The 72,089-nt window shown below is 45.5% G+C and overlaps 1 pseudogene; it reads right to left on the minus strand.

The window, feature by feature from the left end:
* Positions 1-35,970: 35,970 nt before the first annotated feature.
* LOC134946337 (5S ribosomal RNA) lies at positions 35,971-36,091 on the minus strand (annotated as a pseudogene).
* Positions 36,092-72,089: the final 35,998 nt, after the last annotated feature.

The raw sequence follows: 72,089 nt of genomic DNA on the forward strand, positions 1-72,089 counted from the left end.
CCCCACTCTCCTGGGTGTAGGTCGTGTCCGCTGAGGAAGTCTGCTTCCCAGTTGTCCACTCCCGGAATGAACACTGCTGACAGTGCTAAGACGTGATTTTCCGCCCATCGGAGAATCCTTGTGGCTTCTGCCATCGCCATCCTGCTACTTGTGCCGCCCTGTCGGTTTACATGGGCGACTGCCATGATGTTGTCTGATTGGATCAGTACCGGCTGGTTTTGAAGCAGAGGCCTTGCCAGACTTAGGGCATTGTAAATGGCCCTCACTTCCAGAATATTTATGTGTAGGGACGACTCCTGAGTTGACCAAAGTCCTTGGAAATTTCTTCCCTGTGTGACTGCCCCCCAGCCTCGAAGGCTGTCATCCGTGGTTACCAGGACCCAGTCCTGTATGCCGAATCTGCGGCCCTCTTGAAGATGAGCACTCTGCAGCCACCACAGTAGAGATACCCTGGTCCTTGGAGACAGGGTTATCAGCCTATGCATCTGAAGATGCGATCCCGACCCCTTGTCCAAGAGGTCCCACTGAAAGGTTCTTGCATGGAACCTGCCGAATGGAATTTAGCTTCGTAAGAAGCTACCATTTTTCCCAGGACTCGTGTGCAGTGATGCACCCATACCTGTTTTGGTTTCAGGAGGTCTCTGACTAGAGATGACAGCTCCTTGGCTTTCTCCTGCGGGAGAAACACTTTTTTCTGTTCAGTGTCCAGAACCATCTCCAGGAACAGTAGGCGTGTGGTAGGAACCAGCTGTGACTTTGGAATGTATAGAATCCATCCGTGCTGTTGTAGCACTTCCCGAGATAGTGCTACTCCGACCAACAACTGCTCCTTGGACCTCGCCTTTATAAGGAGATCGTCCAAGTACGGGATAATTAAAACTTCCTTTCTCGCAGGAGTATAATCATTTTTGCCATTACCTTGGTAAAGACCCTCGGTGCCGTGGACAGTCCAAACGGCAGTGTTTGGAATTGGCAATGGCAATCCTGTACCACAAATCTGAGGTACTCCTGGTGAGGATGGTAAATGGGGACATGTAGGTAAGCCTCCTTGATGTCCACGGATACCATGTAATCCCCCTCCTCCAGGCTTGCAATAATCGCCCTAAGCGATTCCATCTTGAACTTGAATTTTGTATGTGTTCAAGGATTTCAAATATAAAATGGGTCTCACCGAACCGTCCGGTTTCGGTACCACAAACAGTGTGGAATAGTAACCCCGTCCTTGTTGAAGTAGGGGCACCTTGACTATCACCTGCTGGGAATACAGCTTGTGAATTGCCTCTAGCACAGTCTCCCTGCCTGAGGGAGTTGTCGGCAAGGCAGATTTGAGGAAACGGCGGGGGGGGAGACACCTCGAATTCCAGCTTGTACCCCTGAGATACTACTTGAAGGATCTAGGGATCCACCTGTGAGCGAGCCCACTGATCGCTGAAATTTTTGAGGCGGCCCCCCACCGTACCTGGCTACGCCTGTGGAGCCCCCCCCCCCGTCATGCGGTGGACTCAGAGGAAGCGGGGGAAGAATTTTGATTCTGGGAACTGGCTGACTGGTGCAGCTTTTTCCCTCTTCCCTCGTCTCTGTGCAGAAAGGAAGCGCCTTGCATTTCTGAAGCCGAAAGGACTGTAACTGATAATACAGTGCTTTCTGAGGCTGTGAGGAAACCTGAGGTAAATTTTTTTCCTTCCCAACTGTTGCTGTGGATACGAGGTCCCAGAGACCATCCCCAAACAATTCCTTACCCTTATAAGGCTCTATGTGCCTTTTAAAGTCAGCATCACCTGTCCAGTGTCGGGTCTCTAATAACCTCCTGACAGAATGGACATTGCATTAATTCTGGATGCCAGCCGGCAAAATATCCCTCTGTGCATCCCTCATATATAAGACGACGTCTTATGTTCGCAAAATAGTATCCCTGTTTGACAGGGTTACAGACCACGCTGCAGCAGCACTATCTGCAGGTCTCAGTCTAGTACCTGAGTGTGTAAATACAGACTTCAGGATAGCCTCCTGCTTTTTATCAGCAGGTACCTTCAAGTGGCCGTATCCTAAGACGGCAGTGCCACCTTTTTTGACAAACGTGTGAGCGCCTTATCCACCCTAGGGGATATCTCCCAGCGTAACTTATCCTCTGGCGGGAAAGGGTACGCCATCAGTAACTTTTTAGAAATTACCAGTTTCTTATCGGGGGAACCCACGCTTTTTCACACTTCATTCACTCATTTGATGGGGGAACAAAACACTGCCTGCTTTTTCTCCCCAAACATAAAACCCTTTTTTAGTGGTACTTGGGTTAATGTCAGAAATGTGTAACACATTTTTATTTGCCGGGATCATGTAACGGATGTTCCTAGTGGATTGTGTATATGTCTCAACCTCGTCGACACTTGAGTCAGACTCCGTGTCGACATCTGTGTCTGCCATCTGAGGGAGCGGGCGCTTTTGAGCCCCTGATGGCCTCTGAGACGCCTGGGCAGGCGCGGGCTGAGAAGCCGGCTGTCCCATAGCTGTTACGTCATCCAGCCTTTTATGTAAGGAGTTGACACTGTCGGTTTATACCTTCCACCTATCCATCCACTCTGGTGTCGGCCCCACAGGGGGCGACATCACATTTATCGGCATCTGCTCTGCCATCACATAAGCCTCCTCATCAAACGTGTCGACACAGCCGTACCGACACACCGCACACACACAGGGAATGCTCTGACTGAGGACAGGACCCCACACAGCCCTTTGGGGAGACAGAGAGAGAGTATGCCAGCACACACCAGAGCGCTATATAGTTTAGGGATTAACACTATATTGAGTGTTTTCCCAATAGCTGCTTGTATATACAATATTGCGCCTAAATTTAGTGCCCCCCCTCTCTTTTTAACCCTTTGAGCCTGAAAACTACAGGGGAGAGCCTGGGGAGCTGTCTTCCAGTTGCACTGTGAAGAGAAAATGGCGCCAGTGTGCTGAAGGAGATAGCTCCGCCCCTTTTTCGCAGACTATTCTCCCGCTTTTTTGTGGATTCTGGCAGGGTAATTACCACATATATAGCCTCTAGGGCTATATATTGTGGTATTTTTGCCAGCCAAGGTGTTTTTATTGCTGCTCAGGGCGCCCCCCCCTAGCGCCCTGCACCCTCAGTGACCGGAGTGTGAAGTGTGTATGAGGAGCAATGGCGCACAGCTGCAGTGCTGTGCGCTACCTTGGTGAAGACTGATGTCTTCTGCCGCCGATTTTCCGGACCTCTTCTTGCTTCTGGCTCTGTAAGGGGGACGGCGGCGCGGCTCCGGGACCGAACACCAAGGCCAGTTCCATGCGGTCGATCCCTCTGGAGCTAATGGTGTCCAGTAGCCTAAGAAGCCCAAGCTAGCTGCAAGCAGGTAGGTTCGCTTCTTCTAGGAGAGCCCCTAGTGTGCATCCAACCTCGGCCGGGCACAAAATCTAACTGAGGCTTGGAAGAGGGTCATAGTGGGAGGAGCCAGTGCACACCAGGTGACCTAAAAGCTTTCTTTAGTTGTGCCCAGTCTCCTGCGGAGCCGCTATTCCCCATGGTCCTTTCGGAGTTCCCAGCATCCACTGGGACGTCAGAGAAATTAGTTTTTAATTATTCGTCTGTTGACTTAATTTCCTAATGGGTTATATATATATACAGTTATGTGAAATTGCATATACAAAAAAGTTGGAATACGAAATATAAAACCCCCCATCCTTTTAGCTATCATTGAACATGTTGATGTTATCATTCTTTAAATTTCTCACATTCTTCATCTTCATATTATCCTTCAATAGATAGAAAGGTTCCTTCTAAAATCTATGGGGGTAATTCTGAGTTGATCGCAGCAGGAACTTTTTTAGCAGTTGGGCAAAACCATGTGCACTGCAGGGGAGGCAGATATAACATGTGCAGAAAGAGTTAGATTTGGGTGGGTTATTTTGTTTCTGTGCAGGGTAAATACTGGCTGCTTTAGTTTTACACTGCAATTTAGATTGCAGATTGAACACACCACACCCAAATCTAACTGTCTCTGCACATGTTAAATCTGCCTCCCCTGCAGTGCACATGGTTTTGCCAAACTGCTATCAAAATACCTGCTGCGATCAACTTGGAATTACCCCCTATATCTTTTTCTCTTTTACTTTTTTGTTCCTTTTATTTCCATCCTTATTTCTTTCTAGGATATCCATGGGTTCTTCCGGTAAGTATATTCCTTACTTCTTTTCTCTTTTGGTCTTATATTGATGGGGAATTGGTGCCTATCATCCTCTACACCAAATTACCATTCATTCTTCATTTGCTAGGGATAATTGATTCTTCTGATTTTCAATCCTTCCAAAATCCTATTTTCATTTCTTTGACTTAACCTTAGGTACTTATAGATATATTTAATTTAGATTTAACAACTGTTTTCAAGAATATTCTTTTGACAGAAACATCTGTCCAGGATCATAATTGTTAAAGAAATGATGAGTATTGGTTATATTCGTTCAAGAAGATCCATTTGGTTTCTTTCTTCAGGAGCTCTTGTGTTGCATCTACACCCCTAATTCCAAGATGGATTTGCTCCATCCCAAAGACTTTGAGGTCTTTCACATTTCCTTGATATATTCTTAGGAAATGGCGTGCTACACTTGTTATTTTCTAGAAATTCTGGAGATCTGTAGAGGCATTTTTTATGTTTCTTAGATGTTCCATGATACGTACTCTAAGTTGTCTGCTTGTCATTCCGACATATTTTTTCCCACAGGGATATGATAAACAGTATACTACTCCCACCGACCTACAATTAATGTAGTCACATATCTTTCTTTGTTTGCCGTGTCTATCTTCAATCTCTTTGGTCTGTTGGATAAACTGACAGGTACTACAGGATCCACATGGATAGCATCCAGTAATCGGTTTTGCCTTGTTGCATTTTCCATCCCACAGGAAATTACTGTGTACCAGGGTGTCCTTGATATTTTGAGATATCCTCCAACTGTAGATACAGTACTTTCTCTCCCAAAATCTCTTTCAAAACTTTGTCAGTTGTTATCACATGCCAATGTTTCTGTAGGATATCCTGTATTTCCCTATATTCATTACAGAATGTCCCAATAAATCAAATTTTCTGTTGTTGTTCTTGCTGCCTTCCTTTTTTCGGGTAAATAAGAGATTTTCTATCATTATTTGCAGCTATTTTATAACTGGTCTTGATGTTTTTATTGCTATACTTTCTAGCCTTCAGTCTTTCCTTGAGTTCTTTAGCTCTCTTTCAAATTTCTCATCAATGGAACAATTACGCCGTACCCTCAGAAACTCTTCCTTGGGGACTCCTCGGATTGTTGCCAGGAGATGGGAGCTACTGCTATGTAATATACTGTTTGTGGCAGTAGCTTTTCTATACAGATCTGTAGTGATCACCCATTATCTTCAATGTTGATAATTAAATCCAGGAATGTGATAGATATTTGACTCATTTCTGATGTAAGTTTCAAATTCAATCCATTTTGATTCAGGTATCAATGAATTCTACTAAGATTTCCTTCTCTTCCTCTCATAATATCAAAGATATATCGAAACCACCCAGTTATATGGTCCGTGTAGATGTAATTTTTATCTGAGAATACGAATTCACGTTCCCACCATCCGAGGTACAGATTAGCATATGTGGGTGCACATGTACTCCCCATAGCTGTACCTCGGGTCTGGAGATAGTATCTCTCATTAAAATAAAGTAATTCTTTGTTACAATGAATTTTAAGAGTTTCAACGTGAATTCGTCAAATTTACTGATGTTTCTCATATTCAGAAAATGTTCCACTGCTCCAAGCCCTCTTTGATGATTGATACTAGTATATAATGACTCTACATCACATGTGCAGAGCCATGTGTCTGATGTTACAGTCAGATTTTCTACTTTGCCCAGGATATCTAACATATCCCTTGTATAGGAAGGTAATTCTGTGACAAATTTTCTGAGTTGTTTGTCCACAAATATGCTAGTTTTTTCAGTCAAACCTCCCATACCTGACACTATGGGTCTCCCAGGAGGTTTGTTTAGATATTTATGTATCTTGGGCAATGCATAAAAGGTCGGTACCTTCGGATTTTCAACCCTCAAAAATATTTTTTCTCTTTTTGTAATTATCTCTTCCTCATAATTCTTTTCAATCAGATGTAAATAAATTTTCAGAAAGTTTGCTGTAGGATTAAAAATGAATCTTTGATAACATTAAGTGTCATTTAGTTGTTTCATCACTTCTTCCAGATAGTAATCTTTCCTCCAAATTACGACGTTTCCACCCTTATCGGATGATTTGATTACTACATCGTCCAATTTTTCTATATCTGAAGAGCTTTTTGTTCTTCTTTACTCAAATTAGAGCGCAGGATTTTTCTCTGTCTACTATGAAGTGTATCCAAGTCTTTGGACACCATGTCCATGTAGATTTTTTTCACCTATGGACATATACTGCTGCTTGGGAAGAAAGTAGTTATCTGAAAATTCTTGTTAGTGATTCTTAATTTTTTTGTAGTAGATCCTCTAGTGCTCTAATAGCCTCCGCTTCCATCTCTTCCACATTCACAGTTAAATTTTGATTTTCCCTATTGTTATATATTTTTCAGTAAAATTTTTCTTGCAAATAAATTCAAATCCTTCTCTGCTGTATACCTATCCATATTCTTTATAGTCTATTATCCACCCTGACCAAACGGGGTTCATAAGGGGTTGCCATTATGAGGTAAATATTGGGCAAGTTCTTTTGACAATTTATTCTTCCACTTCTTCTTCCTCTTCATCCAACAATTGCCTTATCTCCCTGGAGGCCATAAAGGCATTTGACCTTGTGGAATGGGATAAATTATTCATGACCCTTAGCAGGTTTGGATTCTACTGTCTTGAGAGTTTTATACACTAATCCCTAGACCCAGGTATCTTGCAACTATTATCTCTCACACCCAATTTACTGTATACAAAGGTACTAGGCTGGGCTGTCCACTCTCCCCTCTATTATTCGCTTTTCTTACTTTTCCTTTACGAAAGCCAACTCCAAACTGTCTTACTTAGGTTTTCAGACCCCAGCATCCATCGCTCATCTATATAAAGACAATTCCCCTCCTCTTCTTGTGAAACTGACCACAATTCTGAATTCATGGAAACTACTACCGTTTTCCATTTTGGGTCAGGTAGCGATTCTCCAGAGTGTTTTCTTTCCCAAACTCTTTTACCTGATGCAGATGTTTTCTATTGCCTTATCTCCCAGGGCTTTGATCTGTATTAACAGACTTATGACCAAATTTTTTGAAAAGGTAAAAAGCTTAAGATAGCTCTTGCCAATTAAAAGCACCTAGATTACTAGGTGTCTTAGGAGTCCCTGACTTTGCCCTGTACTCTAGCTCAGTGATGGTCAGATATGCTGTTGACTTGCTCCTGTCAAGGGACTTATTCACAGACTCGAAATTGGATTAAGCACTGTTTTCCCCATATTTTCCAGGCGGCCTCCTTCACACAAACTCTTCTGATATTCCACGAGATGTGCTGCATAACCCATTGTTTCATGATATGTATTACTCTTGGGTGTCTTTACACAGGAAGGTGGGACCTAATTTTTTTTTAAATCTCCTTGTATACCATTATGGGGAAACTCAGTGTTCCTTCCTTCACTTACTAATGTAAATTTCAAATTGTGGCATCATACAGGGCTCTCCGACTCATCCAAGGTATTTGACCTGTGTGGTGGAATTTATCAATTTGTGACTCTACAAGATAAATTTAACCTCCCCCACGTGCATTTCTATATGTACCCTCAGGTCCTTCACTACATTAGCTCATTCTCAGTACCATTATCTTTCACTACTCCTTCTGTCCCTATTGCGGATCCTTTGAATGTCCTATAGTCCCTTCCGGAAAATGACCCATTCCTTATCAGGTATATATACACTATTCTTTTAAAAACTACCTCTATCTCTAGGTGGGATAAGATCCTACAACAATGGCATCATGATTTACCTTCCTTAGGGAATGCACAATCCTTAGGTTCAAAATGGGCCTACATATCCCCAGGCCAATATGCCCGGTTCCACCCTTACATGTAGGGAGAATGTTACAAGTGTCATTGTTCCTCAGCTTCCTTCTATCATAGTATGTGGGAATGTGGTTATATCAACCATTTCTGGAACAAAGTAATTAACTATATTAATTTGTTCTTGCATATTAGAATCACCCCTAACCTCTTAACATGCTTATTCTCCAATTTTTTGCAATGGGATTTGGGCCGTGCTAAAACTCTGGTGACCCCTATTCTTACTGTATTGGATACTGTAGCTAAAAAAATCATACTGCAACATTGGATATCCACATCCTATCCTTCTCTGGTGGAGGTTAAGAGCAACATGTTACAATTACTGTATTTTGATAGGAAAACAGCCCAACATGACATACTCAGTGGGCGGGATTCAATTCTTTTCACCTCTTTCCACGCCCGTTCTGTTTCTGCCCTCAGGGACGTTGTATCATTATTTCAGCTCGCTACCCCCGGAGTAGCGAGGCACCCAACCCTTTACACAGCTAAACCTGATTACTATGGGCACAATATGTGCGATAACGGAGATCATTTTAGAAAGGAACTTGGGCGTGATATATCATTTCAATCTCACCCACTGTACAAAATGGTGTTAAGTTTTAGAAGAACTGGGGTTTGTAAGTAAGTATATTGTATATTCCTAGACCAAGACAATCAGTCACATATATTTAAAGTTTTCGACAAAACTGATCGACAAAACTGAATGGTATTTGCTGAGACAACTAGCAGTGGCGTCATGACCTACTCTCATTCCACTATGGTGCATTTATGGTATTTACAATCCATCATTGGATATACCCACTCTTTAACATATGATTGCTATTAGCTGTTGCTTGGGATAAGGCGCACTCCAAATGTAAACCATTCCTCTCTCTTTCCCATCCTTCTTCATGTGTCACCTCTCTCCTCTTCTTCCCCCTTATGTTTCTTTGTTAGCTTACACTACAGACTCCAAGTCCTCTTTAATGGTAATCTAATTGCTTCTGTGATTTCTCTTGTATGACTTGTGTCCCATACCAATTGCTCTGACCCACATGTTGTATACTCTTACTGTTATATGTTTACTAAGTTAGCTATTTTGACTAACTCAGCAGTTCTATTTCATGTGTCGTACTCGTTACTTAGATCAGCTGTTGTTTTATTTTATTGTCCTCATTTATGAAAACCAATAAAGAGCGTTTCCCCCCAAAAAAAAATCAGTTTTGGCATGCAAACTATATATTATGATAAAGTGCATTTTATGATAACATATTGTGGTGAGATGGATTGTGTCTCACTTCAATTGCCCACATTCTGGTGGGATCAGCTCCCTTTAAGAGAGAGGAAAACAAGACCTGCACATTCTTCACCTGCAGTGGAGATTTATAACTCCAGGCTTTCTGAATTACACAGCTGCAACTGGAGAAATAAAGGTCCAGGTTTTCGAGCTCACCCAGAGACAGCAGGAAGTCAGATGCAGGAGAGGGGTTAAAAATCCCATTTACCCAGAGTTCTGTGCGCTAATGCCTGTTAGAGTCCAGTGAGCAGGGTACAGTTTGTAGTGCCAGGGACTGTGGACATTGGCCATGCCAGGAGAGCATGGTATATGCAGGAGAATGACAATTGAACACGGGAAGTGCTAGGACCTTTGATGTTCATCTGTTTATCTTGTGTAATATCAGAGACACCTGAAGTTGAACAGAGCAGGGCACACACATTGAGGTTAATTAAGCACTGCACTGCTGAAGGGAAATAATCCAGTTGTTTTTTTCTGTGTTTGGTTTATCCCCCTGCATTGCTGGAAGAGAAAAATACTCAGTGTTTTGTTTTTATTGTGTACAGTACTAAAAACCTATTTGTTTATGCAAACTGGCATCTTATTTAAAGGAGACAAAGGAACTTTTTTTTTTTTTTTTTGCACTGTGGTAAATCTGCTAGCCTCACATCAAAAGACAGAGGAGCAAATGTTACAATTAGTGACCCAATCAATGGGCACAACAAATACTGCAGCGCATCTGAAGAAAATGTCTGCTTCAGATGACCCAGAGGCGTATTTGTTAATATTTGAAAGGGTGGCACAGTGCTTAAAATGGGCAGATGAAACTTGGACTGATAAGATTGCTCCCTGGCAAGGCTCAAAAAGCCTATGCTGAGCTACAGTATCCTCTGCTGATGCAGAGAAATATGACTTAGTTAAAAGTTCTATTCTAGCCCAGTCAGGTCTCATTCCTTCTAGTAAAGCGTAGTGCTTCCACGAATGGGCCCTATTACATACCTCCCAACATGACCCTTTCCAGGAGTTACAAAATGCTCTGTTCCTGGACTTCCCTATTAATTTAGGATTGCACTCACCTGCTTTGAACAGGTTAATAGATAACAAAGGTGTTTCAACACAGGTAAAGGCAATTTTAAATTAAGAGGGATGTACATTGTGTCCCTCCTGGAAAGGGTCATGTTGGGAGGTATGCTATTACCAGGGGTCCCAGTTCGGAAGCAGCTGGCAGAACTCGCCAGACAGGGGCGGAGTTGGCTCCAGCCAGAAGACTGCACTGCCACTCAGACAGTGGTAATTGACCAGTGTATAAGAAAACTAAGGTGGAATATGCAGCGCTGGGTCATACATGCTGATCCTCAGAATGCAGAGGAATTAATCACAGTATTGGAGCATTATGAGACCACAGAAAATGTTCCAAAAATGTCAGAAAAGAAGCCAGGGAATGGGTGACCAGCTGTGATGGTACCTCAGGGGCCTGTAACCACATCTGTCACACCTCCTTAAGAAAACCATGCTGGAGATGCCAGGGTCATTTGCTATGAATGTGGAGAGCCAAGTCATATAAGACAGGACTTTCCCAAAAAAGTAGAGCCTATGGAGTGTCGGGAAGCCAGTATGGGTGCTACATACTCCTCTTTTTGCACAATGGTATGCCTGGATTCCAGACCCCTGTTAATGTGGGAAACTGTGTTGCTAAATGGCCAAGAATTTCCAGCTATTATAGACTCAGGGAGTGAGCTGACCCTGATATCAGAAGCTGTTCTGCAAAAGCCAGTGAAAAAGGTGCCAGGGTTGGTTAAAGTACTGTACTCTGCATTCATGGGTCCACAGAAAACTTCTCCCGGCTGCCTGTGAACCTCATCATAAAGGGGAACGCTTTTGAGGTGGTCACCGCAGTGGGTAATAAGCTCCCCTATCCCAGGATTTGGTGAGCTCTTAAAGGAACCACAGAGACAAAACCACTGTAAAGTCTCCAAGGCCCTACCTCGTAAAAAGGAGAATCTGAGTAAAAAAGCACGGCCAAACCTCTTTGGAGAGAGAACCTCTAAGTACCTTTCTGGTTCGCCTAGGCCTTCGACTATTCCTTTGGCAGAAACATGTTCAGCGGGACAATGGAAAGAAGCTGTTAAGCAGCGGTGCCAAGCTGTCATATGGGAGATAAAAGAAGAAAGTCAGAGCACGGTAGTCTTTGCTGGACCACTTAGTTGTCGTACTGTATCTTTGAGGGACACCTTGTCCTTGGAGTGGAAAAAAAGCATGAAGCCCAGTGTCCGCAAGAAACATAGTCAATTTGTTCCTTTGCCAGAACGCACCACATATGGCAACAAGATGGAAAATATACCTTGGAAGATGGTCAGAAATCATCAGTCCGGTGAATTGCTATTTAATTCAGTTTCTAGATTGGGATGCCTGAAAACATAAAACACAGGAGATGGGGAGACCGAGGTTACATTTTAATAGAACCATTTGGTCTCAAAATGTTGATTTAGACATACTGAACTGACAACTCGCCCATTGGCTAATTTACTTTTCTGCAGCTCACATTTAACATTGATCCCCATCATACTAGCTGGACATACTGTAGCATTATTTTTATCACAGTTTCCCCATGTGAGGCCCTTGTAATAGTTAGAGGGCCACCCAATGTGACCCCATAAGTGTATCAGGTTAGCTGTCACTGCAATAGTAGATGGCCCTGCAGTAAACTAAGCAAATACTTTGTACTGTACTAATGTTTCCTCCTAGACCAGAGGTTCCCAAACTGTGTGCCGTGGCACCCTGGGGTGCCTCGGGACACTTGCAGGGGTGCCCTGGGTTGGTGGTCCAGGACCAATTCAAATTATTCATGGTCAATATAAATAGGCAAAACTAGTGCTGGTGGCTGCCAGTCATAAAATATGTGGCCAAACAGAAGCAAGTCTTGTCCTTCACCACACAACTGACCCTAAGGATGTCATATAAACGCAATCTACTTAATATAATATTTCTTTCTAAATTTCTCAATAAGAAATTTTTGGCTTAGGGGTGCCGTGAAAAAAATTCTGATATTCTAGGGCGCCGTGATTCAAAAAAGTTTGTAAACCACTGTCCTAGACTCAAGGTGTGTACACACGGTGAGATTTTTTCTTGAGATTTTGACTATATAGTCAAAATCTCAAGAAAAGTTAGTGCAAATCGCAAGGTGAAAGTCACCTTGCGATCCCGATGCGCGGCCCCGCCAGGTCGGCATCGCAAGAAAAGATAGACTGTGCAGGCAAGTCAATCCTTGCTAGATCGGTGTACTATCTAGTTCATCTCACATGTCAATGACATCTCACATAAGCCAAAATCTCACATAAGCCAAAATCGTAAGCACACATAGTCCATATCTCAAGAAAAGTTAGTCAAAATCTGTCCTATCTGGGCTCCTGGGAGTTTAAGGGAAATCGCAAGTAAAAATCGAACATAGCAAGGATCTCACCGTGTGTACACACCCTTAAACTGGCACATTCTGTATACTACTGTTCTCTATCCTTTCAACTGGTGCATATACCATTACAGAGATGGACGCAGAGTGTATGCAGAGAGGTGCTGTTACCTTACACAGAGTGTATGCTGAGAGGCGTTTCTGCATTAGAGAAGGACAGTGTCATAAATGTTGTGGGAAACGTGATGGGCAATAACAAGAAATGCACACAAACTTGGTGCATTCATTGGGTGTATTACAGGAGTGTCATTGCAAGTGGATGCACTCATATATGCACAGCTGCAGACACAGTAGGCCAGATAGAAAAACTGCACCTGCCATGGGGCTGGAGCTTGTATCTATTGTGTGACCAAAGGTGGCGTCTAAGGACACACCAATTGGTAGTACTACGTGTGCAGATGCTGACAGTGGGCATCTCAGTTCTTGCACATTTGGCTGCATGGATGTAGAGCAGGGAAAGAGTACGTAGCGGCATCTGCACATCTGTATCCACCTCCCAATAAGACCCTCTGTCTGATTCTCAAAAATATAGCATATTTACATACCTCCCAAGTATATTTACATACCTCCCAAGAAATGCGCACAGCATCTATTCACCGCTGCTATGCTAAGCAGAGCAGCAGTGACAGAAGCCTCCCAACTGCCCCCCCCCCCCACCGCCGGACACTGAGGCCCGCGGGTAGGACAGCGGGACAGTCCCAAAAAAATGGTACTGTCCCACAAAGACAGTTGGTAGGGACAGTTGGGAGGTATGTATTTCTTTTTTTCTTTCTATGGAAAACGCATTAGAAAAATTTTACTTTACACAAACATTCTTTACAACATCTGTGGAAATATACTAAGGTCCCGATTTGATTCGAGTTTGCATTTTCACCCGAAAATGCAACTCAGAAATTTACTAAACACAAATCACGGCAGTGTTGGGGAAATTCGTATTGAGGTACACTGCTGTCCATACAAATATGAATCAATAGACCATTGGTCAAACACGGTTGTTTGTTCACATACACCTCATACAACTTGGGAATTTACTAAGAATTCGTATTCTCAAACACTGCCGACAATAGGCAAACACTGTCGGAAAAGCATGGAATTTGTACAAAAATTTGTAGTTCATTTAAATACTGTACACAATGATGCCATGCACGGATCTCACTGGTTAAGCCTGGCTTCATTGTGTTATGTCCGGCAGTGTTTTACTAATCTGTCCCGTTAAACACTGCCCGAAAATATGAAGGACATCAACTCAGTGAACTCTAATTGAAAAAATATGGTAGTTTAGCAAATGACCGTGTTTTTTCTCAAAAAGTTGCAATCTCAAAGGGCCGATGTCAGCAGAGATTGATCTCAGCTAAAATCGGTTGCAACACGAATAATAATAAATTTACCCCATCATGTCTACATATGGGTAGCTTTCAAAGGCGGTTAATGGGCAGAATGTAATGAAGTCTGAGTTCAGGCTGGCTCAACTCAGACTTTTTTTAAAGGGTGCAATCATGTACAAGACTAAACCATGCCTTGTACAAGATTGCCCCTTTAAAAAAAGTCAGAGTTCAGTCAGCATCCCGTACAGATGCTGAACTTGGACTTCATAACACTCCGCCCATTGGGGGTAATTCAGAGTTGATCGCAGTAGCAAATTTGTTAGCAGTTGGGCAAAATCATGGGGGTAATTCCAAGTTGATCGCAGCAGGAATTCTGTTAGCAATTGGGCAAAACCATGTGCACTGCAGGGGAGGCAGATATAACATGTGCAGAGAGAGTTAGATTTGGGTGGGGTGTGTTCAAAATGAAATCTAATTTGCAGTGTAAAAATAAAGCAGCCAGTATTTACCCTGCACAGAAATAAAATAACCCACCCAAATCTAACTCTCTCTGCAAATGTTATATCTTCCACACCTGCAGTGCACATGGTTTTGCCCAACTGCTGAAAAATTTCCTGCTGTGATCAACTTGGAATTACCCCCCATGTGCACTGCAGGGGGGGGGGGGGGGGGGGGGGGGGGGCAGATATAACATTTGCAAAGACAGTTAGATTTGGGTGGGTTATTTTGTTTCTGTGCAGGGTAAATACTGGCTCCTTTATTTTTACACTGCAAATTAGATTTCATTTTGAACACACCCCACCCAAATCTATCTCTCTCTACACATGATATATCTGCCCCCACCTCCTCCCCCTGCAGTGTACATAGGTGGTCATTCCGAGTTGACCGCAACCAGCAACTTTTAGCTGCTGCTGCGATCAATAGTCCACACCTATGGGGGAGTGTATTTTAGCTTAGCAGGGCTGCGATCGCTTGTGCAGCCCTGCTAAGCTAAAAAAAATTAAAACAAAAGTAGACTAGGGCTGGATATACTTAACCTGTGCGATGGATCCAGCAATGATGGGCCTGGCTTTGACGTCACTCCTCCGCCCTCCGTTTGCCTGGACATGCCTGCGTTATGCTCACCACTCCCCGAAAACAGTCTCCAACAGTCGGGATCCACCCATCCACACCCCCTTCTTGTCAATCTTCTTAGCGGTCGCCGATGCGACCGCTTCCGTCGTAAGCCGCGACGTAACCCGACGACCCCTGTCGCCGGGCAACGTCACACTGGCGCACTGCTCCCGCCACGCATGCACATACCACACCCGTTCGCTCCTCAGCGAAAAATCGCTGCATGCGAACGGGATCGGACTGACCCCCATAGTTTTGCCCAACTGCCAACAAATTTGCTGCTGCAATCAACTCTGAATTAGGCCCATTGTTTCTGACAGGTGAAGACTGTGGGTTAGGGACAAACTTGTTATTGGGTTCAGTGGTCAAATGAACAAATAACTATATTTCTATACACTAGTGCAGGCTTGGCCAAACTGTGGCTCTCCAGCAGTTGAGAAACTATAAATCCCAGCATTACTTTTAGGTCATGCTAAATCTACAGCAGGACATGCTGGGATGTGTAGTTTCACAACATCTGGAGAGCAATAGGTTGGCCAGGCTTGCACTAGTGATTGATTATTAATATTTTTCAACTCGTAGCACACCGAAGATTTTCAATTTGCAAAGGCACAGTTTCCCTATGCAGAGCCTCATGGGATTTACCCAGTAGTGCAGGCCTGGCCAACCTGTGGCTCTCCTGCTGATGTAAAACTACAATTCCCATCATGCTTTGCCACAGTTTTGCTGTTAGTGAATGATAAAACTGTGGTAGGGCATGCTGGTATGTGAGGTTTCGCAACATCTGGAGAGCCACAGGTTGGCCAGGCCTGCAGTAGTGCATTGCCCTGGTCCGCTGAGTGTAGCTGTTTGAGCCCCATTTAGCCTACCAGCTGCTGGGTCAGTCAAAACATCCTTGATAACAGCCCAGCTAAGCAGCTGCACTGCACACTGCTTTAGCTAATGGTGCCATCGCCAAAGGCCTCGCCCACCCATGATAGAGGGCATGACTATGAATCATGGGGCCCACCAACTTCTCGGCTGCCCAGTCCGAGCCTGTCTGGATTTATTTTTAGTTTATTAAAAATGTTTAGTATTGAGATGACATAAGTAACAAATCTCTCAGGAGGATTTACCACAAGGCAACCAAGGCGGCTGCTAAGGGCCCTGTGGGTCTCAGGGGGCCCTGTGAGTCCCAGAGGGGCCTGTCGATAAGGCTGTATAGAGGGTATTTCCGGCAACCTCCGTCAAAAATGTTGGAGAGCTGGGATGACTGAATACTCCCAGGAGGCTGTTAGCGATTAGACAGCTGTTGGATGCCGGCTCCAGCACATGCCTGTGTCTCCAGTCCTGCAGTGTTGTAAGCCTCAATCACTCATATACAATGCAGTCAGTGGGTGAGGGTGTAATGATGGGGTATGGGTACCTGCTACATTCAGTGAGGGGAGCACTCATCTAAAATGCACTAACTGAGTGGTGTAATAATGGAAGTTAGAGGTGAGAGGACATGTGGCCTAATTCAGAGTTGATTGCAGCACCAAATTTGTTAGCAGTTGGCAAAACCATGGCCCTCATTCCAAGTTGATCGCTCGCTAGCTGCTTTTAGCAGTAGTGCAAACGCTAAGCCGCCGCCCTCTGGGAGTGTATCTTAGCTTAGCAGAAGTGCGACCGAAAGGTTAGCAGAATAGTGCTGAAATTTTTGCAAGCAGTTTCTGAGTAGCTGCAGACCTACTCCTTCCTTGAGATCACTTCAGTCTGTTTAGTTCCTGTTTTGACATCACAAACACGCCCTGCGTTCGGCCAACCACTCCCCCGTTTCCACAGGCATGCCTGCGTTTTTACCTGACACGCCTGCGTTTTTTAGCACACTCCCGGAAAACGCTCAGTTACCTCCCAGAAATGCCCCTTTCCTGTCAATCACTCACCGATCAGCAGTGCGACTGGAAAGCGTTGCTCGACCTTGTGTGAAACTGCATAGTTTTGTGTGAAAGTACGTTGTACGTGCGCACTGCGGTCCATATGCATGCGCAGAAATGCCGACTTTTAGCCTGATTGCTGCGCTGCGAACAACGGCAGCTAGCGATCAACTCGGAATGACCCCCCGTATGCACTGCAGGGAGGGCAGATATAAGATGTGCAGAGAGAGTTAGATTTGGGTGGGGTGTGTTCAAACTGAAATCTAAATTGCAGTGTAAAAATAAAGCAGCCAGTATTTACTCTGATCAGAAAACAGGATTTTAATACCTACCGGTAAGTCCTTTTCTCCTAGTCCGTAGAGGATGCTGGGGTCCACTTCAGTACCATGGGTTTAGACGGTTCCGCAGGAGCCATGGGCACTTTAAGACTTTTCTAGAGTATGAACTGGCTCCTCCCTCTATGCCCCTCCTCCAGACCTCAGTATAGGAACTGTGCCCAGGGAGACGGACATTTCGAGAAAAGGATTTACTTTTAATTAATGTTGAGATTCATACCAGCTCACACTTCAACAATGCCGCACAACATGGCACTCAACAAAACACATGCCAACAAGCATGAACATTACAGCAAATGTGCTGAAAACAGTTTTAACAAACTAATAACTGCAGGTAAAATACGCACTGGGCTGGGTGCCCAGCATCCTCTACGGACTAGGAGAAAAGGATTTACCGGTAGGTATTAGAATCCTGTTTTCTCATACGTCCTAGAGGATGCTGGTGTCCACTTCAGTACCCTGGGGTTATACCAAAGCTCCAGTACGGGCAGGAGAGTGCGGATGACCCTGCAGCACCAATTGACCAAACTTTAGGTCCTCATCGGCCAAGGTGTCAAACTTGTAAAACTTAGCAAACGTGTTTGTCCCTGACCAAGTAGCTGCTCGGCAAAGTTGTAATGCAGAGACCCCCAGGGCAGCCGCCCTAGTAGAATGGGCATTCACTGAATTCGGTATCTGCAATCCTGCCGTGGAATGAGCGTGCTGAATCGTACCCCTGATCCAGCGCGCAATGGTCTGCTTAGAAGCAGGACACCCAATCTTGTTGGGAGCATACAGGACAAACAGAGCATCAGTTTTCCGTATCCTAGCTGTTCTTGCAACATATATTCTCAAAGCTCTGATCACATCCAGAGACTTTGAAGTAGCGAAGGTGTCAGTAGCCACTGGCACCACAATAGGTTGGTTTATATGAAAAGAAGAAACCACCTTTGGAAGAAATTGCTGACGAGTTCTTAAATCAGCCCTATCTTCATGAAAGATCAAGACAAGGCCCCTAACTCAGACACCCGCCTTGCGGATGCCAAGGCCATCAATCAGCATGACCACTTTCCAAGTGAGAAACTTTAACTCAATCTCCTGGAAAGGTTCAAACCAATCCGATTGAAGGAACTGCAACACCACGTTAAGATCCCATGGTGCCACAGGAAGCACAAATGGAGGTTGGATGTGCAGAACCCCTTTCATGAACGTCTGAACTTCTGGAAGGGAGGCCAAGTGTTTCTGAAAGAAAACCGACAAGGCCGAAATCTGGACCTTGATTGAACCCAATCGTAGGCCTGCATCCACACCCGCCTGGAGAAAATGGAGAAAACGTCCCAACTGAAACTCTTCCATTGGAGCTTTCTTGGATTCACACCAAGACACATATTTTCTCCAAATACGGTGGTAATATTTAGACGTTACTCCTTTCCTGGCATGAATAAGAGTGGGAGTGACTTCTTTGGGATACCCTTTCGGGCTAGGATCCGGCGCTCAACAGCCATGCCATCAAACGTAGCCGCGGTAAGTCTTGATACACGCACGGCCCCTGTTGCAGCAGGTCCTCGCAAAGAGGAAGAGGCTGAGGATCTTCTATTAGCAACTCCTGAATATCTGGATACCAAGACCTCCTTGGCCAGTCTGGGACAATGAGGATTGCTCGAACCCCAGTTCTTCTTTATGATCTGGAGAACTTTCGGTATGAGTGGAAGTGGAGGGAAGACATACACTGACCGAAACACCCACTGGGTCACTAGTGCATCCACTGCTATTGCTTGAGGGTCTCTCGACCTGGAACAATATCTCTGAAGCTTTTTCTTGAGACGAGATGCCATCATGTCTACTTGAGGAACTCCCCAAAGACCTGTCACCTCTGCGAAGACTTCTGGGTGGAGGCCCCATTCTCCTGGATGGAGATAGTGTCTGCTGAGGAAGTCTGCTTCCCAGTTGTCCACTCCCGAATGAAAATTGCCGACAGAGCTCTTGCATGTCTTTCTGCCCAGAGGAGGATCTTTGTCACCTCTGCCATCACCGCTCTGCTTTTCATTCTGCCCTGATGATTTATGTACGCGACTGCTGTTACATTGTCCGACTGGATCTGTACTGATTGATCTTGAAGAAGATGCACCGCTTGTAGAAGGCCGTTGTAAATGGCTCTCAACTCCAGAATGTTTATGTGAAGACAACTTTCTTGACTTGACCATCTTCCTTGAAAGCTTTCTCCCTGTGTGACTGCTCCCCAGCCTTGGAGACTTGCATCCGTGGTTACTAGGACCCAGTCCTGAATCTCGAACCTGCATCCCTCTAGGAGGTGAGAACTGTGTAGCCACCACAGGAGCAAAATTCTGGCTTTGGATGATAGGATTATCCTCTGATGCATGTGTAGATGGGATCCGGACCACTTGTCCAACAGGTCCCACTGGAATACTCTGGCATGGAATCGGCCAAACTGTATGGCCTCGTAGGCCGCTACCATCTTTCCCAACAACCGAATGCATTGATGAATCGACACTCTTGTTGGTTTCAGAATTTGTTTGACCATTCTCTGGATTTCCAGAGCTTTCTCTACTGGGAGAAATACCCTCTGTAGTTCTGTGTCCAGTATCATCCCCAGAAAAGACAATCTTGTCGTTGGTTCCAACTGTGATTTTGGAAAATTTATGATCCAACCGTGTTGTTGAAGTACTGTCAGGGAGAGTGCAATGTTCTGCACCAACCTTTCCCTGGACCTCGCTTTTATCAGGAGATCATCCAGGTAAGGAATTATATTGACTCCTTGCTGTTGAAGGAGGACCATCATCTCTGCCATCACCTTGGTGAACACCCTCGGTGCCGTGGAGAGTCCGAACAGCAACGTCTGAAATTGGTCATGACAATCCTGTATCGCAAATCTCAGATAAGCTTGATGTGGAGGATAAATGGGAACATGTAAGTAGGCATCTTTTATGTCCACTGACACCATGAAGTCCCCTTCCTCCAGACTGGAAATCACTGCCCTCAGAGATTCCATCTTGAACTTGAACCGTTGCAGGTAGAGATTCAGAGTTTTCAGGTTTAGAATCGGTCTGACCGAGCTGTCTGGCTTCGGAACTACGAATAGGCTTGAATAAAACCCTTGTCCTTGTTGTAACAAGGGAACCAGGACAATGACTTGGTCCTGACACAATTTTTGTATTGCTGCTGCTACCACTTCCCTGTCTGAGATAGAAGCTGGTAAGGTCGATTTGAAAAATCGGCATGGGGGAATGTGTTGAAACTCCAATTTGTACCCGTGGGACACTATTTGTAAGACCCACGGGTCCAGGCCAGATTGAACCGAGAACTGACTGAAGAGATTCAGCCGTGCCCCCACCTGAGCGGACTCCCGCAAGGGAGCCCCAACGTCATGCTGAAGATTTGGCAGAAGCAGAGGCTGATTTCTGCTCCTGTGATCCTGGAGACACTATGGACTTTTTTTTCCTTTTCCCCTTCCTTTACCGGCAAAGAAAGGGGAACCTTTACTCTTTTTGAATTTATTTGGCCAAAAGGACTGCATCTGAGAGTGGTGTATTTTTAACCGGCGCTGGAGCATTAGGCAAGAATGCCGACTTACCTGCGGTAGCCGCAGATACTAAGGCATCCAGCCCATCTCCAAACAAGGCCTCACCTTTATACGGGAGAGCCTCCATATTCCTTTTGGAATCTGCGTCAGCATTCCATTGGCGAATCCACAACGCCCTCCGTGCTGAGATTGCCATGGTAGCGGCTCTTGATCCCAAGAGACCAATATCTTTCATGGCTTCTAGCATGTACGCAGCAGCGTCTTTGATATGACCTAACGTTAGGAGTATCTCGTCTCTTTATTGTGTCTATGTCTGATGACAAGTTTTCTGACCACTTTTCAATAGCACTACTCACCCACGCACAGGCAATGGTAGGCCTGAGTAGTGTTCCATTGGCCACATAAATAGATTTCAACGTAGTCTCTAACTTGCGGTCTGCCGGCTCCTTTAGTGAAGTCGTCCCAGGCGCAGGGAGAATCACCTTTTTTGATAACCGCGACAGGGCACTGGCTAAAATGGGGGGGGGGTGACTCCCACCTTTTCCTGTCCTCTGCAGGGAAAGGGTAAGCTATCTGAATTCTTTTGGGAACCTGAAATTTCTTTTCAGGATTTGTCCAGACTCCCTCAAAGAGACTGTTCAGCTCATGAGATGGAGGAAAAGTTACATTAATTTTCTTTTCTTTACAAAAGTAAGCCTTCTCCTGTGGTAAAGGAGGAGCCTCTGTAACTTCTAATACCTCCTTTATAGCAACAATCATGTACTGAATGTTTTTCGCTAACTTTGGATCTATTCCCCTGGAATCACTAGTGTCGACACAGGAATCAGAGTCCGTGTCGGTACCAGTTTGTACTATTTGTGCAAATGACCTTTTATGTGACCCAGAGGGGTCCCCTGTGGATGAAAAGGCAGAACTATTAAAAATCACATCTTCGACAGATTTTCTCCAGTTTTCTGCATGAGACTCAGACTTATCCAATCTCTTACTGATATGATTCACACTATCATGTAATTCTTTCACCCATTCAGGCTTGTGGTGTGCCGGCAGCGCCACCACATTACAACTCTGTGTCCCTAAAATGGCTCCTTCAGGGGAAGAGCTTCCTGCCATGTCACACACGTACACAATCACACCACAGACACTCCGGGGCTTAATGGGGACAGACCCACAGTAAAGTCTGTCAGAAGGACACAGAAGGACACAGAAGGAATTGCCAGCTCACAACTCAGCGCCAACAGAAAAAAAATCCCTGTGCTGCGTACTTTGTACACAGAGACAAAAAATCCCTGTGTCGCGTACTTTGTACACAGAGATCCTCAAGCGCTTTATATTATGAATAATAGGTTATAGCACCGAATATTACACTCCCCCCCCCCTTTTTTTGCACCCTGATACTTGATTCAGAAGTGGAGAGGAGGATCAGCGTTTCTTGCCCTGCAGCTGCTGGGAGAAAATGGCACTGAGCAGTGTGCTGGCTGCCTGAGGAAGAAGCCCCGCCCCTGTAATGGCGCGTTTTTCCTCAGCTTTTAGAATAGATATTTATACTGGCGGGGGTGTAGGACAGTGTAAACACAAAGTATGCTACTTTTTGCCAGTGAGAGTAGGTTTCATGCTGCCCAGGGTGCCCCCCCCCCCCCCCCCACGCGCCCTGAACCCTGCTGTGCACTGTGTTATGGATAGCATGTTCGCGCAGCGTTCCCGCTCGCTGCGCGGTACCTTAAGCCGTCATGATGACCGGAGATCTCTCTCTGCAGATCTCCGGTGATACAACTCACCCGTCTTCTGACTTCTGGCTCTGTTAGGGGGGTGACGGCATGCTGTGGGAGTGAGCGTGTAGCCGCAGGTAGTGTTCAGTACCCTTCAGGAGCTAATGGTGTCCTGTCAGCAAGAAGAAGAGCTATGAAACTCTTTAGGAAGTTGGTTCCTACTTCCCCCTAAGTCCCATGAAGCAGGGAGACTGTTGCCAGCAGTGTCACTGAAAATAAAAAACCTAACATAAAGTCTTTTAGTGAAACTCAGTAGAGCTCCACTAGAGTGCGACCAATCTGCCTGGGCACATTTTCTAAACTGAGGTCTGGAGGAGGGGCATAGTGGGAGGAGCCAGTTCACACTCTAGAAAAGTCTTAAAGTGCCCTTGGCTCCTGCGGAACCATCTATACCCCATGGTACTGAAGTGGACCCCAGCATCCTCTAGGACGTATGAGAAACAAAATAACCCACGCAAATCTAACTCTTTCTGCACATGTTATATTTGCCCCTCCTGCAGTGCACATGGGGGGTGATTCCGAGTTGTTCGCTCGCTAGCTGCTTTTAGCAGCATTGCACACGCTAAGCCGCCGCCCTCTGGGAGTGTATCTTAGCTTAGCAGAAGTGCGAACTAAAGATTAGCAGAATTGCGAATAGAAATTTCTTAGCAGTTTCTGAGTAGCTCCAGGCTTAGAAACATTTGTGATGATCCGCAACAAGATACCCCCTTGTTTGTGCCTGGATGACACAGTTACACACAAAATGAACACACGAGGGGGGTTAATTCTTTAAAGAAAACCAAATACCTATGATTACTCGGGTAGATTCACCATAATACAGGGTTGGTGTTGCTCCCCAGAGTCAGAAAACCAAATATTCTAGAAAGAGAAAAGAAGACTCTATCTTGGGGGCACTCTTTGAAATATAAATAGGGCCAGATATACCCTTAGGTATCATTAAAATATAACCTTTAATTGTATCTTTAAAATTAATAGGAATTTGAAAAGGAAAAATATATAAACACACACACAGGTTAATTCATATACACCTTGGGATCACTTGTCTATCACAAGGAGTTCAAAGAACACTGATTGCTCACTATGGAGCTTATTGGTTCAGAGAACACTGATTGCTCACCGAGGAGCTTGTTTTAATTATTTTTATTCAGATTTTTTTTTATAACCAATTATGATCTCTCACTGTTTAAACAACCATATCATGAATAGGTATTGATTTACCGAACGTCAGCTCCTATATTCTCAAACACATGTATAATTATATCATTTGATGATGCCAGATAGTGCAGTGAAGTGAGCAAGCCTACGGGTGAAAACGCGTTTTGACACGGCTGGAATCAGCATGGCAATGTCGCCTTGTGAAAGTTAGAATCACTGGTCCTACAACCAACATACGCTGCTCCGTCCAGAAGTCCTGCTGCCTTTAGAACGGTAATCTTCCTATTTTCAGCTAGCTCTCATCCACGGATTGTGGTGCAGCGTCCTTGCTCTGTCCTATGATATCAAGGCGCTGCAACCGCTCTAACGTGGAAAGCAGCACAGCTACTAATCTTTTTTCCGGCCAGTAATACCCGAAGCGCTGCTGTTTTCATATTTGCCGTCCGCTGCACCGGTCCTAGTGACCAGAGTACATGACGAAAAGAGATCTCAGCGGCTGGACTGGGTTTGCGGTCATAAAAACTTTTCATTCTAGCTGGGTTTGCTGCTACTTTTAGCCCAACACATACTGTTCAGTGACCTATGGTCAAATGTTAGAGAAAATAATGAATTATGCTAAGTGAGCCTAACAACAAGTGATCCCAAGGTGTATATGAATTAACCTGTGTGTGTGTTTATATATTTTTCCTTTTCAAATTCCTATTAATTTTAAAGATACAATTAAAGGTTATATTTTAATGATACCTAAGGGTATATCTGGCCCTATTTATATTTCAAAGAGTGCCCCCAAGATAGAGTCTTCTTTTCTCTTTCTAGAATAGCTCCAGGCTTACTCAGCCATTGCGACCAGCTCAGTCCTTTTCGTTCCTGGTTTGACGTCACAAACACACCCAGCGTTTGCCCAACCACTCCCCCGTTTCTCCAGCCACTCCTGCATTTTGCAACTCGAACGCCTGCGTTTTTCCGCACACTCCCATAAAACGGCCAGTTTCCGCCCAGAAACACCCACTTCCTGTCAATCACACTACGATCAGCACAGCGATGAAAAAGCTTCGTTATGCAGTGAGTAAAATACCTAACTTTTGTGTTAAATAACTAAGCGCATGCGCTCTGCGAACCTTGCGCATGCGTAGTACGCGACTAAACGCAGTATAGCGAAAATCGGCAACGAGCGAACAACTCGGAATGACCCCCATGGTTTTGCCCAACTGCTAACAAATTTGCTGCTGCGATCAACTCAGAATTAGGCCCATGGTTTTGCCCAACTGCTAACAAATTTGCTGCTGCGATCAACTCTGAATTACCCCCATGGTGCAATCAGTGAGGCGGGGAGTAATATACTGTGATAGAATATAAGGCAAAAAAAAATAATAATAATAATTTAAAGGCCATAAATCAGGACTGAAAATATAGTGCTATGGATTGTTTGAGGGAGGGGGGCCCTAAATCGATATGTTGCTTAGGGCCCCATGAGGTCTAAATCCACCTCTGATTGCAGGTGCTCGAAAAGATGCCACTGATAAAGTACAGTATATGCTCAAATGAGTATTATGTAGGACAATACTTATACAGTATGTATCCTAGCAGTGTCACTAAAAAGATTTGGCCAGGCTTTGCGACCAGTTCACAAAAGTGGCATATCTGTGGCCTGGAGGGGCCACTAGGCTGCCCCTTTTCTCCATCGGGTCCTTTCCAATTATCAGTTCACTGCACCATGAACCAGTGGATGGTTTGCAGCACCCATTCACTGCTGTTCTCTGTTATGCAGACCCATTGGGGTATAAATTATACTTCCCAACTGCTAGGCAGATCAGAGTCATCAAATATAGCAGGCATTCCCAACATCGGTCCTCAAGGTACACTAGCAGTCCCGGTTTTAGTGATACCCATGCTTGAGCATAGGTGACATAATTAGTACCTCAGTTATTTTGATTTAATCATCTGTGCTGAAGCCTGGATATCACTAAGACCTGGACTGTTAGTGTGCCTTGAAGACTGAGGTTGGTAAAGCTTGAAATAGAGACTGGTCAAGAGATATGATTACCTGCCCATGAGATGCTATCCAGGGGCAAATGCTGTATTTTTACAGGGGGTTAACATACATAGTGTCATTAGGCCCCTCCCCCTAGCAGCAAAATTGAATATTTTCATATTGTCTCTGCCCCCCTCCCGATTGACCCACAAATCATGACAGTTTGCCACAAGGGCCAGGGCTTAATTGATGTCCGATCTTGTGTCTGTCAGAGGTGGTTTCGAGTAACTTAGAATGTCTATTATTAAGATTTCGATTTCATAAATTATATATATATATATATATATATATATATATATATATATATATACACTTACTGTGTTTATTTTCTCAAAGAAGAGATGATCTGACTGGAGGAAATTAAAACAGTAATGGTAAAAGAAAAGTAATTACATTTATTTTGTAAATCATTAACATACCTGTTCTTACTTCTTACTAATTAGTTAGATAAATTATACTGAAGGTACCACATTGACAGGTTTAATTTCTTACTGATGTACTGTAGGTATTTAATTAAAGACTGAGATCCAATTAATTTCTCCATCTCCATGTTATATAATATTGTTATGAACAGAATTCAAAGCTAACAACATGTAATGAGTGTGACTGGATAAATGTTATTATATTGTAGGTATACAGAGCTTTACTCATTCAGTCTCAATGCTGACACTGCAGGGTAGTATTAATGAAGTTCTGCTATGTTGCAAAACACTATAGAATATTTTGCATTATGCGGTTGTATGTAGTCCCTTGTCACTACTAAGAATAAGGGAGATCCCCATTGTCTTTCCTATAGAACACTAGCAGGCTGTACATATTTCTAGCCTGAGAAGTAAATATTCATAACTGCATACAAGAAAGTTGCTGTTGAATATTATTGAGATTTAAGTATACTTGGAAGGAATTAGGAATTTCATGAATATAAAGTATCTACTGCAAATATTTGGACAATGCAAATAAATATTAACAGAAGACATATTAGGAAAAGGTAATTAATTCACATTACAAATCTACAATATGCACACAAATTAGAATGTTCAGAATATTATCACTGACCAGGACTGAATGTGTTAAGGGCATATTGTAATTATATCAAAGATTCCATATTGCAGCAGCTGGCAGAATGTATCATACTAAAGCCTCATACACACGGTGCGATGTGTGCTTACAATTTTGACTACTGTATATAGGGAGTCATTCCGAGTTAATCGTAGCTGTGCTAAATTTAACACAGCTACGATCATCGTCCCTGACATGCGGGGGGACGCCCAGCACAGGGCTAGTTTTCCCCGCATGTCAGTGATCCCCCCCATCCCCCGCACAAATACAAAAGCATTGCACAGCGGTGATGCTTTTGTATTTCAGGAGTAACTCCCGGCCAGCGCTGCTCCTGCGGCTGGCCGGGAGTTGTTTGTCGCTGCCGCTGGCCACAGCGGCTGCATGAGATGTCACGCAGCCACCGCGGCCCTCCCCCCCCCCAACGGTGGGGCCACACCTGCATTGGCCGGACCACGCCTCCTACACGGCGGCTTAATGCCACCGTTCAGCCCCCTCCCGCCCAGCGACTGCCTCTGTCTCAGAGACGATCGCTAGGCAGCGACGACTACCATGTGCTGGCGCACTGCGGCACTGGCACATGCACAGTTCCGACCCGATCGCTGCGCTGTGACAAACTGCAGCGAGCGATCGGGTCGCAATGACCCCCATAGTCAAAATCGTAAGAAACGTTAGCACATATTGCACTGTGTGTATACAGCTTGTGATACCGATGCACGCTCCCGCAGGGTCGGTATCACAAGAAAAAATAGACTGTGCAGGCAAGGCAATTTTGACTAGAAAGTGTACAATATAGTTTCTAGTAAAGGCAAAATTGTATATATTCAAAACAGCAAATAGTTAAAATCGCACCATGGGGGTCATTCCGAGTTGTTCGCTCGCAAGCTGCTTTTAGCAGCTTTGCACACTCTAAGCCGCCGCCTACTGGGAGTGAATCTTAGCTTATCAAAATTGCGAACGAAAGATTAGCAAAATTGCGAACGAAAGATTAGCAGAATTGCGAATAGACACTTCTTAGCAGTTTCTGAGTAGCTCCAGACTTACTCGGCATCTGCGATCAGTTCAGTGCTTGTCGTTCCTGGTTTGACGTCACAAACACACCCAGCGTTCGCCCAGACACTCCTTTGTTTCTCCAGCCACTCCCGCGTTTTTCCCAGAAACGGAAGCGTTTTTTCGCACACACCCATAAAACGGCCAGAAACACCCACTTCCTGTCAATCACATTACGATCACCAGAACGAAGAAAAAACCTCGTAATGCCGTGAGTAAAATACCTAACTACATAGCAAATTTACTTGGCGCAGTCGCACTGCGGACATTGCGCATGCGCAGTAGCGACAAATCGCTCCGTTGCGAGAAAAAAATAACGAGCGAACAACTCGGAATGACCCCCCATGTGTATAGTCAATATCAGTGGTTCTGGGCTCCAGGGAGTTCAAGGGAAATCGCATTGTCAAAACTGACATTTAGTCAAAATCTCACTGTGCGAATACCTTATATCTAACAGTACAGGGTCTCTAAAATGCAGTGACGTGAACCCCTCCCAGTGATCAGCAAGACACAAAGCAATTACATATGCAATCCCGTTACTTCCTGCTTAGGTTCCCCTGTGTGAGCGGACGTCACTAGGGAAGAATATTATAGAAAGTAACTTCTATGCTACAGTGGCCAATGCTATCTGAAGATGATGTTAGCTATGAGGGTGCACCTCTGGAATGCTTTGCATTCCGGAGCTTGCTAAATCCTATTGATACAGTATGTCCTAATGGGGTAGAACCTGGGGGTTTGCAATAAGCATCAGCAGAATGTGAAATATAGTTTAGGCCACACAGTGATCCTTAACCAGGATTTCAGGTTTATTAAGGAACAGCTGTAAAAGCAGTAACAGTGGTACACAGTGGTATAGGAGACATACTGTGGCATTCATAATAGTGGATTGTGTGTTGTGTGAGGTCGCACATGTGCAGTGACGTCATCCAACCAGGGATCACTGACACAAGGGGAAAAAGACAGCGCAGGAGTGCACTCACAAAGGGCTGTCTAAGGTTTCAGATAACACATTTTACCTCACTCAAATCAATTTGGCAAAGTCCACCTGTAACTGAAAACATGGGGTTATGTGAGAAAACAGTGAAACATATCACACATTTTCCAGTCTGCATTTTCTCAGGAACATAATTAGCAATTGTGACGTCAGTCCCTTTGTTAACATATCAACTTCATTATCTTCCCTTCCTACAAAGGTGACATCAGTAGCACTGACGTATTTATAATGAGTGCAGTGTGTGCAATGCACACGGGCCCCTTGGTTCCAGACGGGGCCCACACTGCACATCCAGCACCCATTATTATTAATACTTATCCTCCGTAGTCCCGTGGCGCAGCAGCAGTGCTGCAGAAATCACTGGGAAAATGGCGTGCATTTTCCTGGTGTTTTGCGCATGCACAATGGGAAAGTCACTGGGAATATGGCCGCCTTGCCATTTTCCCAGAGATCTGCTCATACACTCTAGACTCTGCTGCTGGCTAGAGAGGAGGGGACTCAGACGGATCCTGCACATGGGTCTCCTTCTCTATAGAAACGCCCCTGACTAGTAGTCTTCCATTCGGGAGGTAGTCTATTTACCACCTGTTGGGATCCCGGCAGTCAGGATACCGACGCCGGAAACCTGACACCAGCTGAAATACCGGCAGTCGGAATCCCGGCCACTGGCTTGCTACACCTCTTGGGTGGTGGTCCACACCACCACCCAGAGGGGAAAAGAACGGTCGCCACTGGCCCCGAAGCATGGCGAGCGCAGTGAGCCCGCGAGGGGACACGCTGCGCTCGCTGCCGGGATCCCGGCTGTTGGGCTCCCTGCATTAGCCTTCTGACCGCCGGGATCTCGTACTGATCCCTTCAATTCCACTAACTCATGGATGAAGTGGTGTATAATATCAGTGTACTTGGACCAAAACATTGTAACCCCCCCTTTAACCCATAAAGGGAATCTAGGTTACCCACCACCCTGTTGTCTGAAGGGTACCCACCCTTAACCTCCCGGTAAAGGGGTACCTTTATTAGTGCCTCCACTCAAGTATCAGAAAGTATTTATGGGCCTACTTGGGAAATCCTCTACATTGACCTGTTACCAGATAAAACCCTGAATGAGATGCTATGTGAGAGATATTAGCACGGCTTAATACACTTATGCTGGAATATAGACCTGCATCTCAGTTCCTGACAGACATCTCTTCTTCGACCCTCACGAGTTGTCAGTAACAGTAACAATTAAAGTACATATATGCAAAGGTTTAAATATAGATAATCAGGGTGTTCACCCTCTCTCCACGTTTCACTACTATAGTGGTTAACCACAAATTGCATATAGTCACAAAGCTTATGAATATTCTAAATCATGCTCTAAATTATACTGCAGTATCATAGATCGTCTCTACATGACTAGTCACTGTTGTACTAAGTGCACTCGTTAGGGACCTTTCTTTTACAATCTTGAAGCTGGGACACTTAAGTGTTTCTGTAAATATATAGATATTATCCCCATAGGGAAAGATACAATTGGTCACATCAGCAGTAAGATTTACACTTTACTCCAAACTGGCTTCAGTTGGCAAGTTTAAACAGATGCTCAAGGATTAAATCGCTCCGATAAATGTAATTAGTCTGTGAGCTGTTATTCCATTCAATCTGTAACTAGGCCATCGTCCAGTCCCCTTTGAATAATATGGCAGCGGAATAACAATAACTAGGCTGTCCAATTATATTTAAAGGTTGTGTTCATAAATACCAATAAAGAGGCAGAGTTTCCCTCACCTTCTATAGCATTTAGGGAGGATTTACCTGATGGCTAATAGCAATAGGCTTTTAACAACACCGGCTGCTTCCAGTAAATAATGTGAGCCTTCCCAGACTCAAGTCTTTTGTCCTTAAGCTGTGTTCAGTTATATCAGTTAAGTTCTGCATTGGTATAATAATAAGTTCTGCAGCTGGTGCTACTGTACGTAGTGAATGTATGCCATTCACCACTATTACTCCCATCAGTCTATGCCTTTCTCAGTCAGTCTTACAGGACACATAGGGGAAGTACATGGCTGACAGTCTTGTATGTGCATCTTAATAAGCTCTGCCTCCCAATTGTCACTGCCCCGACCTCTATCCTGGGCTGTGTATGTGCAGGGTGTCATTGGATTGTATAGCTCCCATCCTGCAGCTCCACAGTTTGTAGGCTTCTGAGGCCACGCCCCCCTCATAGTAGATGACTGCAATCTCCCTCAATGTGATTCTGCACACTCTGGCCCCCTGTGCTGCTGCTGTGTCTGAAAAGATGAGGTGTGCAACTACAGACATCACCCTGCTGTCTACCTCTTTCTTCAGCAAATCGACTGCCTGAGTCTCCAAGCTGCTCCCCCTGCTTACTGCTCTGCCCAAGTATGCTGTGTGTGTGCATTGGGGAACTTTTCTCACCACAGCCAAGTCCCAGGGTTGTACTCCTCCTCCTCAATGGTAGCAGGTCAGGAAGGAGTTCTATCGCCATCAGCCCTGCTGTGTGGAGAGCTCTGCACAGCTGTCAATCACCGCCACTTTCGGTGCTGGCTCTACCCACTTTTGCCATAGCCTTCACCATCTGTACAGCTCTGTCTACAGGTAACCATCTGCAGCATGCAGCCCCTGTAGCAGGACCTGACTCCCTCACTGGCATCAACCCCACTCCTCCTGTCCCTGGCAGCATGTCTGCAGCCTGATATTTACAGCAATGCCAGCCAGGTCACAGGAGGGAGAGTGAGCACGGGAGGGAGGGAACACCAGTGTGGATGTCAGTTGTAACTGACAGCTCTTTTATACCCTGCAGTGAGGTAAGGCCCCACCCACTGGCAATCACCCCATCTCACTCTGGGTGACAGGCCCCTCCCACTGGAAATCACCCCACTGGGTGATTGACAGCTAGGAGAGAGAGGAGTTGCTAGAATGCTCTCCCAGTCACTTGCACAATTGTGTATATACAGTTAATGGTACTTATCAGTCAACTGTAAATAATTAAAGCATTAATATGACATTTGGAAAAAAGAAAAAAGTATATGTCTATATATATATATATATATATATATATATATACACACACACACACACACACACACACACACACACACACACACACACACACACACACACCTTTATAATCATCTGAGGTGTTAATACATTAAATTAACCATTTTTAAATTAAAATTTCACTTTTGTTTCTCTCAGTATAGAGTTATCACTTCAATTACAGCAACTTTTACCTCAGATAAAGCACTTTAACCCATTAATCAGGGTTACAACATTCTATGCCGATAGTCTTTTCCTGATTTAGAAGACTTAGGGGTCTATTTACAAAGCCTTGATGTAGATAAAGTGCACGGAAATAAAGTACCAGCCAATCACCTCCTGTCATTTTTCAAACCCAGCCTGTGACATAGCAGTTAGGAGCTGATTGGCTGGTACTTTATCTCCGTGCACTTTATCTCTAACCAAGGCTTAGTAAATAGACCCCTTAATTCACACAAACACTAATAATCAGAACAATTACAATAAACTCTACAATTTATCATGAAGTAAAATTGAGGTTCTTAGCACCATTTCTGTGCAAAAATGCGATCCCCCCTACAGATGTGCCCTTCTATGCTGTTGCTGGCGACACATACAGAGGGTATAATTAAAGATACAATTAATCCCTGAATATTTTACAGGGTAGAAGACAGAAAATACAGTATTAGCGCTGGTCCATAAAAGGGAACCAAACTGCAGCTGTCAAAATGGATACTGAAATAAACCCTAAAGTAGAAACTATGAAAGAAAAAAAGGGAAAGCACTATTTGTATTCATATAACAACAATAAGGATAAATATTTATTTGAAAAGCTCTAGCAAAGAAGTTTATTATTTAACAAACTGATTATGTATCATCCTTCAATTCTTTATACTGTCTGGGAAGCAATGCTTGATTAGGAGGGGGCCCAGGCGATAAGAATCTCGGGCCCTCCTAGCACAAGGGGCCCCCAGCCATAATTCCTTCACTACCAGGACAATTCTGCCTGCGTCCAGGCTCCACCATCAGCAGCAGCACTTCCAGCAGCAGCTGTCCTCTATCTTTCTTCTGTCTGACTGTCCCTTCCTTCTGCTCGTCTCTCCTTCTGTTTGTGCCTTCCTTCTGTCTCTCTCTTTCCTGTCTGGCCATGTCTCTGCCCTCTGTCTTTCTATCCTTTCTTCCTTTCTGTTTCTTTCTTCTGTCTCTTCCTTCTGCCTGTCTGTTTCTTTTCCTTCACTGGATGCACAGATGTTCCCCAGGGGAGGGGTTTCATCAGCATTAGAATAAAGTCGCAGGCACAACTGCAGCGGAAAATGGATTAGAATGGAAAACCAGCCTGGGACAGCCGCAACTACATCGACAGAACTCACCCCTCAATAAACCTCACCTCCACTAAGGCTGCTTCCAAAAATTTCCTGGGCTGGTTTTCCATCCCAATCTGCCCCTGAACCACCCTTTCTTAAGTGACCCGGGACCCCTGAAGGCTTAATCCAGTCTGCTGGGAAGGAAAATGAACATGTTGATAAATTTCATCTCTTGTAAATGAACTGCATCAGCTGGTGTTACCCATGGGACACTGACCGGGTCGCCAAGACTGGATCCATACAGCTTGAATACTATTTACTCATTTGTGTAGTAATAGATGTTTAAGCAATTACCTGCAATACATTTTTAGATACAATACTTATTAATAAAATAAGGGAGGGATAGAACTAATTACTAATTATCAAAGTAACAGTATATTTAAAGATACAATTAATTCCTGTATAAATGGTGAAATATAAAACAAAAGCTCACAGCAGCAAATTATGAACAGTAAATGTACTGAATGAGATTTAGGCAGTGTTGGACTGGGGCATAAAGGCCCCCCTGGGGAATGCAGTTATAGGGGCCCATGTTTAGGGGTGTAGTCAGTCTCCAGAGGAGATGTGGCCAACTGCCAGAAAAGGTTAGTTAACCATTAGGGAGTAAATAGTATAGTAAAGCATATCCTCCAACTTCCACCAAGTATAAAATGCTCAGGTCCTGGACTTATGACTTAATTTATGATTGAAGTCACCTGTGTTTAAACCATACTTGCCTACCTGACCCTCTCCATGAGGGAGAAAATGCTCTGTTCCTGGACTTTCCTGGTAATGTGTGATTGCCATCACCTGTGGTGAAACACCTTTTTTATCAATTACCTAGCTCACCACAGGTGATGGCAATCATACATTACCAGGAAAGTCCAGGAACAGAGCATTTTCTCCCTCATGGAGAGGGTCAGGTAGGCAAGTATGGTTTAAACACATTTCTCATTAATTAATTAATTAGTTTAATACAGGTAGACAAAAAAGGAAAAACCAGCACCACTTGTGGGAGACTCACTATATTATATAGCTATAAAGTCTGTCCAATAATTGACACACCCTCGCTTCAAAGGATGTCTGCAGGCCCTTAAATAAACCAGCAGTGGTAAGCTGCTGAATAGTTAATGTATGTTAGGGGGGGGGGGGGGGGGGGGAATATGGGCATCCGCGACCAATGGTGTCAGGTGTAAAGGAACTAGAATAGTATTCAAATCTCGTAATTTTCATATAAAAAATATATAAGGAAAAATATATATAAAAATATAGATTTTATTCTACATAAAAACACAGATTTCTAAAACCATAACAAAATATATATAGAACACCTGAATGATATACCATTCAGATGAAAAAGATACAGAGTAATTAAAAGGCAAAAAAGGAAAAATATCAAATTTTTTTTTAAAATGCATGGAAAGGTGCTTATCTTTTGTATGGAGGTCAGTCTAGGGAGCAATCATGGAGTACCAACGCGTTTCATCTGTCAAGACTTCATCAAGGGTTGTAGTGTGCTGGTACATGTCGTATATTTATACCCACATTGATTATGGGATTGATGTGACCTCACTTCCTCCTATAGGAGTGTCTAGAAATCGTTTATTGCTAATAAATAATAATAACTAAATGTGCAGTAAGTGTTTACTAGTGTAGTGTGCAAAAGTGCTATTGTGCTACGTATTTTTAAAAACGAGTGTTTACAAGACAATAATAAGCTCAGAATAATGGAGGTATTTCATATGTCTATTTTAGCCACACTTCTTGTCGCGGTAAACTTGAACTGCACATGCGCCCATCCTCCTGAAGGTGGTTGGAGGTTCACAGAGTGCTTGCGTGTGTGCTGTTTCCTTGGAACGCACGTGAATCGCATCGGAGTCACTTACGGTCATGTGGGTTCACAGAGCGCTTTCGTGTGTGCCGGTTCCTTGGAACGCACGTGAACTGCATCGGAATCACTTCCGGTCTTGTGGTATCCATATTGCAGATATCAGAAGCTTTTCCGGGAAGTCTCATTACATGACATAGTTCTTTCCAGTGATATAGGGATAGTCTGGACACCATTTTAGCAGAGTCTTTTCCTCTGGGGACTACTTTTACTTGTATCGGTAGCCATCTTTGAAGAGTTCAAAATATTTAAATGATGTATCACGCTGTTCTTGGTTGTATAATACATTCATCATAAAAACAAAAAACAAAAGGAGATTTAGAATTAGACACATTATTACGGTGGTTATATAAAAAGAAAAAAGATAAAAGGGGGAGTATACATATTTATCTTTTAATAGAAATATACTTAAATAAACAGTGCTATATTTAAAAAGTGACATGTAATGATTTATATATCTCAAAATTAATATTTAATTCTCAGGTAAAACTGATATTTATAGATCCAGATATAAAACTATTAAACGAAATGTGTGAAAAAGTGCCATAAAAGGTATATTATATGATATAAGTGAATAATATAGTTATCATTTTATGTATATGAAAAAAGTATATAAAACGTATATATTATAGAGTGACCCTCTGGATAGTGTTTGCAAGAAATTAAGAGGTGTGAATAGAGAGTCCAATGTGTGACCATTCTACATTCTACAGCACCCAGTGTTCCCAGGTGGTCTCCCTCCCTGGTACTAGCTGGGCCCATCAAATGCTTGTCTTCCACGATCGGACGAGGGCGGGCATTTTCCATTCTGGTATGGCTGTACTATATCTTAACACACATTTTTTTTTTGTCAAAAAGGAAGGTACCCAAAATGCTATAAAGAGAAAACCACAAGACAAGTGAACCAAAGAGCTTTAATAAGATCTTATAGGGAGAAGAATAGAAAGATAATTTGAAAGGAAAAAAGATAATTCAAAGGAAGGGAGCAATTTCGTAGCTTTCGTTGAGGCCAGACGGATGAAGCATCTTCAGCTGGAAGTATCCAATACATTTCCCTTCTCGACAGCTTGTTGGCAAGATCGCCGCCTCTTTCGCCTAGTTTCACATGTTCAATGGCTTTGAAAGTCAAGGCTTCCAGAATAGAATTGTGGTGTAATAAGAAATATTTAGGCACGGCATGTGTTTCCACCTTATTCTTGATGTTGTGTACGAGCTCTTGGATTCTTACAGTAGCTTCAACTGTCGTTTAGTCTTTCCTACATATTTCTTCCCGCAATCACATTCCAGAAGCATGGACATATGAAATACCTCCGTTATTCTGAGCTTATTTATGGTCTTGTAAACACTCATTTTTAAAAAATACATAGCACAATAGCACTTTTGTACACTACACTAGTAAACACTTACTGCACATTTAGTTATTATTATTTATTAGCAATAAATGATTTCAAGACACTCCTATAGGAGGAAGAGAGGTCACATCAATCCCATAATCAATGTGAGTATAAATATACGACATGTCCCAGCACACTACAACCCTTGATGAAGTCTTGATGGACGAAACGCGTTGTTTGCTCCATGATTGCTCCCTAGACTGACCTCCATACAAAAGATAAGCACCTTTCCATGCTTTTTACATTTTTTTTTTATATTTTTCCTTTTTTGCCTTTTAATTACTCTGTATCTTTTTCATCTGAATGGTATATCATACAGGTGTTCTATATATATTTTGTTCATGGTTTTAGAAATCTGTGTCTTTATGTAGAATAAAATCTATATTTTTATATATATATTTTTTTGATATATTTTTTATATGAAAATTACGAGATTTTAATACTATTCTGGTTCCTTTACACCTGACACCATTGGTCGCGGATGCCCATACCCCCCCCCCCCCCCTATCATAGTTTAATACAGGTGCTTGCAATCATAAATTGGGTGTGAAATCCAGGAGCACAGCAATTTTTACCTGGTGGGAAGGGTCATGTTGGAGGGTCTGGTAAAATACAGTAAATGCTGCTGGTGCATGCATTATAATGTACCAGATTAATAACAGCAATACACTGTAGAACATACACCATAGTCCCGTGCAGCATAAAGTAACATATGTGTAATGTATAATTCAAATACTCAGTCTGGAACCTGATCCCTAGAAGAGGAGATGGACCCTCAGGCAGTCAGGCCCACCAGGGGCTTCCTCTCTACTCCTGTGGGCCAGTCCGACCCTGGTTTTAGGCACAGAGAGAAATATGCAGGATAATAACTGAAACATGGATCCAGGGCCGGTGCTAGGGTGTTCGGCGCCCACCTGCAAACTATAAATTTGCGCCTTCCCACCCATACTTAATAAAGGGATAGTGCACAAATAAAGGGGTGTGGTCTCACAAGGAAGGGCTGTGTCCACACAATAATACCTCCAATACATATTACGCCACACAGTAGCACAATTTTATTCACATTAAACCACACGTAGTGGCTGATTTACCATGCTGCCTACCTGGTCGGGTGTCAAGGTGTGGACCTGCTCAGTAAGCCAGGGCTAGCATTCAGCCTATGAACAGTAATGTAGCTGCAGACCTAGTGTGCGAACATTAGAGCAGGGTTGTCAAGAGAAATCTTGGACCCCGGTACAGGAACTTCCCGGGGGGCCCCCCTGGAGAGGGTGTGGTTACAACTTGTTGGGGGTATACCTGCAAATAATAAGTACGCCCCGAATGTAAATAGCTGGGAACCAAAGCAGATATTAGAGATAGCTGCTGCATTCTCCCATATTGCTTTCAAAAAGCACCCCTATAGGTTTTTATGAGAGCTGCTTTTGAGCTGAAGTTACCAAGTTCCGGAATGTGGCGCATTACGGAGCTCGACCCTGTAGCTAAACACCATCTGAAGATGGTGTTAGGCCGCAGTATTGCACGTAGCTCCTGAAGAAGTAGTGAAAGGATTGCAACTGCAATCCCTTTATTACTAATACCCCTCAGAGTGTATTTTAATACATTCAGACGAATCATGATTTAGTATTACCATGAATAGAGACAAAAAGAAATGATAATTATGGGGTCTAAGACCCGATAATTAATAACTATATCCATAAATAACATACAATAAAATCCTTCTTAAACAGAAAAATATTTATATGTTCCCTTTTATGAAAGAAGCAAGAATTTCCTTCCAAAAAAAAAAAAACCTGAATAGGTATCTCCGCATAAGTCAATGCAGATGAGGCAATGGCAATGACATCCCCCATCAGCTCTGCATGTAAGGTCGACAGAGTATGTCACTGACAACCTGCGGGAGTGCACATTGTCAGTGCCACAGTGGTACACCCTAGACAATGTGTCAGCAGGGCCGGTTCAAGGGCGCTCAGCGCCCCGGGCAGGAAATGGGGCGTGGCCTAATATAGGGGGCGTGGTCAATTACGCCCCCTGTACATTAAAAGCGCCGCTTGAATGCTGAGCGGTGCGCGATGACGTCATCGCGCACCGCACAGCAAAAGGTCCTCTCCACGAAGGGAAACTAGACGCTATGAGTCTAGTTCCCTTCGTAGAGAGGACCTTTGCTGTGCGGTGCGCGATGACGTCATCGCGCACCGCTCAGCAAAGTTACTCTCCAGGAAGGGAAACTAGACGCATAGCGTCTAGTTCCCTTCAGGAGGCGGACGGGGATCGGGACGGGGACGGCAGCGGAGGCGGACAGGGACACAGCGGGCAGCAGTGGCGGATCTTGCCACGGTGCGGCGCCCTCCGGATGGCGCCAGCGCCCTCCGGGAGGCGGCGCCCCGGGCAAAAGTCCTGCTTGCCCGTGGCAAGATCCGCCACTGTGTGTCAGCAACACAGTAGGTACACACTAGACAGTCTGAGCTGCTGGATCAGATGACATATCGTCTAGTGTGTACTAGTGATGAGCGGGTTCGGTTTCTCGGAAACCGAACCCCCCCAAACTTCACCCTTTTTACACGGGTCCGAGGCATACTCGGATTCTCCCGTATGGCTCGGTTAACCCGAGCGCGCCCCAACGTCATCATCCCGCTGTCGGATTCTCGCGAGATTCGGATTCTATATAAGCAGCTGCGCGTCACCGCCATTTTCACTCGTGCATTGGAAATGTTAGGGAGAGGACGTGGCTGGCGTCCTTTCCGTGTATTGTTGATGCAAATAATTGTGCTTGCTTTACTTATTGCTTAATTGTGGGGAGGACTGGGGAGCAGCTGTATATTAATATAGGAGGAGTACAGTGCAGAGTTTTGCTGATCAGTGACCACCAGTTTTATCCGTTCTCTTCCTGAAAAAAACGCTCCTTATCTGTGCTCAGTGTGCTGCATATATCTGTGCTCACACTGCTTAATTGTGGGGACTGGGGAGCAGCTGTATTATATAGCAGGAGTACAGTGCAGAGTTTTGCTGACAGTGACCACCAGTATACGTTGTCTGCCTGAAAAACACTCCATATCTGTGCTCAGTGTGCTGCTTTATTGTGGGGACTGGGGACCACCAGTATAATATTATATAAGAGGAGTACAGTGCAGAGTTTTGCTGACCAGTGACCACCAGTATACGTTGTCTGCCTGAAAAATACTCCATATCTGTGCTGCATTGTAGACAGTATATAGTAGGAGTACAGTGCATAATTTTGCTGACCACCAGTATATAATATATAGGAGTACGGTACAGAAGGCCACTGCTGTACCTACCTCTGTGTCGTCAAGTATACTATCCATCCATACCTGTGGTGCATTTCAGTTTTGCACAGTTTGCTGACCACCAGTATATAATATATAGCAGTACGGTACAGTAGGCCACTGCTGTACCTACCTCTGTGTCGTCAAGTATACTATCCATCCATACCTGTGGTGCATTTCAGTTTTGCACAGTTTGCTGACCACCAGTATATAATATATAGCATTACGGTACAGTAGGCCACTGCTGTACCTACCTCTGTGTCGTCAAGTATACTATCCATCTACATTCTATACCTGTGGTGCATTTCAGTTGTGCAGTTTGCTGACACATTGACCACCAGTATATATAGCAGTACGGTACGGAAGGCCACTGCTGTACCTACCTCTGTGTCGTCAAGTATACTATCCATCTAGATTCTATACCTGTGGTGCATTTTAGTTTTGCAGTTTGCTGACACAGTGACCACCAGTATATATAGCAGTACGGTACGGAAGGCCACTGCTGTACCTACCTCTGTGTCGTCAAGTATACTATCCATCTACATTCTATACCTGTGGTGCATTTTAGTTTTGCAGTTTGCTGACACAGTGACCACCAGCATATATAGCAGTACGGTACGGAAGGCCAATGCTGTACCTACCTCTGTGTCGTCAAGTATACTATCCATCTAGATTCTATACCTGTGGTGCATTTCAGTTGTGCAGTTTGCTGACACAGTGACCACCAGTATATATAGCAGTACGGTACGGAAGGCCACTGCTGTACCTACCTCTGTGTCGTCAAGTATACTATCCATCTAGATTCTATACCTGTGGTGCATTTCAGTTGTGCAGTTTGCTGACACAGTGACCACCAGTATATATAGCAGTACGGTACGGAAGGCCACTGCTGTACCTACCTCTGTGTCGTCAAGTATACTATCCATCTACATTCTATACCTGTGGTGCATTTTAGTTTTGCAGTTTGCTGACACAGTGACCACCAGTATATATAGCAGTACGGTACGGAAGGCCACTGCTGCACCTACCTCTGTGTCGTCAAGTATACTATCCATCTACATTCTATACCTGTGGTGCATTTTAGTTTTGCAGTTTGCTGACACAGTGACCACCAGCATATATAGCAGTGCGGTACGGAAGGCCACTGCTGTACCTACCTCTGTGTCGTCAAGTATACTATCCATCTAGATTCTATACCTGTGGTGCATTTCAGTTGTGCAGTTTGCTGACACAGTGACCACCAGTATATATAGCAGTACGGTACGGAAGGCCACTGCTGTACCTACCTCTGTGTCGTCAAGTATACTATCCATCTAGATTCTATACCTGTGGTGCATTTCAGTTGTGCAGTTTGCTGACACAGTGACCACCAGTATATATAGCAGTACGGTACGGAAGGCCACTGCTGTACCTACCTCTGTGTCGTCAAGTATACTATCCATCTACATTCTATACCTGTGGTGCATTTTAGTTTTGCAGTTTGCTGACACAGTGACCACCAGTATATATAGCAGTACGGTACGGAAGGCCACTGCTGCACCTACCTCTGTGTCGTCAAGTATACTATCCATCTACATTCTATACCTGTGGTGCATTTTAGTTTTGCAGTTTGCTGACACAGTGACCACCAGCATATATAGCAGTGCGGTACGGAAGGCCACTGCTGTACCTACCTCTGTGTCGTCAAGTATACTATCCATCTACATTCTATACCTGTGGTGCATTTCAGTTGTGCGCAGTATATATAGTAGTAGGCCATTGCTATTGATACTGGCATATAATTCCACACATTAAAAAATGGCGAACAAAAATGTGGAGGGTAAAATAGGGAAAGATCAAGATCCACTTCCACCTCGTGCTGAAGCTGCTGCCACTAGTCATGGCCGAGACGATGAAATTCCATCAACGTCGTCTGCCAAGGCCGATGCCCAATATCATAGTAGAGAGCATGTAAAATCCAAAAAACAAAAGTTCAGTAAAATGACCCAAAAATCTAAATTAAAAGCGTCTGAGGAGAAGCGTAAACTTCCCAATATGCCATTTACGACACGGAGTGGCAAGGAACGGCTGAGGCCCTGGCCTATGTTCATGGCTAGTGGTTCAGATTCACATGAGGATGGAAGCACTCATTCTCTCGCTAGAAAAATGAAAAGACTTAAGCAGGCAAAAGCACAGCAAAGAACTGTGCGTTCTTCTAAATCACAAATCCCCAAGGAGAGTCCAATTGTGTCGGTTGCGATGCCTGACCTTCCCAACACTGGACGGGAAGAGCTTGCGCCTTCCACCATTTGCATGCCCCCTGCAACTGCTGGAAGGAGCACCCGCAGTCCAGTTCCTGATAGTCAAATTGAAGATGTCACTGTTGAAGTACACCAGGATGAGGATATGGGTGTTGCTGGCGCTGGGGAGGAAATTGACAAGGAGGATTCTGATGGTGAGGTGGTTTGTTTAAGTCAGGCACCCGGGGAGACACCTGTTGTCCGTGGGAGGAATATGGCCATTGACATGCCTGGTCAAAATACAAAAAAAATCAGCTCTTCGGTGTGGAATTATTTCAACACAAATGCGGACAACAGGTGTCAAGCCGTGTGTTGCCTTTGTCAAGCTGTAATAAGTAGGGGTAAGGACGTTAACCACCTAGGAACATCCTCCCTTATACGTCACCTGGACCGCATTCATCAGAAGTCAGTGACAAGTTCAAAAACTTTGGGTGACAGCGGTAGGAGTCCACTGACAACTAAATCCCTTCCTCTTGTAACCAAGCTCCTGCAAACCACACCACCAACTCCCTCAGTGTCAATTTCCTCCTTACACAGGAAAGCCAATAGTCCTGCAGGCCATGTCACTGGCAAGTCTGACGAGTCCTCTCCTGCCTGGGATTCCTCCGATGCATCCTTGAGTGTAACGCCTACTGCTGCTGGCGCTGCTGTTGTTGCTGCTGGGAGTCGATCGTCATCCCAGAGGGGAAGTCGGAAGACCACTTGTACTACTTCCAGTAAGCAATTGACTGTCCAACAGTCCTTTGCGAGGAAGATGAAATATCACAGCAGTCATCCTGCTGCAAAGCGGATAACTCAGGCCTTGGCAGCCTGGGCGGTGAGAAACATGTTTCCGGTATCCACCGTTAATTCAGAGGCAACTAGAGACTTGATTGAGGTACTGTGTCCCCGGTACCAAATACCATCTAGGTTCCATTTCTCTAGGCAGGCGATACCGAAAATGTACACAGACCTCAGAAAAAGAGTCACCAGTGTCCTAAAAAATGCAATTGTACCCAATGTCCACTTAACCACGGACATGTGGACAAGTGGAGCAGGGCAGACTCAGGACTATATGACTGTGACAGCCCACTGGGTAGATGTACTGCCTCCCGCAGCAAGAACAGCAGCGGCGGCACCAGTAGCAGCATCTCGCAAACGCCAACTCGTTCCTAGGCAGGCTACGCTTTGTATCACCGCTTTCCAGAAGAGGCACACAGCTGACAACCTCTTACGGAAACTGAGGAACATCATCGCAGAATGGCTTACCCCAATTGGACTCTCCTGGGGATTTGTGACATCGGACAATGCCACCAATATTGTGCGTGCATTACATCTGGGCAAATTCCAGCACGTCCCATGTTTTGCACATACACTGAATTTGGTGGTGCAGAATTATTTAAAAAACGACAGGGGCGTGCAAGAGATGCTGTCGGTGGCCCGAAGAATTGCGGGCCACTTTCGGCATTCAGCCACCGCGTGCCGAAGACTGGAGCACCACCAAACATTCCTGAACCTGCCCTGCCATCATCTGAAGCAAGAGGTGGTAACGAGGTGGAATTCAACCCTCTATATGCTTCAGAGGATGGAGGAGCAGCAAAAGGCCATTCAAGCCTATACATCTGCCCACAATATAGGCAAAGGAGGGGGAATGCACCTGACTCAAGCGCAGTGGAGAATGATTTCAACGTTGTGCAAGGTTCTGCAACCCTTTGAACTTGCCACACGTGAAGTCAGTTCAGACACTGCCAGCCTGAGTCAGGTCATTCCCCTCATCAGGCTTTTGCAGAAGAAGCTGGAGACATTGAAAGAGGAGCTAAAACAGAGCGATTCCGCTAGGCATGTGGGACTTGTGGATGGAGCCCTTAATTCGCTTAACCAGGATTCACGGGTGGTCAATCTGTTGAAATCAGAGCACTACATTTTGGCCACCGTGCTCGATCCTAGATTTAAAACCTACGTTGTATCTCTCTTTCCGGCAGACACAAGTCTGCAGAGGTTCAAAGACCTGCTGGTGAGAAAATTGTCAAGTCAAGTAGAACATGACCCGTCAACATCTCCTCCTTCACATTCTCCCGCAACTGGGGGTGCGAGGAAAAGGCTAAGAATGCCGAGCCCACCCGCTGGCGGTGATGCAGGGCAGTCTGGAGCGAGTGCTGACATCTGGTCCTGACTGAAGGACCTGCCAACGATTACTGACATGTCGTCTACTGTCACTGCATATGATTCTCTCACCATTGAAAGAATGGTGGAGGATTATATGAGTGACCGCATCCAAGTAGGCACGTCAGACAGTCCGTACGTATACTGGCAGGAAAAAGAGGCAATTTGGAGGCCCTTGCACAAACTGGCTTTATTCTACCTAAGTTGCCCTCCCTCCAGTGTGTACTCCGAAAGAGTGTTTAGTGCAGCCGCTCACCTTGTCAGCAATCGGCGTACGAGGTTACTTCCAGAAAATGTGGAGAAGATGATGTTCATCAAAATGAATTATAATCAATTCCTCCGTGGAGACATTCACCAGCAGCAATTGCCTCCAGAAAGTACACAGGGACCTGAGATGGTGGATTCCAGTGGGGACGAATTAATAATCTGTGAGGAGGGGGATGTACACAGTGAAAGGGGTGAGGAATCGGAGGATGATGATGAGGTGGACATCTTGCCTCTGTAGAGCCAGTTTGTGCAAGGAGAGATTGATTGCTTCTTTTTTTGGTGGGGGCCCAAACCAACCAGTCATTTCAGTCACAGTCGTGTGGCAGACCCTGTCGCTGAAATGATGGGTTCGTTAAAGTGTGCATGTCCTGTTTATACAACATAAGGGTGGGTGGGAGGGCCCAAGGACAATTCCATCTTGCACCTCTTTTTTCTTTCATTTTTCTTTGCATCATGTGCTGTTTGGGGACTATTTTTTTGAAGTGCCATCCTGTCTGACACTGCAGTGCCACTCCTAGATGGGCCAGGTGTTTGTGTCGGCCACTTGGGTCGCTTAGCTTAGTCACACAGCTACCTTGGTGCGCCTCTTTTTTTCTTTGCATCATGTGCTGTTTGGGGACAATTTTTTTGAAGTGCCATCCTGCCTGACACTGCAGTGCCACTCCTAGATGGGCCAGGTGTTTGTGTCGGCCACTTGTGTCGCTTAGCTTAGCCATCCAGCGACCTCGGTGCAAATTTTAGGACTAAAAATAATATTGTGAGGTGTGAGGTGTTCAGAATAGACTGAAAATGAGTGTAAATTATGGTTATTGAGGTTAATAATACTTTGGGATCAAAATTACCCCCAAATTCTATGATTTAAGCTGTTTTTGAGGGATTTTTGTAAAAAAAAAACGAATCCAAAACACACCTGAATCCGACAAAAAAATTTCTGGGAGGTTTTGCCAAAACGCGTCCGAATCCAAAACACGGCCGCGGAACCAAAACACAAAACCCGAAAAATGTCCGATGCACATCACTGTACCCAGCTTTACTTTATTAGAAAGTATGCTACCTTTACTCACAAAATGTGTGTGTGTGTGTGTGTGCGTGCGTGCGTGCGTGCGTGGGGGGTGGGGGTGGCAGAATGGTGGGGAATCTGGCAGCATGGGGGGAATGGCAATAAGGGGAGGAGTCTAGCAGTATGGAGGGAGAGTCTGGAAACATGGAACATGGCATGGCAATATGAGTAGCAGCAAAAAGGGGGTGTCTGGTAACTGGGAGGTGTAACGTCTGTGGTACTGGTGACAGGAGTGGTGTTCTCGAAGCAGTGAGGGAGGGAAGGCGGTGTCTGGAGGCAGGGAGTGGAAGGAGGGCTTGTATCTGGAGGCAGGGTATCTGGAAGCAGGGGAGAGGTAGGTAGATGGTTTGGTGTATGGAAACAGGGAGTCGGGGTATAGGGGGTTCTGTTTGGGGACAGAGGTGCTAGGTGGTGTCTGTAGGTGGGACCACACACATGTTCTTACTGTATATTAGTCAGCACAGACAGTATGATTGATGGTGTGACCCTAACCTCATTTGGAGGCATATTTAATGCCGGGGGTCTCATCTGTCTGCTGCCTGGGACTTTGGGAGTGACAAGGCGGGAGCTCTACCTCAGGTGCATGCTTCAGTGTCATCGGCATGTGTCTGCAAAGGACATCGGGTGGGAGGTTCTATATTCCTGTGCTGGGGTGTACACGTACACGCACACAGCACCTCCCAGACAGTCCGTGAGCCTGGAGAATAAAGAGACTCGCGAGATACTGTATCAGCATCTCGCGGGACCAGTAGCTCCACGGCTGTGTGTGTGGTCCCGCTGCGTAAGGCAGTATAGTGAAAGATTATATGAAGCACTTTGAAATTAACCTCCCGGTGACCATGCAAGGGTGTGCCTGTGCGCACGCCTGTGTGTGTAGATAGAGAGATAGTGAGATAGTTAGAGAGTAATGGGCCCTACACACTGGCCAATACCAGTGAAAGATATGAACGATCTCATTCATATCTTTCAGTGTGTAGGCACCAGCGATGAACGATGTGCGGCCCCGCGCTCGTTCATCACTGGTGCTGGCTCGTTTAAACATGCAAGCCAATATGGACAATCTGTATCATTGCTATGGAGCCGGGTGATGGGGGGAATGAATAAACTTCACTCCCCCCATCACCACCCCCGACTGCTGGGTCGGCCGTATCGGCCGTCGGGCACCTCGCCCGGCAATCGTGAAGTGTGTAGGGCCCGATAGATAGATAGATAGATAGATAGATAGATAGATAGATAACACAAAAAAACTCACTCATCTGTAGGACCACAGACTGGGATTCCATGAGATTTTTCAGAGCTCTACTGTGGTTGCTTTGGAATCCCCCTCAGTACTCTTCCCAGTCTCTCTATTTGTGCTGAGTTCTCTATTTCGACCCCTCATCTGCCAGTTCGTGGTCAGCATTCTCAGTACAGTAGATCCAAGCTCTGGCAGGTGAGGTGTCTCAGTCACTGTAGATGGGGGCATCTAGTGGCTCCTGGCAGTACTGCAGGCAGCACACTACCTGCAGCTCTCTTCTCCCTGACATCTCATGAAGAGCCGTCCTCTGCTTCTCTGCCGGCCAGTCATAATTGGGGAAAGGGGGGACCGGAGACAGAGGCGCAGCACTTGTGATTCTGCCAGCGCCGCTGCCTGTGACAAGGTGCGGGGGTGGGGGGGGACTGTAGACAGAAGCGCAGTGCTTGTGACGCTGCCGGCGCCACTGCCTGTGACAAGGTGCGGTGAGGGGGGACTGGAGACAGAAGTGCAGCGCTTGTGACGCTGCTGGCACAGCTGCCTGTGACAAGGCGTGGGGGAGGGGGGGACTGGAGACAGAAGCGCACACTTGTGACAAGGCGCACCGACAGCCACCAACATCAGCAGAATGCAGCAGAGCAGGGAGAGCGCCTCTCCAGCCAGGCGCCTCCCTGCACTGCATCCCTTTGCTGAGCGGATAGCGCCGGCTCTGCATGGATCTCGCATACAGTGAACAATTGGTAAAGAGATATATTAGTCCAATGGCATGAGACAGAACCACACCATGAAACCTGGCCAGCTTAAATCACACTATACGGTAGACCTCCTTATGTAACAGCTTCTCGGTAGAACCACATACAGTAATTCTCTTTTGCAACAGTATATTTATCTCACTTACACACATGTGGAATGTGTCACAGTTATAATCTTGTCTCAAAGGGCAAACAATTGCAAGGATATATTAGGCAACCCTTATTAAAATAAGAAAGAGACAAATTCGGCTGTATAAATACATACACAGGGCCGGATTCAAATGATATCACACACGCTATCTGCCGTCTAAAGTGACGGGAGATAGAGGCGCGATATTCAAATGTGCCCCGTTATTGTGCTGATCGTGCTCATTCCAGTCTGGTTTAGGCACATCAAGCGTCTAAACCTGACTAAAGTAATGGGCACGATCATTAAGAAACCCGTTTGGCCTCCCAAGTGGTCTCTGTACACGCATTTCAGCTCGCTACCTCCGGAGGTAGTGAGCTTAAATGGAGTTGTCGCGTCTGTCAGCAGTAAAATTAGAATACCGCCGGTGGGCGTGATAGGAGGTGGGAGTGGAGACGGAAGATTTGAATCCGGCCTATAAATTCTAATACATAGACCCTAACACTATATTAAAAATTTAATTTTAAACATATACAGTATCATATCTCCATTTTGGAGTCCCAAACACAAGAGTCTTCTTTATCCTTCCTGTTGCATGATACTGTTACCTTGACTCGTGGAAGCACTACCATCTTAATAGTAAATTAAGGAGTTCATTTCCTTATCTCCAGTGGACTTTTTTCGTATGCATACTGATATAGGTAAACATACGGGTAGCAGCTGATTTACCGACGGACACAATACCAATGGTCATAATTCCAACAGCCATTGACCGACAGTGAAAATACCAACATGGTCAAAATAGCAACATGCATTATGCCGACATGTTAAAAATGCCGGCATAGTCAGAATACCGACACTTGAAATGCCGACATGTCAAAATTAGAGATGAGCGGGTTCGGTTTCTCTGAATCCGAACCCGCCCGAACTTCATGGTTTTTTTCACGGGTCCGAGCAGACTCGGATCCTCCCGCCTTGCTCGGTTAACCCGAGCGCGCCCGAACGTCATCATGACGCTGTCGGATTCTCGCGAGACTCGGATTCTATATAAGGAGCCGCGCGTCGCCGCCATTTTCACACGTGCATTGAGATTGATAGTGAGAGGACGTGGCTGGCGTCCTCTCCATTTAGATTATAAGAGAGAGAGATTTACTGGAGTTTAGGACTAGGAGGAGTACTGTAGAAGTGTAGAGAGTGCAGAGAGTTTACTAGTGAGTGACCACCAGACAGTGCAGTTTATTTAATATATCCGTTCTCTGCCTGAAAAAAGCGATACACACAGTGACTCAGTCACATACCATATCTGTGTGCACTGCTCAGGCTCAGCCCAGTGTGCTGCATCATCTATATATATTATATATCTGTCTGACTGCTCAGCTCACACAGCTTATAATTGTGGGGGAGACTGGGGAGCACTGCAGTGCCAGTTATAGGTTATAGCAGGAGCCAGGAGTACATAATATTATATAGTGAGTGACCACCAGAAAGTGCAGTTTATTTAATATATCCGTTCTCTGCCTGAAAAAAGCGATACACACAGTGACTCAGTCACATACCATATCTGTGTGCACTGCTCAGGCTCAGCCCAGTGTGCTGCATCATCTATATATATTATATATCTGTCTGACTGCTCAGCTCACACAGCTTATAATTGTGGGGGAGACTGGGGAGCACTGCAGTGCCAGTTATAGGTTATAGCAGGAGCCAGGAGTACATAATATTATATTAAAATTAAACAGTGCACACTTTTGCTGCAGGAGTGCCACTGCCAGTGTGACTGACCAGTGACCTGACCACACTGACCACCAGTATAGTTAGTAGTATACTTATATTGTGATTGCCTGAAAAAGTTAAACACTCGTCGTGTGACTTCACTTGTGTGTTGTTGTTTTTTTTATTCTATAAAAATAAAACTCATTCTGCTGACAGACAGTGTCCAGCAGGTCCGTCATTATATAATATATAATATATACCTGTCCGGCTGCAGTAGTGATATATATATATTTTTTATATCATTTATCATCCAGTCGCAGCAGACACAGTACGGTAGTTCACGGCTGTGGCTACCTCTGTGTCTGCACTCGGCAGGCAGTCCGTCCATAATTGTATACCACCTAACCGTGGTTTTTTTTTCTTCTTTATACATACATACTACTACGACATCTCTTTATCAACCAGTCTATATTAGCAGCAGACACAGTACAGTACGGTAGTTCACGGCTGTGGCTACCTCTGTGTCTGCACTCGGCAGGCAGTCCGTCCATAATTGTATACCACCTAACCGTGGTTTTTTTTTCTTTCTTCTTTATACATACATAGTTACATAGACATCTTTTTATCAACCAGTCTATATTAGCAGCAGACACACTACAGTACGGTAGTTCACGGCTGTGGCTACCTCTGTGTCTGCACTCGGCAGGCAGTCCGTCCATAATTGTATACCACCTAACCGTGGTTTTTTTTTCTTTCTTCTTTATACATACATAGTTACATAGACATCTCTTTATCAACCAGTCTATATTAGCAGCAGACACAGTACAGTACGGTAGTTCACGGCTGTGGCTACCTCTGTGTCTGCACTCGGCAGGCAGTCCGTCCATAATTGTATACCACCTAACCGTGGTTTTTTTTTCTTTCTTCTTTATACATACATACTACTACGACATCTCTTTATCAACCAGTCTATATTATTAGCAGCAGACACAGTACAGTACGGTAGTTCACGGCTGTGGCTACCTCTGTGTCTGCACTCGGCAGGCAGTCCGTCCATAATTGTATACCACCTAACCGTGGTTTTTTTTTCTTTCTTCTTTATACATACATAGTTACATAGACATCTCTTTATCAACCAGTCTCTATTAGCAGCAGACACAGTACAGTACGGTAGTTCACGGCTGTGGCTACCTCTGTGTCTGCACTCGGCAGGCAGTCCATAATTGTATACTAGTATCCATCTCCATTGTTTACCTGAGGTGCCTTTTAGTTGTGCCTATTAAAATATGGAGAACAAAAATGTTGAGGTTCCAAAATTAGGGAAAGATCAAGATCCACTTCCACCTCGTGCTGAAGCTGCTGCCACTAGTCATGGCCGAGACGATGAAATGCCAGCAACGTCGTCTGCCAAGGCCGATGCCCAATGTCATAGTACAGAGCATGTCAAATCCAAAACACCAAATATCAGAAAAAAAGGACTCCAAAACCTAAAATAAAATTGTCGGAGGAGAAGCATAAACTTGCCAATATGCCATTTACGACACGGAGTGGCAAGGAACGGCTGAGGCCCTGGCCTATGTTCATGGCTAGTGGTTCAGCTTCACATGAGGATGGAAGCACTCAGCCTCTCGCTAGAAAAATGAAAAGACTCAAGCTGGCAAAAGCAGCACAGCAAAGAACTGTGCATTCTTCGAAATCCCAAATCCACAAGGAGAGTCCAATTGTGTCGGTTGCGATGCCTGACCTTCCCAACACTGGACGTGAAGAGCATGCGCCTTCCACCATTTGCACGCCCCCTGCAAGTGCTGGAAGGAGCACCCGCAGTCCAGTTCCTGATAGTCAGATTGAAGATGTCAGTGTTGAAGTACACCAGGATGAGGAGGATATGGGTGTTGCTGGCGCTGGGGAGGAAATTGACCAGGAGGATTCTGATGGTGAGGTGGTTTGTTTAAGTCAGGCACCCGGGGAGACACCTGTTGTCCGTGGGAGGAATATGGCCGTTGACATGCCAGGTGAAAATACCAAAAAAATCAGCTCTTCGGTGAGGAGGTATTTCACCAGAAATGCGGACAACAGGTGTCAAGCCGTGTGTTCCCTTTGTCAAGCTGTAATAAGTAGGGGTAAGGACGTTAACCACCTCGGAACATCCTCCCTTATACGTCACCTGCAGCGCATTCATAATAAGTCAGTGACAAGTTCAAAAACTTTGGGTGACAGCGGAAGCAGTCCTCTGACCAGTAAATCCCTTCCTCTTGTAACCAAGCTCACGCAAACCACCCCACCAACTCCCTCAGTGTCAATTTCCTCCTTCCCCAGGAATGCCAATAGTCCTGCAGGCCATGTCACTGGCAATTCTGACGATTCCTCTCCTGCCTGGGATTCCTCCGATGCATCCTTGCGTGTAACGCCTACTGCTGCTGGCGCTGCTGTTGTTGCTGCTGGGAGTCGATGGTCATCCCAGAGGGGAAGTCGTAAGACCACTTTTACTACTTCCACCAAGCAATTGACTGTCCAACAGTCCTTTGCGAGGAAGATGAAATATCACAGCAGTCATCCTACTGCAAAGCGGATAACTGAGGCCTTGGCATCCTGGGTGGTGAGAAACGTGGTTCCGGTATCCATCATTACTGCAGAGCCAACTAGAGACTTGTTGGAGGTACTGTGTCCCCGGTACCAAATACCATCTAGGTTCCATTTCTCTAGGCAGGCGATACCGAAAATGTACACAGACCTCAGAAAAAGAGTCACCAGTGTCCTAAAAAATGCAGCTGTACCCAATGTCCACTTAACCACGGACATGTGGACAAGTGGAGCAGGGCAGGGTCAGGACTATATGACTGTGACAGCCCACTGGGTAGATGTATGGACTCCCGCCGCAAGAACAGCAGCGGCGGCACCAGTAGCAGCATCTCGCAAACGCCAACTCTTTCCTAGGCAGGCTACGCTTTGTATCACCGCTTTCCAGAATACGCACACAGCTGAAAACCTCTTACGGCAACTGAGGAAGATCATCGCGGAATGGCTTACCCCAATTGGACTCTCCTGTGGATTTGTGGCATCGGACAACGCCAGCAATATTGTGTGTGCATTAAATATGGGCAAATTCCAGCACGTCCCATGTTTTGCACATACCTTGAATTTGGTGGTGCAGAATTTTTTAAAAAACGACAGGGGCGTGCAAGAGATGCTGTCGGTGGCCAGAAGAATTGCGGGACACTTTCGGCGTACAGGCACCACGTACAGAAGACTGGAGCACCACCAAAAACTACTGAACCTGCCCTGCCATCATCTGAAGCAAGAAGTGGTAACGAGGTGGAATTCAACCCTCTATATGCTTCAGAGGTTGGAGGAGCAGCAAAAGGCCATTCAAGCCTATACAATTGAGCACGATATAGTAGGTGGAATGCACCTGTCTCAAGCGCAGTGGAGAATGATTTCAACGTTGTGCAAGGTTCTGATGCCCTTTGAACTTGCCACACGTGAAGTCAGTTCAGACACTGCCAGCCTGAGTCAGGTCATTCCCCTCATCAGGCATTTGCAGAAGAAGCTGGAGACATTGAAGGAGGAGCTAACACGGAGCGATTCCGCTAGGCATGTGGGACTTGTGGATGGAGCCCTTAATTCGCTTAACAAGGATTCACGGGTGGTCAATCTGTTGAAATCAGAGCACTACATTTTGGCCACCGTGCTCGATCCTAGATTTAAAGCCTACCTTGGATCTCTCTTTCCGGCAGACACAAGTCTGCTGGGGTTGAAAGACCTGCTGGTGACAAAATTGTCAAGTCAAGCGGAACGCGACCTGTCAACATCTCCTCCTTCACATTCTCCCGCAACTGGGGGTGCGAGGAAAAGGCTCAGAATTCCGAGCCCACCCGCTGGCGGTGATGCAGGGCAGTCTGGAGCGACTGCTGATGCTGACATCTGGTCCGGACTGAAGGACCTGACAACGATTACGGACATGTCGTCTACTGTCACTGCATATGATTCTCTCAACATTGATAGAATGGTGGAGGATTATATGAGTGACCGCATCCAAGTAGGCACGTCACACAGTCCGTACTTATACTGGCAGGAAAAAGAGGCAATTTGGAGGCCCTTGCACAAACTGGCTTTATTCTACCTAAGTTGCCCTCCCACAAGTGTGTACTCCGAAAGAGTGTTTAGTGCCGCCGCTCACCTTGTCAGCAATCGGCGTACGAGGTTACATCCAGAAAATGTGGAGAAGATGATGTTCATTAAAATGAATTATAATCAATTCCTCCGCGGAGACATTGACCAGCAGCAATTGCCTCCACAAAGTACACAGGGAGCTGAGATGGTGGATTCCAGTGGGGACGAATTGATAATCTGTGAGGAGGGGGATGTACACGGTGATATATCGGAGGGTGATGATGAGGTGGACATCTTGCCTCTGTAGAGCCAGTTTGTGCAAGGAGAGATTAATTGCTTCTTTTTTGGGGGGGGGTCCAAACCAACCCGTCATATCAGTCACAGTCGTGTGGCAGACCCTGTCACTGAAATGATGGGTTGGTTAAAGTGTGCATGTCCTGTTTTGTTTATACAACATAAGGGTGGGTGGGAGGGCCCAAGGACAATTCCATCTTGCACCTCTTTTTTCTTTTCTTTTTCTTTGCATCATGTGCTGATTGGGGAGGGTTTTTTGGAAGGGACATCCTGCGTGACACTGCAGTGCCACTCCTAAATGGGCCCGGTGTTTGTGTCGGCCACTAGGGTCGCTAATCTTACTCACACAGTCAGCTACCTCATTGCGCCTCTTTTTTTCTTTGCGTCATGTGCTGTTTGGGGAGGGTTTTTTGGAAGGGACATCCTGCGTGACACTGCAGTGCCACTCCTAGATGGGCCCGGTGTTTGTGTCGGCCACTAGGGTCGCTAATCTTACTCACACAGCTACCTCATTGCGCCTCTTTTTTTCTTTGCGTCATGTGCTGTTTGGGGAGGGTTTTTTGGAAGGGACATCCTGCGTGACACTGCAGTGCCACTCCTAGATGGGCCCGGTGTTTGTGTCGGCCACTAGGGTCGCTAATCTTACTCACACAGCTACCTCATTGCGCCTCTTTTTTTCTTTGCGTCATGTGCTGTTTGGGGAGGGTTTTTTGGAAGGGCCATCCTGCGTGACACTGCAGTGCCACTCCTAGATGGGCCCGGTGTTTGTGTCGGCCACTAGGGTCGCTAATCTTACTCACACAGCTACCTCATTGCGCCTCTTTTTTTCTTTGCGTCATGTGCTGTTTGGGGAGGGTTTTTTGGAAGGGACATCCTGCGTGACACTGCAGTGCCACTCCTAGATGGGCCCGGTGTTTGTGTCGGCCACTAGGGTCGCTTATCTTACTCACACAGCGACCTCGGTGCAAATTTTAGGACTAAAAATAATATTGTGAGGTGTGAGGTATTCAGAATAGACTGAAAATGAGTGTAAATTATGGTTTTTGAGGTTAATAATACTTTGGGATCAAAATGACCCCCAAATTCTATGATTTAAGCTGTTTTTTAGTGTTTTTTGAAAAAAACACCCGAATCCAAAACACACCCGAATCCGACAAAAAAAATTCGGTGAGGTTTTGCCAAAACGCGTTCGAACCCAAAACACGGCCGCGGAACCGAACCCAAAACCAAAACACAAAACCCGAAAAATTTCAGGCGCTCATCTCTAGTCAAAATGCAGACATGCGTTTTGAAAGAATTTTTGCCCCAAAACAGACTTGCTCATACTTTACCATCCCAGTGGACCTGGAGGGGGACTATAATAGTGCGCTAGGCACCGTGCCCGAAGCATGGTGAGTGCAGCGAGGGGACGCGGTACACTTAGACGGTGTCCATGTCAACCTATGTCGACACTGACACCCAAAACAGAAAAAATTATGTCGATATTTTGATATGTCAGCATTTCAAATGTGAGTTTTCTGATAATGTTGCATTTTGAACACATCGGCATAATGAATGCCAGTATTTTGACTGTGTCAGTACTTTGACTGTCGGCCAATCGCTGTCGGGATTATGACCATTGGTATTGTGTCCGTAGGTAAATCATACTTAACCCAATCATACATCAGCTGTATCACTATACAGTTTAGTTTGGTGCAGACCATCCCAATCCCCTATTGTATTTCTTATACACAATACAATTGCAAATAAACATCCATTTAATTATGGTTCCCCACCTATAACTAACAAATATGGTTTACTGGCAACCAATGAGTCATATATAAAAAACCCCAGCCTCTGATTGATTAATATAGCAGTGTGTAATACCCCACTATGTGAGGTATTATTTCTTACACTGTTCATCGCACTGCAAGGCAAACAATTCCCAGCAGCCTCTGCAGCTGCTCAAGAGGTCAGGAGGCGGTCATATGACCAGTGTCAGGCAAGTGACAGTGGAGAGTAAGCAGCAGTTGGGCTGTGTAACTGTAGAAGAGAGTGAAGGTGAAGGCTGTGCCAGATGGTTGATGGAGATCACAGTAAAGGACAAGGAATTCAGCCACTTTACTGAGACACCCATCCAAGCACTCCACTCAGCGACATTACTACGGTACCTACAAAAAGAAAGGGGAAGAAGATGAAACAGCAAATACTAACCAGTATCCTTCTCATCTGGATCACTTTCTGAAGCACACTGTAATGCCTCTGACGGAGTCAGGGAATCATCGATGACATCACCAAAAGGGTGGACCCCACTGTGTATAATAGTTCAGTAGCCTTCAAGAGGAATACGGGTTGGCCTCCCTTCTCCACTCCTACAACAGGAGCTATTGCGACACAGAGCAACCACCAGGATCCCAGCACTGAACGGGGGAGAGAGTGAGTACAGCTCTGCAGCCTTGTTATGGTGAGTTGCTCTCTCCCCTCCCTGCAGTCATGTGACGTGCGGCAGGGCTAGCAACAGGGGGTACAAAGGGGACAACTGTACTGTGCCCCAAGGATCAGAGGGGCCCCAAGTATATGCTGATAAGTACCTGGCAGGGATGTGAGCTGTCTTGTCCAAATAGGGCAGCAAGATATAGGCGGTGTGGCCATAGCCTCAGAGTGACAGGAGCCTCTCACACACAGTAACTGTGCGGCGCAAGTGTGCATATTCTCTTCCGGGTTCTGCTCTGTGAGAGTCAGTTATGGGACATGGCAGCAGCTCCTCTAGCCAGGATTCCCGTGCCCTGCACTGGCCTCTTCTGGTAGGGTCTGTTGTGCGGTGTTTGGATCTGGGGATTGCAGCACACGTGAGTCGCTCCCCAGGGTAAGAGTGGATTGGCGTGGGGATACAGGGCTTTGGGATTGGCTGAGGGAGGTGGGAATGCAGCATGGAGTCATTGGGGAGAGACAGACTGTGGGGTGTGTGGGAGGAATGGAGAGAGGGAGACACAGACTGTGGTGTGTGTGGGGAAGGAAGGAGAGATATACATATTTATATATTTGTATAAATAAATATATATATAGATATTTTAACAGTTTCTTATATAGCGCAAATTCCGTTGCGCTATACTGTGTATATATATATATATTAGTGATGTGCACCGGAAATTTTTCGGGTTTTGTGTTTTGGTTTTGGATTCGGTTCCGTGGCCGTATTTTGAATTCTGACGCGTTTTGGCAAAACCTCCCTGAAAAGTTTTTGGCGGATTCGGGTGTGTTTTGGATTCGGGTGTTTTTTTACAAAAAAACCTCAAAAACAGCTTAAATCATAGAATTTTGGGGTCATTTGGATCCCATAGTATTATTAACCTCAATAACCATAATTTCCACTCATTTCCATTCTATTCTGAACACCTCACACCTCACAATATTATTTTTAGTCCTAAAATTTGCACCGAGGTCGCTGGATGACTAAGCTAAGCGACCCAAGTGGCCGACACAAACACCTGGCCCATCTAGGAGTGGCACTGCAGTGTCAGACAGGATGGCAGATTTAAAAAATAGTCCCCAAACAGCACATGATGCAAAGAAAAAAAGAGGTGCACCAAGGTTGCTGGATGGCTGAGCTAAGCGACCCAAGTGGCCGACACAAACACCTGGCCCATCTAGGAGTGGCACTGCAGTGTCAGACAGGATGGCAGATTTATAAAATAGTCCCCAAACAGCACATGATGCAAAGAAAAAAAGAGGTGCACCAAGGTCGCTGGATGGCTAAGCTAAGCGACCCAAGTGGCCGACACAAACACCTGGCCCATCTAGGAATGGCACTGCAGTGTCAGACAGGATGGCAGATTTATAAAATAGTCCCCAAACAGCACATGATGCAAAGAAAAAAAGAGGTGCACCAAGGTCGCTGGATGGCTAAGCTAAGCGACCCAAGTGGCCGACACAAACACTTGGCCCATCTAGGAGTGGCACTGCAGTGTCAGACAGGATGGCAGATTTAAAAAATAGTCCCCAAACGGCACATGATGCAAAGAAAAAAAGAGGTGAACCAAGGTCGCTGGATGGCTAAGCTAAGCGACCCAAGTGGCCGACACAAACACCTGGCCCATCTAGGAGTGGCACTGCGGTGTCAGATAGGATGGCAGATTTAAAAAATAGTCCCCAAACAGCACATGATGCAAAGAAAAAAAGAGGTGCACCAAGGTCGCTGGATGGCCAAGCTAAGCGACCCAAGTGGCCGACACAAACACCTGGCCCATCTAGGAGTGGCACTGCAGTGTCAGACAGGATAGCAGATTTAAAAAATAGTCCCCAAACAGCACATGCAGTACACATATGGATAGTATACTTGACGACACAGAGGTAGAGCAATGGACTACTGTACCATACTGCTATATATATACTGGTGGTCAGCAAAATTCTGCACTGTCCTCCTACTATGTACTGCGCACAACTAAAATGCAGCACAGGTATGGATGCATAGTATACTTGACGACACAGAGGTAGAGCAATGGACTACTGTACTGTACTGCTATATATATACTGGTGGTCAGCAAAATTCTGCACTGTCCTCCTACTATATACTGCGCACAACTACAATGCAGCACAGATATGGATAGTATACTTGATGATACAGAGGTAGAGCAATGGACTACTGTACCATACTGCTATACATATACTGGTGGTCAGCAAAATTCTGCACTGTCCTCTTACTATATACTGCGCACAACTACAATGCAGCACAGATATGGATAGTATACTTGACGACACAGAGGTAGAGCAGTGGACTACTGTACCGTACTGCTATATATATACTGGTGGTCAGCAAAATTCTGCACTGTCCTCCTACTATATACTGTGCACAACTAAAATGCAGCACAGGTCCTTTTATAGGCGACGGGAAGCTGAGCTGGAGGCCCAGAGTGTCGCTGCAGAATTACAATATTTACAGGATTCTTTAGACAGTTCTAAATTAGCCTGGCTATCGGCTCAGAGAGAATGGAAAGATTACTTAATGGAAAAGACTCAGCATAGACTCCTTTTCTCTTCCCATACCTTTTACGCTACTGGTGATAGGCCGGGGACATACCTGGCTTCCCTGGCCCGGGGTGAAAGAACTACTAGTGTTGTGGTTGAGATTGTGACCCCTGATGGTGTTCCCCTGACACAGACTCCACAGATTGCGTCTGAATTTGTATCCTATTACAGACGCTTGTATGATTCCAAACTGGACTGTACTTCATCGCAACTGAACGATTATTTAGACAGTGTTGGTTTCCCCACCGTATCCTGTGAGGCTTACGACCTTTTAGAGGCACCTATCTCACCTGAAGAAATTATGGCCACTGTTAAGGCCTCCCCTAGTGTAAAGCCTTGGGTTTGGATGGCATACCTTCTGAGGTCTATAAGCAGCACTTAGATTTCTTCGTCCCTCACCTACATGAGTTGTATGGCCAAATCTTTGCACAGGAGTCTCTACCTCCATCTATGGCAGAGGCAATGATTGTGGTTCTCCCTAAACCTGACAAGGATCTTAAGAAAGTTGAGCCCTATCGCCCTATATCCCTTTTACCCACTGATATTAACATTTTGGCTAAGGTGCTGGCTGGTAGATTAAATACAGTTATCTCTCACATAATACACCCGGATCAGACGGGATTTATGCCCAATCAATCGACTTCCATTAATCTTAGACGTCTGTTTACTCACCTGCAAGTCCCCCGCGAGGACCCCTCCTCCTCTATAGTTGTTTCATTGGATGCCGCTAAGGCTTTTGATTCTGTGGAGTGGGATTATTTGTGCGAAGTCATGTGCAGATTTGGTATAGGTCCAAACTTTATTAAATATGTTCGATTGATGTATTCTTCTCCTTCGGCTAGGGTGGCGGTAAATGGTTTTGTATCTCACTCCTTTCCCCTATCTAGGGGTACGCGACAGGGATGCCCATTGTCCCCTACTCTGTTTGCTATTGCCATTGAACCCCTTGCATGTCTCCTGAGGGCAGACGTGGGGATTTCTGGCTTTAAGGTGGGTGCCCGAGAGGATAGGGTGGCACTTATATGCCGATGACGTTTTGTTGTTTGCGGATCGCTATGCTAAGTCTATGCCTAGGATTTTTGAAATTATTAACGAGTTCGGGTGATACTCTGGGCTCCTGATTAATTGGGAGAAATCCTTTATTACCCCACTCCGGGGCGAAGTTCCTGCCTCCCCGTTAATAGCTCTCCCGTTGCGGTGGGTGGACTCTTTCAAATATCTGGGCATTTGGGTGTCTAATGATCCTCAGAAATTTTCCTCCCTGAATATTACTCCACAAATAACGTACCTTCGTAGTAGGGTGAAGGCCTGGGAGAAGCTACCTTTAACGGTCACAGGGAGAGTTAACATGGTAAAAATGGTTTTCCAGCCCAAACTTCTATATATATTTTACAGCACTCTCCTGTTTATATTCCTCAGAAGATTTTTAAACAAATAAATGGGTTGCTTTCCTCCCTGGTGTGGGCTAGTAAGTGGGCACGTCTGAGACTGGATACCCTGACCCGGTCACGGGAACTGGGGGGCTTGGCTCTTCCCAACTTCCGTTTTTATTACTATGCGGCGCAACTGACACATGTCTGGGAGTGGGTTAACGACCTTGATGCCCTGGCTTTGCATTCGCTGATGATGCACCATGACTATCCTGGTGGCTCCCCACTACAGCTACTCCTCTGCGGCAGCGTCAAAATGTCCACACTGCCACTGATTAAACAATCCATCCTGATATGGAAATTGGTGCACTCTGTGATGCATGGTCACGGTGTTGATCCTGATACCCCACTGGATAATGTTTATGTCAACTTCAAGTCCGGGAGGTCTGGGGTAACTGGGGAGTGTACTCTTTGGGCCATTTATATAGTGGTGGGACCCTTAACTCATTCCAGCAACTTCAACAAGCGCACAATGTCCCCTCAGGGTTTTTCTTTCGGTTCCTTCACCTGAGACATGCTTTGGCTGCCCAATTTCCTAATGGCCCTCCAGTCCTCGTTGATTCCCCGGTCAAATTAATGCTGCGGACGTTGGAATCAGGACACCTGGTTTCTAAGATATATGGTCGTATTCTCCAGATGCACCATACTGACCCACTAGCTTCTCATCGGGGTAGGTGGGAGTCGGATGTGGGTCTGTTATCGGATGATGCATGGAACACTGCTTTGGGATCCCATCGGATCTCCACTTCCTCCGTTAGATACCAGCAGATACAATTATACATACTGCATAGGGTGTATATGACCCCGGTGAGGTTAGCGCACATTGGGGGGTCTCATAGCTCACGGTGCCCTAAGTGTGGAAGCATGGGTGCCGACTTTTGGCATCTGCTTTGGTTGTGCCCTAGCATATCTTTGTTCTGGAAGGCAGTTATACGTATCATAATTGATGATACAGGTATTCCCTCTCCCATATTTACGCCTGTGCTGTGTGCACTGCTGGTTATGGGCGAGGAGGCTTTAGATCTGCCCAGCAGGTGATATGTCATTAATTTATGTGCCCTGGCTAGGGTCTGCATAGCCCGGCTGTGGTTGGCTGGAGAGGCCCCGGTACCTAAGGCTTGGATATCTCTGGTCAACAAAACTATTGCACACGAAAAATGTGTGTTCCTGGCTAGGAAAGTGGAAAGAAATTTGTTTACAATATGGGGCAGGTGGATGGGCTCTGGATATTTTAAGGATAAATAAAGCTCAGATTTGTATTTATTTCCTTATTCTCTTTTGGGATGTTTTGGAGGTGGATAGCACGCGGCCGGCCTTGCTATGTTGTATTTCGATATATTGTGCTTACTCTGATATGCTTGTGCTTATATTGGAAGTGGTTTGTTTGGGTTGTTTTACTCCCGGACGCCGGCGCTCTGCAAACGTATAGTTTATGTGACCTTTCATCCGTTTGTTGTACTATGGGTCTTATATATGTACAGCTGTTTGTATGTTTTTTGTGTATTTTTGTATTGTTAATTTTAGTTGTTGTGTAAGTTGTTAATGCAAAATCTAAAATTCAAATAAAAATTATTGAATTTAAAATGCAGCACAGGTATGGATGGATAGTATACTTGACGACACAGAGGTAGAGCAATGGACTACTGTACCGTACTGCTATATATATACTGGTGGTCAGCAAAATTCTGCACTGTCCTCATTAAATATACTGCGCACAACTACAATGCAGCACAGATATGGATAGTATACTTGACGACACAGAGGTAGAGCAATGGACTACTGTACCGTACTGCTATATATATATACTGGTGGTCATCAAAATTCTGCACTGTCCTCCTACTATATACTGCGCACAACTAAAATGCAGCACAGGTATGGATGGATAGTATACTTGATGACACAGAGGTAGAGCAGTGGACTACTGTACCGTACTGCTATATATATACTGGTGGTCAGCAAAATTCTGCACTGTCCTCCTACTATATACTGTGCACAACTAAAATACAGCACAGGTATGGATGGATAGTATACTTGACGACACAGAGGTAGAGCAATGGACTACTGTACCGTACTGCTATATATATACTGGTGGTCAGCAAAATTCTGCACTGTCCTCCTACTATATACTGCGCACAACTAAAATGCAGCACAGGTATGGATGCATAGTATACTTGACGAAACAGAGGTAGAGCAATGGACTACTGTACCGTACTGCTATATATATACTGGTGGTCAGCAAAATTCTGCACTGTCCTCCTACTATATACTACAATGCAGCACAGATATGGAGCGTTTTTCAGGCAGAGAACGTAGATATTTTCAGCACACTGAGCACAGATATTTGCAGTACACTGAGCACAGATATTTGCAAGCACACCGAGCACAGATATTTGCAGCACACTGAGCACAGATATTTGCAGCACACTGAACACAGAAACTGAGAGAACGCAGCCACGTCCTCTCGCTATCATCTCCAAAGCACGAGTGAAAATGGATGCGACGCGCGGTTCCTTATATAGAATACGAATCTCGCGAGAATCCGACAGCGGGATGATTACGTTCGGGCGCGCTCGGGTTAAGCGAGCAAGGCGGGAAGATCCGAGGCTGCCTCGGAACCGTGTAAAATGGGTGAAGTTTGGGGGGTTTGGATCCCGAGGAACCGAACCTGCTCATCTCTAATATATATATATATATATATATATCACAGTCCGGCACTCACTGGTATACAGGGATAACTTGGTCCGGTGCCTGTACTCTCCTCCTGGTGGAAGGTGACTTTAGCATGTAAATGTACGGCACTCTGGACGCTTTGAATCAGGTAAACGTTAGCCCCTTCTTGCGTCCAGAGTGCTGTACATTTACATGCTATATATATATATATATATATATATATATATATATATATATAAAATCTGAGGGGGGGCCCAGTGATATCACTGTATGGGGCCCCAAGATTTCAGTTGCCGGCCCTGACGTGTGGACAGGTGAGCAAAGCCTTTCCTGTTATACTAACGTTTGCGCTAAAGTTTTGACTATATGAAGTATATGAAAAATACAAAGAATACATTAGAAATATATTTTTTGTATTATTCTAATCATTTTTATAGTCAAAACTCTGGAGTAAGAAGTCTGTGGCATGTGAGGCAGTGCCTCACCTGTCTACCTTATCTGCAGGGCCGTAACTACGTGTGTGCCAGCGGTGCCTGGCACACAGCGCAGCCGCCCGGGAGGCGCAATTGCCCGCATCCGCATTTAAGCCACCACTCCCACCATCAAGGGACCTAAAAGTCTGCGGCATTGTAATGAGTCAGACTTGACTCATTACAATGCTGCCTGTACTGTCCGCAGCCCCGGCCGGAGCGAGGAGAGGTGCAGAGACGCAGTCCGGGGGAAGGGGAGGGAGACTCTGGAGCCGCAGCAGCAGAGCCGGCAGGGCAGGCTGGAGAGGCGGGTACTGTCCAAATCAGTCTCCCGGAGGCTGCTGCCAGCATCCCCTCTGTCTCTGCTTCTCCCGCACACCGTCCCTGCCTGCTGCACTCCTAATCACCGGGCAACACAGATGATCAGGCCTATCCAACCCCCCTGTGTGCGCGCCATCAGCGGGCAACGCTCCCGCTGAAACCGCGCAGATGCCCCCAACTCCCCCGCCCCCCGTGCGCGCGCCAGCACCCGCAACAGGCCTGTAGCGGAGGGACATCTGCAGGTCAAATTTCGCAGCAATGGAGGCAGAGCGGGACGAGGATCATTAGGACCAGTGCTGCGGATCTGTTAATGCTGGTAAGACAGTCTCTCTCACTCCATTGCTGTCAATCAATAAGTTCAGTATAACAACCATCCTGCCTAATTACATTAGATGTCTCCCCCCCCCTTGCCCCACAACTGTGATCGCTTATAAATCCCTGTATAGTGTCAGTGTACTGTATGTGTGCGTATATGGACCCCTGTGTAGTGTCAGTGTATGTGTGTGTATGGACCCCTGTATAGTGTCAGTGTACTGTATGTGTGCGTATGGACCCCTGTATAGTGTCAGTGTACTGTATGTGTGCGTATGGACTCCAGTATAGTGTCGGTGTATGTGTGTGTATGGACCCCTGTATAGTGTCAGTGTACTGTATGTGTGCGTATGGACCCCTGTATAGTGTCAGTGTACTGTATGTGTGCGTATGGACCCCAGTATAGTGTCAGTGTATGTGTGTGCGTATGGACCCCTGTATGTGTGCGTATGGACCCCATGTATAGTGTCAGTGTACTGTATGTGTGCGTATATGGACCCCTGTGTAGTGTCAGTGTATGTGTGTGTATGGACCCCTGTATAGTGTCAGTGTACTGTATGTGTGCGTATGGACCCCAGTATAGTGTCAGTGTACTGTATGTGTGCGTATGGACCCCAGTATAGTGTCAGTGTATGTGTGTGCGTATGGACCCCTGTATAGTGTCAGTGTACTGTATGTGTGCGTATGGACCCCTGTATAGTGTCAGTGTACTGTATGTGTGCGTATGGACCCCTGTATAGTGTCAGTGTACTGTATGTTTGTGTATGGACCCCCTGTATAGTGTCAGTGTACTGTATGTGTGCGTATGGACCCCTGTATAGTGTCAGTGTACTGTATGTTTGTGTATTGACCCCATGTATAGTGTCAGTGTACTGTATGTTTGCGTATGGACCCCTGTATAGTGTCAGTGTATGTGTGTGCATATGGACCCCTGTAAAGTGTCAGTGTACTGTATGTTTGTGTATGGACCCCCTGTATAGTGTCAGTGTACTGTATGTGTGCGTATGGACCCCTGTATAGTGTCAGTGTACTGTATGTTTGTGTATGGACCCCATGTATAGTGTCAGTGTACTGTATGTGTGCGTATGGACCCCTGTATAGTGTCAGTGTACTGTATGTGTGCGTATGGACCCCTGTATAGTGTCAGTGTACTGTATGTGTGCGTATGGACCCCTGTATAGTGTCAGTGTACTGTATGTTTGTGTATGGACCCCATGTATAGTGTCAGTGTACTGTATGTGTGCGTATGGACCCCTGTATAGTGTCAGTGTACTGTATGTGTGCGTATGGACCCCTGTATAGTGTCAGTGTATGTGTGTGCATGCGAATTCAGCCAGAATTTTAAATGACAATTTAAGGGGCGCCTTTTTTTATTTTATAAGTGTACTCTGTCTGCCATAATATGTAGAAGGGAACTCTACCTGCCGTTATGTGAAAAAAAAGGGGGACTCTACATGGCGTAATGTGGAAAAGGGGCTCCACCTGGTGTAGTGGCGCTACTGTGGGCATAATTTGAATAATGGTGACTACTGTGCAGCGTAATATGAATTGGTATTATTTTGCAGCGCACTGGCCCTATTTTAAATAAGGGGGGGCGCTGATGCTGTTTCTTGCACACAGCGCTAAAATGTCTAGTTACGGCACTGCTTATCTGCATATCTCTGATCAAAACTCAAATTTCCAGCAGTACAGTATATACTGCTGCACCTGTGTATAATGCCCACATGAAGCCTTTGGCTCATACATTGTGTGTAATTCTGGCTCTGGTAATAGCCAGTGTCTCCTGAGCCATTTACCTCACTGCACGTCCATGGACACGGTCTCCAGACCTGTAATGAAAGACTATACAGTGTACACAACGCCTCTATGTCCTTCCACATATTACTTATAAATACTCTTCTAGTACTGCCAGCAAGCTAAAATGTACATTCGTAGAGTCTATTTATATGTTCTCTGTGCCGAGGAATAAAAAGAGTCAGATAGTGATCAACAGCTCACTAAGGGCTAAATGTCTTATAGTACAAAATGTATTATATTATGCATCGTGCCGCTATAACACTTCCTGCTTCACCTCATTACCGAGGCGAAGCAGGAAGGGACATCGACAAGATCTTGTATGCCGAAGCGGGGGAGCAAAAGCTCCCCCCTCAGGCGATGTCCCCCGAGCACACATTGACACGCTGTGTCTCCTTCCCGGCCATCTTCTCTGCACATGTGTGGGGTCTCGCTACCCACACAAGATCCCCAGCGCAGTCCGGAGCCGGCACACGCCAGAGGCAGGGACAGGTCTGTCCATGCAGTGGTCTATGGGCATCGCTACATGCAGCTGTCGAAATCAACAGCTGCAGGTGTCGGAACGGTCTTTACCCATGCATATCTGCCTGCTATCTCTTTTAGATAGCAGCGCCGATTTCGACAGGGTTCATATGCGCCCCTGTCACTATGCCCACACCGCAGCCATCATATATGGGGGAGAAGCGGTAAACTTCTCCCCCTTATCGCCCCTTCATACATTTAGCCCTAAAGTTTAATAATTGTCTTACTTGCCAACCAACCAACCCAATTGAAGTTACCTCTGACCCGTGGTTTGTCCCGATTTATTAATCCAACACCTGCATGTGCCTAATTCAACACCTGCAAAGTTATTCCCCTAATAACATTGGGGAAGATGTATTAACCAATCAGGTCCAATGTGTAAATTAACAGTTAGAAGCTGATTGGCTGGTGTGTTTATCACCTTGCACATATCACTGGTTTATCACTTCCTTATGCCTTCTCCAGGTTTAATACATCTGCCCCATTGAAAGTTCTGGGTCTCTTCATCTGTGACACTTTTAACCCCAAAAATACTTCAATTAAACTTATACTTAGAAGGTATCGTAGCTCTCTCACTTAGCCTGACTTCTGATGAATTGTAGTGATTCAGCGGCACATAATTAGATGACTGCATTCATAGTTAGTTAAATGTCAATTGTTTCATTGTAGTATTGTAATCTGTTTCTCTACTTGTATGCAAACAGTTGTTACTAACTATTAACCATAAGCTAGGCATAGGAATGCATTCTGTATTTAAAAGCTAAATCCATATACAGTAGTACTGGTTAGTAGTAATTGGATGTTATCAGCAAAATACCATTGTATGTCCCTACTGTAACATTATAATGTTTGTTTCATTTTTAAATTGCTCACATACAGTACTCACAGTGGTTCTCAAACTTTTTTGAATCACGGCGCCCTAGAGTAACAGAATTTTTTCTGCCGCTGGGTACACTGGGCTCCACAGGGAATGACATTGGGGTGTAGAGTAGGATCTTGATCCGAGGCACCAACAGGCTCAAAGCTTTGACATTCTTCCCAAGATGCATAGTGCCGCCTCCTCTATAACCCCGCCTCCGTGCACAGGAGCTCAGTTTTGTAGTTGGTGCCATGCAGTAAGCAGGCACATAACAAGGGGGCTGCTCCAGCAGCCCTGAGAGAAGCATTTAGTCAGGGTTATTTAGTACAAGTACCCTGTGATATGCATCCAGTCGTTACTGTGCATTGTTATATCTATTGCGAGTATAGCTATACATAGTACTACTCTGTATTTCTAGTCCAGTGCAGTTTTATTGCATGTCATAATTTCTGCATTGTACAAACTGTGACTCTGTGTGTGTGCATATAGCTGCTGTATGACATCCATTTCGTGTATCTCACTCAGATTGCTATCCCTATATTCTATAACCTGAGGGGGCTAAGTGTGTCAGGTTTATCATAATATAGGCAGTTCAAAGGATACACTCAGTGGGGTATATTTACTAAGGTCCCGATTTTGACCGAGATGCCGTTTTTTCTTCAAAGTGTCATCTCGGTAATTTACTAAACTCAAATCACGGCAGTGATGAGGGCATTCGTATTTTTTGGGTAGTCCATGAAAATAATTACGAATGAATACACCATCGGTCAAAACGCGGCTGTTTAAGTATGAATCTCGGTCATTTACTAAGAAGTGCAAAGCAAAAAAAAAATAAAACACTGCAGTGAAAAATTACAACTCGTAAAAAAGTGCTAAAAAAAAACAGACCTGCTTTTTTAATCCGTGATTGTATAGGCATGCAGGGATCCATGAGATCCGTGCATGTATATCAGTGGGAAGGGGTGGGAAAGTGGTTATTTTCTAAATAAAAATTGCGTGGGGTCCCCCCTCCTAAGCATAACCAGCCTCGGGCTCTTTGAGCCGATCCTGGTTGCAGAAATATGGGGAAAAATTTGACAGGGGTTCCCCCATATTTAAGCAACCAGCATCGGGCTCTGCGCCTGGTCCTGGTTCCAAAAATACGGGGGACAAAAAGCGTAGGGGTCCCCCGTATTTTTAAAACCAGCACCGGGCTCCACTAGCTGGACAGATAATGCCACAGCCGGGGGTCACTTTTATATAGTGCCCTGCGGCCGTGGCATCAAAAATCCAACTAGTCACCCCTGGCCGGGGTACCCTGGGGGAGTGGGGACCCCTTCAATCAAGGGGTCCCCCCCCCAGCCACCCAAGGGCCAGGGGTGAAGCCCGAGGCTGTCCCCCCCATCCAATTGGCTGCGGATGGGGGGCTGATAGCCTTTTGTGAAAATGAAAAGATATTGTTTTTAGTAGCAGTACTACAAGGCCCAGCAAGCCTCCCCCGCATGCTGGTACTTGGAGAACCACAAGTACCAGCATGCGGCGGAAAAACGGGCCCGCTGGTACCTGTAGTAGTACTACTACTAAAAAAATACCCAAAAAAAGACAAGACACACACACCTTGAAAGTAAAGATTTATTACATACATCCACACAAACATACAAACATACTTACCTATGGCCCCACGCAGGTCGGTCCTCTTCTCCAGTAGAATCCAAGGGGTACCTGTTGAATAAATTATACTCACCAGCTCCAGGGTCCCAGGCTCCTCGTAGCATCCATTTGTAATCCACGTACTTGAATAAAATAAAAAAACGGACACCCGAGCCACGCACTGAAAGGGGACCCATGTTTGCACATGGGTCCCCTTTCCCCGACTGCCAGAAACCCACTCTGACTTCTGTCTAAGTGGGTTTCTTCAGCCAATCAGGGAGCGCCACGTTGTAGCACCCTCCTGATCGGCTGTGTGCTCCTGTACTGACTGACAGGCAGCACGCGGCAGTGTTACAATGTAGCGCCTATGCGCTCCATTGTAACCAATGGTGGGAACTTTCTGCTCAGCGGTGAGGTCACTTTCGGTCAACCGCAGGGCAGAAAGTTCCCACCATTGGTTACAATGGAGCGCATAGGCGCTACATTGTAACACTGCCGCGTGCTGCCTGTCAGTCAGTACAGGAGCACACAGCCGATCAGGAGGGTGCTACAACGTGGCGCTCCCTGATTGGCTGAAGAAACCCACTTAGACAGAAGTCAGAGTGGGTTTCTGGCAGTCGGGGAAAGGGGACCCATGTGCAAACATGGGTCCCCTTTCAGTGCGTGGCTCGGGTGTCCGTTTTTTTATTTTATTCAAGTACGTGGATTACAAATGGATGCTACGAGGAGCCTGGGACCCTGGAGCTGGTGAGTATAATTTATTCAACAGGTACCCCTTGGATTCTACTGGAGAAGAGGACCGACCTGCGTGGGGCCATAGGTAAGTATGTTTGTATGTTTGTGTGGATGTATGTAATAAATCTTTACTTTCAAGGTGTGTGTGTCTTGTCTTTTTTTGGGTATTTTTTTAGTAGTAGTACTACAGGTACCAGCGGGCCCGTTTTTCCGCCGCATGCTGGTACTTGTGGTTCTCCAAGTACCAGCATGCGGGGGAGGCTTGCTGGGCCTTGTAGTACTGCTACTAAAAACAATATCTTTTCATTTTCACAAAAGGCTATCAGCCCCCCATCCGCAGCCAATTGGATGGGGGGGACAGCCTCGGGCTTCACCCCTGGCCCTTGGGTGGCTGGGGGGGGGACCCCTTGATTGAAGGGGTCCCCACTCCCCCAGGGTACCCCGGCCAGGGGTGACTAGTTGGATTTTTGATGCCACGGCCGCAGGGCACTAAATAAAAGTGACCCCCGGCTGTGGCATTATCTGTCCAGCTAGTGGAGCCCGGTGCTGGTTTTAAAAATACGGGGGACCCCTACGCTTTTTGTCCCCCGTATTTTTGGAACCAGGACCAGGCGCAGAGCCCGATGCTGGTTGCTTAAATATGGGGGAACCCATGTCATTTTTTTCCCATATTTCTGCAACCAGGATCGGCTCAAAGAGCCCGAGGCTGGTTATGCTTAGGAGGGGGGACCCCACGCAATTTTTTTTTAAGTTTTACAGTGTTTATTTAAAAAAAAAAATGATCCCCAGCACGGATCACACAGATCCGGCCGAGATTCATTTTGAAAAAGTCGGCAGTGTTTTGCTAATCACTGCCGTAAAAAACAGGAAAAAAACACGAATGACATCGACATCGGAAAACCCGAAAAGGCAAAATACGGCAGCTTAGTAAATTAGTCGTAATCAATTCAAAAAGTTGCAATTTTACACTGTCGATGTCATTCGTGATTGAACTTTGACCTTTTTCCGAAAATTACGAATGTTAGTAAATATACCCCAGTGTGTATTTTTCTCTGTGATTTTTAGTCACCATATACCTCTTGAATTCCCTGTTTGTGCTGATACACTATACAAGGGGTTCTTGTCAGGTATTGTGCTGCTGATATTGTACTGTGTTGCCTTGCATTGAGCTTTTGATTATGTCAGCTACAAAGGACAACGGAGCTGGGGCTGATCCCACATTGCGTGGTGTTGATGCTGCAGACACATTTGAGGATAACATAGCAGCTGAGGGTTCATGTTCTGGGGGTTCCTTACCCCCCAGTGGGACTGTAGCAACGGGGGGTGCAAAATGACCCACCTTGGGCTACCTTCTCCACGCTATTGAATATGCTGGTAACTAGACTAACACCCCCTATGGGACCTCCTGTGCCGGTACAACTGCTTATGGTCCCCGCGGTTAACCCGCCGTGGGCAGATCAACTGTCCAATCAGTTACATCAATTGAACCAATCACTAAGCGGGCAATTACTTCCTCACAATCCACCAACGTCCCAGACAGCTCGTCTGATGAGGATGGCGTTTATACGGACCCCACAGATTCTGATCCTGATGCTTCTGATGGGGAAGTTGTTTCACAGGTGGATGTTAATGACTTGTTAGAGGCTATCAGGCTCATTCTTCAGGTTGATGATGAACTGGAGCCTGACGCTGCCCCTAAGAAACCGGACAGGTTTAAACATCAGAAGGTAGTTAAACAAGTTTTACCTCACTCTGAACATTTAGTTGACATACGTCAGGAGTCCTGGGAAAATCCAGGAAAGAAGTTCACGCCTCACAAGAAGATGCTGGCTTCGCTGCGGAGCTTAGTAAAAATTGGGAAACACGCCTGCCAGTGGATTCGCAAGTGGCGCGGCTGGTAGTATGCTCAGCTCTGCCTGTAACTACTGTCACATCCTTGAGAGAGCCAGCGGACAAGCGTGTGGAGGGTTGTTTGAAGGCAATCTACACCCTAAACAGTGCGGTGCATAGGCCCACCATTGCAGCGACATGGGCTGCAGAAGCTGTGAAAGCGTGGGCTAAGGAACTGGAGGCGGAGTTGCCTTCCAATGCTTCTGATCATGCTAGACAATGCCTGTCGTATATTGTTACAGCATCTCATTACATTAAAGAGGCGGCTTCTGATGCCGGTATTCTGGCTGCCAAGGCTTCTACTACGACCATTTTGGCTTGCCGAATTCTCTGGTTACGGTCCTGGTCTGTGGACATGAACTCAAAGAAAACCCTGGAGGTACTCCCCTTCAAAGGATACATTATTTTCGGAGAAGACCTCAACAAGATAGTGACTGACTTAGCGTCTGCTAAAACAGTCTTCCATCCTAATACAGTTCCTTCGGTGCCGAAGGCTAAGAGTACTTCCTTTTGCTCCTTTCGTCCTTCAGGGAA

This window comes from Pseudophryne corroboree, chromosome 7 (genome assembly GCF_028390025.1).
Source record: "Pseudophryne corroboree isolate aPseCor3 chromosome 7, aPseCor3.hap2, whole genome shotgun sequence".
Lineage (NCBI taxonomy): Eukaryota > Metazoa > Chordata > Amphibia > Anura > Myobatrachidae > Pseudophryne > Pseudophryne corroboree.